Source organism: Psittacula echo (genome assembly GCF_963264785.1).
Source record: "Psittacula echo genome assembly, chromosome: 2".
NCBI classification, from domain to species: domain Eukaryota; kingdom Metazoa; phylum Chordata; class Aves; order Psittaciformes; family Psittacidae; genus Psittacula; species Psittacula echo.
This window is the reverse complement of record NC_137737.1, coordinates 143,621,027-143,693,115: the sequence shown is the minus strand read 5'-3', so window position 1 is coordinate 143,693,115 and position 72,089 is coordinate 143,621,027.

The following is a 72,089-nucleotide window of genomic DNA, read 5'->3' as shown; positions in this document are numbered from 1 at the left end:
CATAAGGGCCTAAAACTACATCAACTACAATGGTTTATCTTATACAAGAATTCTCAGTATGTTCTCTAGCTGTACTCTTTTTTTTTTCTGTGAATCATGCACCTCAGTAATTTTCCATTGCTACTGTTACAAAGCCATCAAACTTAACATTACTTAAAACTGATTCTAAAGGCTTATATATTTCATTTTGTAATTTTGTGCCCCCCTTGTCTCCGCTGATACGTAAATCCATGAAAATATAAACACAGCCTGCAGTGCAAGTCAAAAATAGCAAACACATTGTTGGGAATAATTAAGGAAAAAACTCTGGGAGAAAACAGAAAATATCGTTATGCCACTAAAATCCATGGCTTACCCTCAGCTAGTAACATTATTCTTCAGTGGCTGATTCTAAGTCAGTGCCGTGGTTTAAGCCCAGGCCGCAAATTAGAAACACGCAGTCTACTCACCTCCCCCCCACACCCCCCGAGGGATGGGGAGGAGAATCAAAAGAATGTAACTCCCTCGGGTTGAAATAAAAACAGTCCAGTAACTAAGGTATAACACAAATCACTACTGCTACCACCAATAATAATAATGATAAGAGAAATAACAAGGGAAGAGAATACGATACCATCCGCCAGAAATGAGCCCGACAGAGAAAAAGGGACGTGTCCTTCTGGGTAACTCTCAGTTACATCCTAGGCATGACGTGCTGTGGTATGGAATACCTCTTTGGCTAGTTTGGATCAGGTGTCCTGTCCCTGCTTCCTCCCGGCTTCTCCTCCTCCCTGGCAGAGCATGAGACTCACAAAGTCCTTGGTCAGGGTAAACATTCTGACCAGCAACTGAAAACATCGGCTTTATCAGTATTATTCGCAGGCCGAAAGTCAAAACCACAGCGCTGCACCAGCTACTAAGAAGGAGAAAAAGTGACTGCTGCTGCTGAACCCAGGACAGTCAGTTACTGTTTAACTGCATTGCTGACCTTTGTGGCAGATAAATGCAGACACTCAGTCCACAGACAATACCAAAGTGGGAAGAGTGGTTCATATTCTGGAGTCTGCTATTTAGAGAGACCACATCTAACTGGGGAAATGGAATGACACTTCCTGAAGTTCAAAAATGGCAAATCCAGAGTCCTGCAACAAGTACAGACTAACCCTATGCACCAGTAAAAGCTGGGGCCTGACTGGCTGGGAAGCAGCTTTACAGAAAAGGACATAAGGGTACTTCAGCAAGTTGAGTATGAGTCAGCTGTGCAACTTTTCAGTGAAATGTAGGGGAGAAAAAGATGCATTGCGGTTTCTTTGAAGGCTATAACAATTCCTATCCAATGGGAGGTGACACATTATAAAAAGAATCTGATAGTTTTCATTCTGTGGGTTGTGGTTTTTTTTTTTCTCACAAGTTAAAGGAAAACTTAAAATTTTTGAACAAACCAATCCTCAGTGGAACAAAAAAAAAAAAATCAGTGATAGTGGTTCAAGAGAAGGAGTCAGAATAATTTGTTTAGGACTCTGGGCTGTGCTAAAGGAACCATGAAAAACAGCCATGGATCATCTTTCCTCAAACATTTTTCAAAAAAATAGGAAAAGATGAGCTGATTTTTCTCCAATCTTATTATAAAAGTTGCTTAAGCTAATATCCTTATCTCTATCACAATTGCCAAAGGAATTTCTGTCTGACTTGCAATGATTTTTACAAAGTATAAAGTAGAACAACTATTCCATTTAGTGTGCAGAAGTGCATAATGAATGTTCAGCAACATCATCAGGATGTTTAAGCCTGGAACATTTACTATGAGTTTTTCAGTTGAAAAACAGTTGTCACTGTTGAAAAGTTTCTTAAGCACAAGCAGTACCTATTAGAAGAATATGACTACATGTTTTTGACTGAGGTTAAATCTTAATCTCAAGTCTTCTCTCCATAGAAATAATTCTTTAAGAGATCTGAAAAATGTGGAAGAGAAAATTTTCCTGAAACATGAGTGGATTTCACCAAGTTAATTATTTTTATTTTAGGTAGTGCATAGTTATGTGTAGTTAAAAGCACTATACATGTAAGAATCACTTGAATAAAACTAAATTTAGACCAAGAAAGACTGCCTGACTATTACACAAGTAATTGCTGACATTCTCATTTCTTGAGAACAAGGCAAGGTGAAGAGATTGTGAACAGAAACTGAAAATAACTTAGGGAAAAAATATCTGATGGAATCTGGTTAACCTGAAATTACATTGAATTGGTTTTAGTAAGAGAAAGTGCCTTATGTCATACTTTTCCTGACAAAAGGAGGACTGAACTATGGACTCAAGAAAAAATCATAAAGATGCTCAGTCTCATAAATATGTGCTAGTCAATGAACCTTAAGGATAATGCTGGACTTTCTTAACCACTTGTCAAAAAACTCTGAGCCTCTGAGCCAACTAACTTAAAGCCATGATATGGGAACAGACAGAAATACAGGAAAAAGCTTTTGAAGAAGTAAAGAGGTTAATTTCAAATTCTCCATTAATGAAATATTATAACCCAAAGGAAAGGTTAGTCTTAGAAAGCGATGCATTGGAGAACAGCCGGGGAGCCACACTGCTGCAGAGACAATGTCTAAAAGCACTTATGAGCTGTGATTTTTGAGTTAATGAATGAGGAAGGTTTAGCACTAGACCTTTACAAAACTGAGTAAAATCTTTTACAAGGTCTGTCAGGACAAAAATATAGTACAGTATCATGTCTCTCTAACTTTTTCTTATGGTTTAAATTTCTGAAAGTATTATTTTAAATGGGGAATGCACATTGAGACTGGGTCTGACAGAGTTAGTGTCTCCTGCAACATATTACTAAATTCCACCACATTGCAAGAATTATCCATCATGTTTTCAGGCCCATTCCTCTCATACAGTTAGCGTCTCTGAAAATAAAAAAATTAAGCATGAAATACCATGCTGCATTTTGTCCATCAGCATAATGCAGTCTTTCCTCTCAAGGGCCTCTTCAGTCCCCTTCTCATATCGAAGCTGTGGTGCACAGCTTTTTCCACCCAACACATTCTGGCCTTCAAAAAAAAAGAAAAATTGTCAAGCAACCCAGGTTTGAACATCTGTAGCTTTCATTGAGACTGTATTTCCAGAGCCAGGGTGAACTGGTTTTATCATGTTCAACTCTTACATTCTCAGTGTCAAGGCACAATGTGGGCCAGCTACCCCCTGGAGTTTGGGGGCAGTAGGGGCTGCCCAGGCAGCAGGTCAGGTCTTGGCTGACAAGACCCATCTTGCCTCCCCCAGCCACAAGCAAGACAGCTGGGGAACACCATGGCAGCCCCAGTCCTGGGCACCAGGTACCTCTCTGGGGATAGCTGAAGCCAGGCAGAGGTGTCAGCCCATGTGTAGGGGTCAGGATCAGGCCCAGTGATGGGGATGAGGGTCAGACACAGCCCCGGGCTTGCCAGAAGGGATTTTACGGGATAGTTAGGTTTGTTTTTTCTCACTTAGCAGCTAGACACAAGCACACATACCATTATTGTGTATAGTTGTTTCTGAACAAAGGGCTTTCTACACACTTCAAAACTTTCTCTGGGTATTCTTGAGAAATCTCTCTGACAGATCAGAGGTAACAGCTGAGCATCAAACTGCTAGTTCTATAGGGATCCGGATCTTCAGCATGATTCTGCTTAAATCCTTCAATCTAGCAGATGCTTTCAGAATCCAATTAATAAACAAAATCTCCATTTAACAAACAGAACCTTGTTAGTATCCATATTGAAGATGGTGACCACCGCTTCTCTGTAGCACAGAATCACAGAGCAGTGGGGGAGTTCGCGTTGCATGACAACATAAAGGTGGAGATACAAGTATGAGCACATTGATTAATTAATGACAATTCAAAGACACAGAGTTTTAGTATTTTTATGACATATAGAATATCCTAGTTATAGCATCTTCTGACAAGACGTGTATATAAGATACAGTTTCTGACTTTTTTTTTCAAGATCGTCTTCTAGCCCTTTTAAGGTCAACATGACTGTAATTTCTGATGCTACTTTCTTTTATTAGACTGAGAGCAGTGAAATTTCAAATAGTTAATAGCTTTAGCAAGATACGTGTCCTGAATCTAAAAAAATTCTTTTCTTAGAATACTTGTCAAGCAGAGAAACAGAAAATTGCACCATAAAAGCTGGCCAGGCATTGCTGATGAAAATGAAAGGAACTGGGCCTTGTTCCCATCTGGCAATACAGCATCAGACTTAGCAGCAGGGTTTAAAAGCAGTCTAACATGGATACTAAGGAGAAGACCACAAATATTCTCATCAGTCAAAAACTGACAGGCCTAAATTTCTGTTCAACAATCTCTGGACCAAAAATAGAGCAGATAAGCATTATCCTACAACAGATTTGCCAAGAATGAAAATGAAATCAGTGAAAAAAAGTGGAAGAAATATGACAAGGTATTACAGTATAATAACAATTATAGTAGGAGGAAAATGTTAAATTTTACAAGCGATCAAATGAGAGACAGTGAAAAAGAAGGAGAATAAAGGGACATTTAAGTAGCAACATACAGTATCCCCAAATACCAGGCACAGTCAGTAGGATGGAAGACACAGAGACAGGGAGGTCAGAGAGCAGAAGAAACAGAACGGATGTGGAGACACCATCCCTTCACCACAGCAAAGTACCTCAAGGACTTGAAGTATTTTATCTTATAGATCCCTGGTGAGCCAGAAGCAAATAAGCTACAAAGAGTAGGTCAGGTCAAATAATAATAAAGATGCAAAGTGTGGTTTGAGACACCTCATAATGCACAGTATAGTGGAGTGCAAAATTCACACTTAAAAAGTGAAATAGGCACAGGGACAGCATAAATATAAACCAGGAGAGAACAGAGGAAAGCTGATCCTCACCTCTCTGGACCTTAATTCTCATGATGGTCCAAACTCAACAGACTGTTGAGTTTGAGACCCCAGTCTCTCTTGAGAGGCTTTTTCTTGTTCAATATCTCAAAAGAATCCTGTTTCCCAGTTCAGGTCTTCAAAAGTATGGGTGGTTTTGTTTTATATTCTTTTAAAAATATGATGAATTTATGCTTTGCTATTTCTTGCAACATTTGTTCATCAGAAATCAGGAAAAAAGTTATTCAAATCGTAGTCACCTGTCATATATTTATAGTGACTGAATAATAAAGGTCTCTATGCCATGTCTTCATAGATTTGCTTGTGGTATCTCTTTAAAGATACAGCACTGACAATCCCAGCAGGTAGGGTTGGAGTGCACAGCATGAAGAAAAGTAAAAATCTTTTGGAATAATGTTGGCTATACTGACTGGCATGGCACAGGGAATGCTTAGCTGCCTATAAACTCAGCACTTAGTCTTGCATCCACACTTTACTATCCATCTCCAACAAACTGTCTCACTTGTCTGATCCCATCCTCATTCAAATTCTAAATACAGGTTTGTTTCAGTTATTTATACATTCATACAAGTTCACATGCTCTCACAAGTTTGGCTGCCATTCTTAGCAGTCATCCCAACTGTGCTACGCTTGGACTTGGGAAGCAACGTTTGCTTTCTTATTTCATAGTAAAGAAGACAATTTCCTTTCCCAAGTTTATTAAGTAATTACAACGTTATCAAGTCATCAATACTTTATTAGCATTATGTTGTTCCTCAGGCATGCTGAAGCAGTAGTAATGTATCTTCAAAGAAAAGTTCTTAATACAACTGAAAGGATTAGACAGGTGACGTAACTAAGGTTATCTCTCATTTGCTATTGAGACTACCCAGGACTATGGAGGAAGTCAGAAATGCAATGACCCATAAATCAATTTCAACAGAAACAGAACTCTAGCTTCAGAGCCCTTTGTCCTTAAATATGTAAAGAGCAGACATTGTACATGAACAAGGAGTGGGGTTTGCAGTAGGTAGAATGATTTTGGGTGGGGATTCTAGCTTGCTGGTCATTCATACCATCCAAATGTAAAGAAAGTGAACAGATTAATAGAAAGTAATTCATTCTCTCGAAAGCTTTATTTAAATAATATTGCTAAATATTCTCAGAATTGATGCCTCAGATTTCCTTTGTTCTATAATACAGAGCTTGATAATTTGGAGAGATCAGTTTAATAACTGCCATCTGCACATGTTACTTGGGTGTACTATACTATATTGCTCCTAATACTATAAACTCATAAAGCCTACAAGAACAACCCACCAATGACAAAACATTAATTTAGTCTCTCCAGAATTCCAGGTAAAATTATGCGTTTACATTATTATTGTTCAGGAAAGTCACTCAGATCTTAAGGATTTAAATCCTGTGACCAAGCCACACTTGCCCATACAAAATGGATTCAGGTTGTCTGTAATCTTATTTGACTTTGTGTCTGCAATTATCACCTTGGAAATTGCTCCAAGTGCCCTTTCATTAACAATTCTAAGTAATTTTCTTAGCCCAAAGATGGTAACCTAGTATTGTTATAAACAAGCAAACAAAAAATCAAACAAACAAAATAGATGGAGCAGCCTGGTATACAATGCCAGGAGACAGCCACATTTCACAAGAGTGGATATATGCACTTTTAAAAAATTTGAGTTTTCCTTTATCTGCATCTGAGTTTGCCTCACTGTCTGAGGTTTTCTTTCACATCCAAAGCAGTTCAGCTAGCTTGTACCAGAGCTAAACATAGGTTGCATCAGCCATAAATAAGCAATGAAGAAAGTCTGGTTTTGAGCTTAAACTTAAGTCCACTCCTGCACTGTGTTCTTAATAAGATTCACCCAAAACATCTTTTTAGCAAATAACATTCCAACCTCTGATCACTTAATGCAAGTTGACATTTAACAGGAACTTCTCTCTTTATTTCTTATTCAGTATTTAGTTAATACAAAAACAAGCAGAACATATGCAAGGTCAGAGGTCAGGATAAAATACTGAAATCATTTTTTTCTTCATGAATATTCATGTAATAACTTTGGAAAAGAGTAATTTCTTCAGTATATTCTACTTTAGCAATAAACACATTACAAAATATATACCTTCAAAATGATAAAGACAAAAAAAAATGTAGTTTCTAAGAAATATTCCCAGTTATCCAGGATTAGGCACTCTGGGAATTTTAAACAGGAAAAAAAAGTGTAAGAGCTCAGGAGAAAAGAAAAAAGGAGAAAAGAAAAGAAAAGGCTTGCCAGCTGTTTAAATTACATGCCTTCTCTCTATTCCACACTTAGAGAATTTAAGCATTGAAAATTAGTTGATTTTTAAGATCCATTAGTAACTTTCAGGACAGAAGTACACTGAAGTGGCAGAAACACATAAGCTACAATTAAACTATTTCATTTAACTACTCACAGCGCTCTAGCCAAACTCAGCAAAGGCTGCTAAATCAATTTAAGCAGCTAGTATGTACTGTGCCTTACACTGCTATGGATACAATAATGACAGCACCACCCATACACAAGTCCTTTTGACTGTAGGGTAGGCACATTATTAGTTACAATCCACATGCAAACACTCATCAGCTTATTAGTGACAAGGGTGTTCTGATTATGCTATATATCTAAACTAAAGACAAAAAACTGCAGGCATTGAATAGCTAACAGAATAATTCATTTTTCAGAAGAACATTGAATGTGACGAACAATAGGTTTCAAATGTACCTAAGACATATTTTTGCATATTCCCAAACCTAGGAAATTCCACACAACAAAATTTGTGGTTAATAATTTCTTGAGTCTAGCTGCAAGCACTTACTTTGTCATCTTTGAGCACAATAAGAACCACTGAAAATCAGCAGAGTTGCCCAAGGTCCAGTGAGGAAATTACAATGGAGAAAATAAACTGTGGTTGTGTTTTAATATCCTAGCAACTCTCGACCAAAGGCCCTAGAATGGAAACAAAAACCCCAACCCCGAATATTGAATGACTATATCCAAACGTTTTAAAATAATCTGAGATGCTATTCTTTATTCTAACACTGCTATTATTTCAAAATGTTTGTGCAGTAATCTACACTTGGCAGAAACTCTGCATAATTTTCTTATTGTACTTGTATGTAATTCAAATTTCGGCACTAAATCAAATTTTGTCAGGCCATCATTTCTTTTCCACTGAATGTGGTGGTATAATGATATTCTATCAGACAACAATGTAAAATCAAAGCAACAGTTGGAAAACTAGAGTAACACTTGTCAAAGGCTGTTAGTATAGAGAAAATTAATATAGCAAACAACTTAAGAACCTTCTGTTTAAAATTACTGTCTTTAATTCACACTTAGCATTATATATTGATGACCTCATCGAACACCTACCTGACTTCCTGAGCACAGTAAGCACCTGAAAACTTGGGCTGGAGTCATTTGGAGTGGCTTATGCTGATTGGTTCTCAAAATCCTGAACAGACTTCCTGTTGGGTACCTAGATGTGGACATAAGCATCAAATTTTAAGCCTCAGGGTCTGAAAAACTATTAAATATTTTACTGTTTGAAAATGACAATTTGTTTATCAATAATAATCCACAAAACTGAGATCTGCAAGAGTAAAAAAAAAAGATATCTGATCATGTTGGATATATGAATATCTCAAGATTTGCTTTAGGACTGGAGCCCTCACATGAACAATATTCTACAGATGATGAAGTGATGCTTTGCCAACAGACACCAGATGGTTGTTAAATGACAGATGAGGGTCTACATTTGATAGAGTCAACAAACCAGGCTGCAGCATATTTAAATATGCATATTTCAGAGACTAAGGACTCACTGATGATTATAAAAAGTTATTTCAAAACTATTCAGCATTCAAGATTTACTTTGTGTCAACATTTTCCTGGTTGAAACAGTGCTTCTACTATCTTTTAGTGGTAAATGCTAATAGCTAATAGGGATGAGAAAGAAAATTGAGTGATCTGATTAGGAAAGGCTCATTCTTTACAGTGAATATTATTCTCTTAGTAAATGAGGAAGAGAGGACCCTACTGACCCAAATAAGAATTCAGTTTGATATTACAAGAGATGTTGACTGATTGGCATTTTCAGGTAGCTGGTAACTAGAATAAGACCTGACACAGAAATAAAATCGTAGCACCCCTAAGCCTACAGTACAGTGTTACCTTGCAATGATGCTTCATGAGTTGGTAAAAGAGAAATCATATACAAAATTTTAATATAAAGAAGATATTGCTCACACGTATTTGTGAAGAGAAAAGAAAAATCAGTATCCATTTTTTTTTGTTGAGCAACATATTATATAATTATGTTTCTTTAGTAGTAGGAGATATAAGCTAGGAAGATACATCTTTATTTCTGCAAGGTATAAATTCTGGTATTTGTTACAAGATCTTTTTCAAAAATAAGGAACCAATAAAATGCTGACAGAAGTCAAGGGAGGATTTTCCCACTGTGGGAAAATATTTAGGTTTGCTTTATTTTTTACCTTTTGTCATCAATTGAGGATTTTTAGAAGCCCTTTTCTTTCTCAGGACTCCGATTATCACTTTGTGTTCTTCTACTGCTGGAATCTTTACCTGAAAATGAGATTGTGTAATTTCTTATATTCTACTTACATCCTTCAGTTTTACACTGGAATTTAAAACGCCAACTACTACCAAGCACAACTGAAAAAATTTGCTCATACAGACCAGCTCCTGATATTTCACAAGATTAATATCTGCATCCCACTTCAATGGAAGATCAAAAGGCTCTTAGAGTTGACCTTGACTAAATAGAAACATAGAATAATAAAATCATAGAATCAATTAGGTTGTAAGAACTTAAGATCAACAAATCCAACAATTACTGCAGAAGTGCAAAGACCACCACTAAACCATGTCGCTGAAGGCCTCATCTACACAGTTTTTGAACACTCCAAGGGATGGTGATTCCACCACTTCCCTGGGAAAGCCTGTTCCAATACCCAACCACTCTCTTGGTGAAGAAATCTTTCGTAATATCCAATCTAAACCTCCCCTGATGCAGATTGAGGCAATTACCTCCTGTACTACCACTTGTTACTTGGAAGAAAAGATTGATCCCCACCTTACCACAACCTTCTTTCAGGTAGCTGTAGAGAGTGATAAGATCCCCCCTGAGCCTTCTCATCTCCAAACTAAACAACTCCAGTTCTCTCAGCCATTCTTCATAAGAATTATTCTCCAGACCCTTCATCAGCTTTGCTGGTGAAAAGTTGTGGAGAGAGCCCATAGGAGTATCTTAGCACAGGAATGTGGAAAATACTCCAGCATGTGCTGAAATGCGTTCTCAGTATCACCCTGGTCAAGCAGGACACAAACCAATTTGCTTCTGGATCTCTACTTTACAACCCATAAGTTGCAGGAATCTGCCTTAGTAAATGATCTGACTCCTACAATATGTATTTAATTTAACACTTTTAAAAATATGTTCATGTAATGAAAACACAAACTTCCTAATTTATTGCTTTAAAATTCAGAGTTTGGTGGAAAGGCAAAATTTTTTTTATTTACTTTTAACTTGACATCTAAAAAGCTTTGCTGTGACTTTGAAACTCTGTGTATTTAGAAACCCATCATTGATATTGTCTGAGATTATGAAAAGTGACAAAACCACATTTAAGGAATGTGAAGGTTGCATAGTTTTGAATTCAGAATTGTGAAAAGGCCTTCACCTCAGCTCAAAACTGAGTATACATAATCATAGTCTTTATCCCTGCATACGCCACTCGAGCACTCCCCTTATCTCCTGTAGCATGGCCTGAGCAGGGCAGGGTGCTGGGAATAGAGATGCACTCTCCAGGCTCCCAGATTACATGTAATATTGCACGCCAGGCATAAGCAACAGTTCAGAGGAAAGCTGATCTGCTGATCTACTTCATCAAGTGTAGAGCACACCAAGGATAAATAAGCTACTTATAAATACCCAGATAAATGAACTACTGATTTTTGTACATGGCCATAGCCTGGTCAAATATAATTGGATTTTTCATCAGCAAACGTATTTTTCCTCTACTAAGCACTTTCCTCTGAAACAAACCCATACATGCATGCATCTATTTCAAGTGGGTACACTAAGAATCCTTCAAAAATCTTTTAATTCTTTCATTTATATTAGAACATATGTAAACTCAACCCGATTGAAAGCTGTTGCTGAAATTATTAAAAACATAGAATCATAGAATATTTAGGGTTGGAAAGGACCTTAAGATCATCTAGCTCCAACACCCTTGCCATGGGCAGGGACACCTCCCAATAAACCATGCCATCCAAGGCTCTGTCCAACCTGGCCTTGAACACCGTCAGGGATGGAGCATTCACACTTTCGCTGGACAACCCATTCCAGTGCCTCTCCACCCTAAATAAATAAATAAATATATAAATAATTAAATAAATTTATGTTCAGGAAAATACATAACCCATAGAAATTATGGGCTGAAATACAGCAGTGTTCCAGCCAGTAAGACATATTTTAGCATGCAAGGTTTCAGCAATTTCTAATTAAGCAATGTTGCAGCTCTTGAAACATTAGTGTTTGATAAGTACAAGGTAGCATGTTGCAAGTACAAACCCTGATAGTCATCTGTCAACTTATGCTGCTATCAGGTAGTCACAGCATGAAATTGTAAATGGATTATTACACTTATAAGTGAGAACCCGAAGTCTGTTAACCACGTCATAGCTAACATAGAAATAAAAACTTTTCGTATTTTGACAGCAATTTATGTAAGATAATTCCTGCAATTTTTACTTGCCTTTCAGTTTGAGCCTTAACTTGAGAACATAAGGTTCTCCTACAATAAATTTTTATTTGTTGGTCGATGAGAAAATGAACATGAGCCGGCAGTGTGCACTCGCAGCCGAGAAAGCCAGCTGTATCCTGGGTTGCATCCAAAGGAGCATGACCAGCAGGTCGAAGGAGGTGATCCTACCCCTCTACTCGCTCTTGTGAGACCTCACTTGGAGTATTGTGTGCAGCTCTGGTGTCCTCAACATAAGAAGGACATGGAACTGTTGAAACAAGTGCAGAGGAGGGCCACGAGGATGATCAGGGCGCTGGAGCACCTCCCGTATGGAGACAGGCTGAGAAAGTTGGGGCTATACAGCCTGGAGAAGAGAAGGCTGCATGGAGACCTCATAGCAGCCTTCCAGTATCTGAAGGGGGTCTACAAGGATGCTGGGGAGGGACTATTCATCAGGGACTATAGTGAGAGAACAAGGGGTAACGGGTTCAAACTTAAACAGGGGAAATTTAGATTGGATATAAGGAAGAAATTCTTTACTGAGAGGGTGGTGAGGCACTGGAATGGGTTGCCTAAAGACGTTGTGTGTGCTCCATCCCTGGCGGTGTTCAAGGCCAGGTTGGATGAGGCCTTGGGTGATATGTTTTAGTGTGAGGTGTTCGTGCCCATGGCAGGGGTGTTAGAACTAGGTGATCTTAAGGTCCTTTCCAACCCTAACTATTTTATGATTCTATGATTATATAAGTTAAGTCCTGATGATCTCAAGGAAACTTGATGAAAGCAAACTCAGGCTGAACATTACACCTTGCAAACCATGTTGTTGTTATTGGTAAAAATAAAAATATGTAGTTTCTGGAAGCTGAGATAGGCAATCAGCTGCTGGTTTGTTGTTTCTTTTTTTTCATTTTGGACATATGAGAGTGGGTTTTGTTCAGTGGTTTTCTGTGAATAGGTCATGGTGTTTTGCACGATTACAGTTCTTTCTTTTTGTCCTTCCTACCGCTTATGCTTACCTAAAACTCCACACTCTGAACAAGAAATGGTTGTTTGCTCCCTAAAATCTTCAGTAATACATAACTGAAATAATATTTGATTCTTGTAAACACCATTTCCCCTCCTCTGTATACAGTTTTTTGAGGTCTCTCACTTTAGAACAGAGTTACTATATATTGCAGGGTAAGAGTTGCATAAACTGCAACCTCTTTTTGAGTTTTAGATTTTCAGTCTACCTTTCCAATTTGTTCCAACAAATAACTCCACTGACATATGAAAAAAGTGAGGGTTTATTTTTGTTGTGCTTTTTGTTTGTTTGTTTATTTGTTTCTTTACGATCCTCAATTTCTTCAACTACTTGAAGATTTCTTCATCAGTTACCCAATTATAATGGTTAGTTAAGTTAAGCTCATAAATTTATACCTCAGATTCAACAGCTGGCACAGCTGCAGCAGCACAGATCTTCCATGAGAGGCTCTAGCATTGCACATATTGTAAAAAAAAACCCAGTAAATTACATCTGAGCTTGGCTAACTTGCATCACAAAAAGTGAACACTAGCACTGCACATAAGGGTTTGCAGGATTTACTTCACTGTCCTGGATTCAGCAGTAGCAGTAGTTTTTCTCCTTCTTAGTAGCTGGTGCAGTGCTGTCTCTTTGACCTTAGTCTGGGAACAGTACTGATAACACACTGATGTTTTAGTTGTTTCTAAGTAATGTTTACTCCTACTAAGGACTTTTCAGTCTCACGCTCTGCAAGGAAGGTGGGGCACAAGAAGCCTGGAGGAAGCAGAGACAGGATACCTGACCCAAACTAACCAAAGGGGTATTCCATACCACAGCACGTCATGCCCAGAATGTAAACTGGGGGGGTTACCCAGAAGGCCCTGATCGCTGCTCGGATTGGGCTGGGTATCAGTCGGTGGGTGGTGAGCAGCTGTATTCTCTCCCCTTGTTATTCCCCTTCTCATTATTATTGGTGGTAGCATTAGTGGTTTTGTATTGTACCTTAGTTACCAGACTTATCTCAACCTGTGGGGTTTACATTCTTTTGATTCTTCTCCCCATCCCTCTGGGAGCATGGGAGGAACAAGAGGGAGAGTGAGCAAGTTGCTGTGTGGTTCTGAGTTACCAGCTGAGCTTAAACCACAACATTCACATGCATTTTTCATGTGCACTTAATGGATATCTCATGGGCTGGTTAATACACAATATTCTAAAACTTTTTTTTTAAAATGTGAAATAATAAAAATATTGTTAAATTAACTTTGAGGAGAAGAAGCTATATTACAGAAAAGGCAAAAAAAGGAGGATATTTGTACAGCCCCATGAGAAAGATCTTTAGGAGAACACAAGCATTATAAAATAGTGTTAAAATACTCAGTAGCATTTATTCGGGGGTCTATTTGATATATGTCTCTTGCATTTTGTTAATTAGGGTATTGTTAAATAATTCCTCTTGACATGATTTAACTATCACAGAGCATTCTCCAAAATATTAGATGAAAATATGAAAAGCCTTGAGTATTTTATTGAATTCCATCGGCTTTTAATGGTTGCTTTAAAAAAAGATAGTCTTATACATCTAATAAAAGCAACATATTCATAAATTAATAGAAAAGAAAAACATACACATAGGATTCATTACTCTTCTAAACATCTGAAACACTGATGTACTATAAATATTTTTCAAAGTTAGTCACCATAGGAAGGTACTTAAAATTGCACCTACCGTAAGATAAATTATTAACTTCATCACAAGAGTTCTTAATTAAATTTCTCTCTAATTATACCAGGCAATTCTTCCAGTTGCATTTGATTTCTTCTGCTGTTAAAATCTTCCAGGTGACTTGAAGCGAACAAGAGACACACAGATGACTTTAAGAATTCTTAAAACTTTTCCAGAAAAGAAATTCTGGACTAAGATTAAATAAGCTGATTAAAAAAAAACAAAACAACAAACACAACAAACAACAAAATAACCAACCCAAACAAAACAAAACAAAACAAAAAAAAAAACAACCAAACAAAAAAAAACCCAAAAAACCAAACCCAAATCAAAACAGCAAACTATTATGATGAAACAATATCACTGTGAATTATGCTTGCAGGGAAAAAAAAAAAAAAACAAAACCCACAACAATTGTGGGTTTTTAACCATTATAATATGGAAGCAATTACATTACTTTCTTTTCAGAAAATCATAGAATTGTGGTACAATTCTGTTTTAAAGTGCTTTGTGACAAAACACTTTTGTCAGAGAATGATTCAGGGCATGGTAGAGACCTCTCATGCACTTTCTGGAAGACATTAGACTTTACAAGAGTATGTACCTTCTCTGGAATCTCACTTTTCACTGATACTTTTGCAAGCAAAGTTTGAACACAAAGATAACAATTATGATGTTTTAGCTTTTCCTAGGAAGATAATGGTTTAAATGTCATCTTTACTGCCTCTTATGGTATTTCTTGTTTTGAGCGTTCTCATTTTAAGACCACTTTGACTCTACTGTTTTCTTAGAGTCTTGCAGAGAACCCTTTCTTACTAATTCACAGAATTATTCCAAGTACTTATCTAGTAAATTCCAAACCACCTGCTAAACTTTTACCCTCTTGCTGTTCCAACGTCAGATAGATTTTACGGACAAGTCTAGGGAATTAACAGAAGTAACGTTATTTTGATGATCGATAGAGTTAAAGAAACAGATTCACAAAAGTATACTGCTTTGATGGATGTTGCAGGTGTTTAGACATCACTTCAGTATTGAGCACAAGAGATTAACTCAGTGTTCAGAAGAGTGTGAGGAAGATCTCAGTTCCTGTAATGATCTTATGCTACTTCAGTGACAATGTGAAATGCATAGGTATCCACAGGAAATAAAAAAAATATAAGTAAATGCAGGCAGTTTCTAAATAGTTGAAGAACAGAGTCAAAGTAACACATATGTAAGCTTCTAAAAAAGAGATTAACAGATATGAACTGATATGAGCTGATTTCAAACTGCAAGATTGAAAATTAGGATGTTTGCAGTAATGAGTAACACATCACCCTTTCCAGTCCAAAGTCCTGACTGATACATTTAGTCTAGCTTAAGAACTGAAAAATATAACGTCACAGCACTTTACTGGATATTTTAATATCTTAAGAACATTTATGTTGCCTTATTTATATATTGACCCAGGAAGTGCAGCAAACCTTTGTTTTCTCGCCTTCAACACCAGAGCGGGGAGGAGATCAGCATCCAGGAGCCTCTACTCAGAGCGGCCAGAGCCGCCGAAGGAGCCTCAGGTCCTCAACAGGACTTACCCAGGAGCTGGCAGCTCAGCTGACGCGAGCAGCTGACTCATAGGGGGAGGAGCCATGAGGAGCCACGGCTGAGAAAGTTGGGGCTATTCAGCCTGGAAAAGAGAAGGCTGCGTGGAGACCTCATAGCAGCCTTCCAGTATCTGAAGGGGGCCTACAAGGATGCTGGGGAGGGATCATTCGTCAGGGACTGTAGTGATAGGACAAGGGGTAACGGGTTCAAACTTAAACGGGGGAAGTTTAGATTGGATCTAAGGAAGAAATTCTTTACTGTGAGGGTGCTGAGGCACTGTAATGGGTTGCCCAAAGAGGTTGTGAATGCACCATCCTTGGCGGTGTTCAAGGCCAGGTTGGATGAGGCCTTGGGTGGCATGGTTTAGTGTGGGGTGTTCCTGCCCATGGCAGGGGTGTTGGAACTAGATGATCTTAAGGTCCTTTCCAACCCTAACTATTCTATGATTCTATGATTCTCTTTTCAGTTATTTGTGTATTTTTTTCACGGAGAAATGGAGGAGTTCTACCCAGACATTTATCTTACAATGGAGCTTCAGATTTGATTGTTTTCCATGTACTAGAAGGAACTTTCAATATGTTTCTCTCCTGAACAAACAAATACAAGCAGGATATTGTTCCTGCAACATATCATCTCTTTTGAGTCCTATTACAGGTTTGCCATTTTCTTTTGCTATGATAAAATGGTTAATGCAGTGTTGTCTGACAGGAAGCTGCCCAATCTGCTTGTGAATAGAGAAGAAAATACTTTTGTTATGTGTAGAATAATCTTGCATGTTAGCAGGAATCACCTCCATTCCAAGCTTTTGGAACCAACGTAAAGTCAATTTTGGAAAGTTTGGGAGAAAAGAAATATTATTCCTTTCCTTTCCTCACACCTTTTTTGTTACTACTAATAAAATTAATGCTGAGGAATGTTAAAAGGGAAAGTTATGGAGGGAAAAGGGATGAAAAAGCAAATAGGAATCATAACTTCCAAATCTCCTGGGTTTTAAGTGGTCAGGAGACACCAAAAAATCAAGATGAGACTAATCATTAAATTTAAAACTGGATTTCATTGCATCATTCTCTGTAAATGATAATTAATAAAAAAATATTTTGCATAGATTTCTACGTGCATACATTCATTTTTTTCTAACCTTTTATGAGTAGACGAAATATGAGATAAAATGTTATTATACTTTATTAAATCTAATTATATTCATGCTATCATGTTAATCAATTCATAATATTCCTCCAAGAAAATGTTGAAACCCCTAACATTTACTCTGGAATTCATAAATTTTTTTTATATTTCAGCTCTGTAATTTCAGACTTATTAAAAAAAAAAACAAAAACACAAAAAACCCCACCAGACTATAACATAAAGGAACAACTAACACACTAGTCTTTTCCCCCTGAGAAAAAAACTATTAAATGAGAAAAAAAAAAAGAAAAAGTGATTTATCCAAAAAGTTATATCTCAAAAATAAAATCAAAACCCCCAAGGTTTCCTTAAAAATTAATGGGGAAAAGAGTTTTATAAACCTAAAATATAAGAATTGTAACTCAGATGTTCTTATGTCTTTGTCATAAGTAGAAAGGCAACCTGAAGATACTACATAGGATGTTGATACCTGCTGGTAAATTACACCCCAAAAAACTATAAAATATCTGAGAAACAAAACCTCCAATATTTATAAGCTAAACTAAGATACATATTTTAAGTTTTTTAATTAGGGTTTTTGTGGTCTGCTGTCTTTTGAAGAACTTAATTCATATCATCTGTTGGTACAGTAATATTTGAATTCTTTAGACAAATGTCTGTACATTGTGCTGTAAGAGAAATGTTCATTTATTGCTTATGAGTCTCTGAAGATTCAAGCTTCTATCTGAAAAATGTCTAGCTATTTCATTAGAAAGAAAGTTCTAGTTATCAAAAAAATATGATTGCTAGAAATGCTTCAAGCACATGAAAGTAGCAATTTATATTGTACAAAAGGCATGGTTCTTCTCTTGAGAAAAGGTAATCCACAACAACGAAGAGAAACACAATTACAGTCATGATCTTAAAACAAATGGAAAAGGGGAAAGAGAGACTTTTACCTTTGAAAATGACTGATCAACTGAAAAACAATGAGAAGTTCCTGTCTTCGTAGCGTAGACTTACATTCTTTTGCGGCAACAATAGAGTTAGTCAAGTAATCTAATGACCAGATAAAAGGTTTGATAATATTTCATATTTTTGTTAAGTCAGGACGTTATAAGAAATTTAGGTATACTAATGAATGTATTAATTTTATTGAAGATCAAAGAGCTGCTCACAGATGGAATTGATACGCCTTTCTAATTCTAGATAGATCAGCTAGTTGGCTTGTCTGTTTTTCAGAAATGTTTTACTTTCACACTACATTATTTTTTAATAAATAATAGCACAAGGTGATTACTATGAACTCAGGTTGGATGACGCCTTGGGAGGCATGGTTTAGTGTGAGGTGTCTCTGCCCATGGCAGTGGTGTTGGAACTAGATGATCTTAAGATCCTTTCTAACCCTAACTATTCTATGATTCTATGCAGCTGATGGAATATTCAGTTGAGGATGTGCTGAAGAGTAGGAAATTATAAAGTAAGAAATAAAAAATAATGTAAAAAATAATTTGTGTCTAGCTGTATTCTAGACCCAAAAGCCTAAGAGCCATAGCAGAGCAATGTTGTTAGCACCCACATTTCAGGACATTGGATTTAATCTTTGCTGAATAGAGGTCTTGGAAGGCAAGAGTCACAAAAAAAGCTGCACATAGAGCAATAAAGCCTTCTTTATACCCCTAGTCCAACAAAAATTCAGGCTTTTGACAAATCCTTTGTAGGGTCTGTTTATTTATCCTTTGGCTTCTAAATTTCAGTCACTATCAGAGTTTCCAGCTGCACAAAATATTTGTTTGATCTGCTCATATGCTTTTTACAAATTAGAAGTGTGATCAAATTAGCAGGACAGCAATATTTTAATGTAACCTTTCAACTGCTTCATGAAAACTGTTTAAATATTGCTAATCTACACAACCAGCAGACACAATAGCCTGGCACCAATATAAGCTCATAAATGCAATTAATATTTCCAAAGTTCTTGTGGGAAATTAAAAAAAAAAAAAAAAAAAAAAGAAAAAATCACCAACCAACCAACCAAAAAAAAAAAAAAAAAGACAAAAAAAAGAAACCTAAACCAAAGCAAAAAACTAAAACCAAAACAAAACAAAAAACCAAAAATAAAACAAAAAAACCCCAAATAACCAAAACCAACTTTGAGGACTACATATTTACAAGAATCACATAGGCAAGAAAATTAAGAATCTTGAATCAGGTACAGTACAAATATTTTACATTGGAGTTAAATAAATATTTCTGATACTGTACATTTTGCAAACCCCTTTATCTCATGATAAATCAAAGTAAGATTTCACAATGCATATATTTTAAACTGTTATGGCTAATGTAGTTGTAGGGGATTTTAAAACAGTTTTAAGTCTCTAAATATAGAATCGTGAAATATTAACACTGAAAGTTGAGATATCAGACTCAGTGCTTCCGAATACTATATTACATAATGCAATTTCATGTGAAACAAGTAGCCTCATTAAAGGCAGACAGACTATTCACTCACACCCAATCCTACAAAGCCACAGATGGCAATAAGCATATTTGTCTAGAGTTTCTAATAGAATTAGCTATCTGTTGCATACTTTGTCCACCCCCTTTAACATTAGGGCCATTTTTGTCAACAATCAGCAATTTTTGTCATCAGTCTGGAGGTCAGCACTTCAGATAAGCAGTAAGTAGTTCTGTAAAGGCACCTTGGAAAGGCACCTCTGGGGTGGTGAAAAACTGAGGATTCTCCAAAAGCAGAGCTTCACTTAAAAGAGAAGATTGTACATTCCTGCTGATGAATGTGCTATATAAAAAAATGTTCCATTTAATAGTGAATATTATCTGCAAAGTTAATTACCAAAGTAATTTTCTTTTGTGTCTGTGTGTATGTGTATATGTGTACATATAAAAATTATGTCACACTTAAATATAGCACCTTTTCAGCTATGAAAGTAATTTACAAGTGTAGGTGTATATGTTCTCACACTAACATAAGCATATTTTAAGGACATGTTACATATTTCCTATGATAGGCTACTTAAATGCCTATACAGCAGTTAAATACCGGAACTCCTGTATAATTGACACAGCCATGGGACTTTTATAAATAACTAAGCACAGAAATTTATGGACTCATGACTGCACACTCTAGAGTTTCATAGGGCTCCCTAGGTTTGAATGTTTATTTGAGTGATTGTATTTTTTAACTATTTTTTGTAAAAAATCTAAGAAGAGACATCTTGCCTGAACATCTTTGAAAATTACTTCAGATGCTTCACAACATGTTATATTCCAACTCACTGTGGTAATAAGATTCTCATATATAATTCTAATAAAAATAATTTAATAAAAAATGAGAATTAAAATAAGTTATATTTGAAAAAGTTATTTCTTAAAATGAGCAACAAAAGAAACAATATACCTATATTCTTAAATTTGTGGTAATATAAAGTTATGGTTTCTAGGCCTTTCTATTTCCATGCTGTCTCAGAACCTGAGTCTTTAAGATGAGACGTGTTGTTGTATAATTCAAGAACCAGGGATAATTCTAGTTAATTACCATTGTGATTCTGAATATCTAAGAAAATATGGCTGCTTTTAAACCCAAAGAATATCCCTTTTTATTAGGAAAAATATTCTTATGTATACTATTGATTCTTAACAGCATTTATGTATATGCCAAAAGTAGAAAAATATTATTATTATAAAGTAGGTGAAGCTCGGCTATGCTAACTGCAACTGAAAACCACAAGTTCATCAAACAAGCACCTGAGAGCTGTCTTTATGGCAGCAGCACAAAGTATTGGCACTATGGAGAAATGTCACTAACTGTCATGTTCTTTGACAACTGTGATATGAATTAAAAAGGCTGTATGAACTTTAATGCCCCACCGTCCTTGATCCTGGAGCTGTGTGATTGTCTGGCCCTGGATCTTCTTTCTTCCTTTCTTGTTTTGTGCTTTATATGTTTATGGTGTGTTTCAGCCGTACATCATTTAAGTCCTCTGTACCTCATTTGCTAAAACTTAGATACTTGGGATATGAACTAGCATAGCTGTATTTAAGGCTTTTACATCTGTGTGTTTCCGAAGATCTTTCTCTATTTTATTCTCTATTTTATTTCTTTCTAGGTACCAAAAAAAAAAAAAAAAAAAAAAAAAAAAAAAAAAAAAAAAGAAGCCAAGAATAAGATATTTTTCACTAAAAATCAAATATTTAAATATTTAAATTAATTCAAAATGTGATTTCATGTGAGAAGGAGATTAAATTATATTTTGTTCTTTGTATTTTTAGTCTTTTTTCATCTCTGATTTTCTGACTTTTTCCTTTCACTGTGCCATAACAAGGAAGAGTTGACTCCAGTAACCATATGCAGACCTTATTCTGAAATGCTCCCAGGCTCAAAATGTCCTTTGAGTTCAATAGTATTCTCAAATACCACTACAATTATTTTTAAACACCCATATATTTAACTAACAAATACAGTATCCTCATTTTCACATAGAAATTTAGGAATATGATATTACAACATGAATACCTCCATGCTTTTCATCCAAGCAGAATATTTCTAAGTAGACAAGAGCAGATGTAAAAAATAAAGGGAAGGTAAAGGTGTAGTGCTGTTCTGTGCCCTGAGTGTCAATAGGTTTGGGGGATTATTTTTAAACTCTCTCTTGAAGTTTCATGATGCATCAAGGGCATTTAATCTTTTTTTTCCTCACAAGTTTTTTCACAAATCTTCTTTTTATTATTATTTTTTTTCTTTCTTCTGTAGTTTCTAATACTAGTTTAGGCTTTCAGGAAACTTGTCCGGCCTAAAAGAAGATGAGTAGAAAAAGTGCATCACTGTGTCCCAACCAGATACATTAGAACTTTCAACCATGCTTATATGCCTGAGTAATAGAGAAATGAAATAAAATTAGACAATTTTTTGGGAGAGGGAAAATGTTTTTAGTGGTAGACATCTGAGAAAATAAGTGACAAGTCTTCCCTCATTATTCCACTCCACCACCTATATAAATCTGCAGAAATCGAGGCAGCAAGCAGATTATGCATTTTCTGAGCAGAAGCAAATCATGAGAAGTGTTTGGTGAAGCACAAAAGTATGAAACAGAAACACATACAAACTGCATTTAACAGTACCTACCACTTCTCCAGATAATGCTGAGACTAGAGAATAGCTCAAGTGTGGATTTTGCTGATGTTTTTAAGACAGCTCACCTGCTGCAGCATTTGTCCATTCCTTGCAAACATAGACTGTCTATTCTAGTTTTTAAAATAAAAAATACTTTGTGAGCACCTTTATGTTTGTTTGAAGGCAAAGAAAAGTTTGTTACCAGCATTATCTTGCTGCCAGTTTAATCAGTCTTGGTTCAAATTCTTATTTTCTGACACTAATACAAGCTAAGTCTTTCCATAGAGGTAATGTAAAGACTCAATAGTTATAAGTACTTTTAAGTCATAAGCTCCCTAGATGTTCACAGAACTTTATCAGACCTTAATCTTGAAATGTGAAAATTTGAATTGCTGGCCACCCACTATGTGGAAACCAATAAAGAAGGATGGCTGGGAGGTGAGTGTGACCCTAAGGAGAGTTGCCACTAGGTGTGGCTAGTACATGGGCTGTGGCTTCAGTACACAACCCTCCATGAGGCCCAGACTTCTGCTAAGGCAACACGATAAGGAATGCCAAATTCCAGGAAAAAAGCCAACTGAAATACATCATATTGTATAATCCAGATAGCAATGGTAATAATAGTGTAATAAGAGTTTTACTTACGTTAAGTAAGGTCTTCCTGTAGGAAAACAACTAGAAAAGCCGTAGTATTATCTGTTTCTTCACCATTAGCTTCATGTTTCCCTTCCAGATATGAACTGCTTGGTGGTTGTAGGAGGGGGGGCTTTTTTGATTGTTGTTTTGTTGGTGGTGGTGGTGTGAGATGGGGGGGAGTTGTCAGTTTTGGTTCAGGTTTGGTTTTTTTGTTTTTAACCTCTGGAAATAATAAAGCAATAGGGACACCTACTGGTATTTTCATAATATTGAAAATTAATCTCGTGGGAAAACACTAAAATATTTAGCTGTATATAAGACCATTTTACTTCCTATTATAGATTTTGAGATTAAAAGAATACAGGAATCTAGAAAAAAAAAGGGATAATTCACTATTCACATGAAATTCAGAATGTTCCAGATATGATATACCTTCTAAAAAATTTCTAATTTTTAACATGATATATTCAGTTTAAGAGTTTTTAATTAAGTCTGTAGTAGTAGAGACTGGTGATAGGACAAGGTGTAAGGGTTCAAACTGAAAGGGGAAGTTTAGATTGGATATAAGGAAGAAGTTCTTTACTGTGACGGTGGTGAGGCACTGGAATGGCTTACCCAGGGACGTTGTGAATGCTCCATCCCTGACAGTGTTCAAGGCCAGACTGGACAGTTTTGGATGACATGGTCTAGTGTGAGGCATCCCTGCCCATGGCAGAAGGGTTGGAACTAGATGATGTTAAGGTCCTTTCCAACCCTAACTATTCTATGATTCTGTGATTCTGAGTCAGACTTTACATTTAAAATATATAATCCTTTTATTTTTTCATGCATAATTAAAATGCAGGGGACCAAATATATATTGACTTAAGGATTAAACTCATTATACTGTCTGAGGACTGTTTTGGACATGTAATACAATTCTCCATTATCTCCACCTATTGCTTTAACTTTTCACAATTATAGTACAGTCAAGTATGGTATTTTCCTTTCATACCTTGAAAAAAAATCATTCTTAAATGCTTACCATCTGCTATATATTTTGATGAAGTTACTACAGTTCTTGAGAGAAAGGGCTTTTTTTTTTAAATTGCAATTTTCCAGGAGATGTGGATTGAATGAGCCTGAAAAAAAAAAAAGTTCTACATTTTCAAAAGCAACTGTTGACTTTTATTTAAAAGACGCAAGGCCAATTTGATCATTGCTCTCCATTTTTTGTTTTATAAAGTTCAAATGCAAAAGTATATTTCTTTCTGATACTTGGCTACCTGGATGTTATTTAATTGAAAACACAAACTGATTATGTACTAATTATGATTCAAAATATTTCCCAGAGGGAGTAGAGGCAAGAATCTGATGTAATACAGTGTGACAACTGGCTGTTATTCCTTCCTTATTATTAACGTCAGTTCTCAAGATGGTCTGTGCCATAGCTTGTTTTACCTAGGAGGGGAAAAAATTAGAGAAAAAATAATATCTTTGAATTGAACAGTATTCCAGTTCTACAACAAGGATAACTGGTTTCAACACAAATTACTGAGCTACATTCTAAGAATAAGGAGTAAAGGGAGCTTGTTAAATCCTCATATTGAGCTCTGGTTGTAAAAAGATTCAATTCCATAAAAATATACATATATATATATATGTAAAATGAATGTAATTTATATTTTAATTATTTTATTCAATATATTTGCATTTGTTTGCTTTGATTAAATCTACATTGAAAATAAATGTTCTATATTACAATAAGTATATTTCAGTGCGATTGATTAATTCAGACAGTTTGAAGATGTTCAGTGGGCTGAAGCACCTCTCCTATGAAGACAGGATGAGAGAGTTGTGTTTGTTCAGTCTGAGAAGAGAAGGCTCCAGGGAGGCCTTATTGTGGCCTTTCAGAAAATCTGGAGAGGGACTTTTTACAAGAGCATGTAGTGACAGGATAAAAGGGAATGGCTTTAAACTGACAGAGGGGACATTCAGACTAGATATAAGGGTGAAATTCTTTACTGTGAGGGTTGTGAGACTCTGGAACAGGTTGCCCAGAGAATTTGTGGATACCCTATCCCTGGCAGGGCCAGATTGTATGGGGCTTTAAGCAACCTGGTCTAGTGGAAGGTGTCCCTGCCAGTGGTAGGGGGGTTGGAACTAGATGATATTTTAAGGTCCCTTCTAACCCAAACCATTCTATGATTCTATCAAGTTGCATGGAGCATCAATAAACAGTGAATTTGAATTATGCCAGCTTAATTAAAAAAAAGGCATTAACACTATTACTTAAGGCAAGAAAAATATACACTAACCTAAAAATTCCTATAACAAATTGAATAGTGCTTCAGAATGAAATTGATTTCTTCCAGAACTACCTTTTTTTCACCATTTGTCATAAAATTATGTCATGGTTACACCATAGCCAACAACCAGGTACAGCTACTTGCTCATGGACAGCCCTGCTGTCCTGGTGGAATGGGGAGGAGAATCATAAAAAAAAGGTAAAACCCATGAGTTGAGATAAGAACAGATTAATTATTGCAATAAAATAATTATTGTTGTAATGAAAAGGGAGAAAACAAAAGAAGAGATAAAGAAATAAAGCTCAGAAAAGACAAGTGATGCACAACTGCTCACCACCCACTGACCAATGCCCCACCTGTCCCTGAGCAGTAATTAGCCCCTCTTGGCCAACACCCCCTAGTTTATATACTGACCATGACCTTCTATGAGATGGAATTTCCATTTGGCTAATTCAGGGCAGCTGCCCTGATTGTGTTCCCTCCTGTCTTCTTATGAGCCTCCTCACTAGCAGAGCATGGGAAAATGAAAAATCCTTGAATTGGGTAAGTGCTACTTAGCAACAACTGAAAAACATCAGCATGTTATCAATATTGTTATCATTCTAAAGCAAAACCACAGCACTATACAAACTACTAGGAAGAAAATTAACTCTATATCAGCCAAAGCCAGGACAAATAAGCAAAAGACTCTCTAGCTCTTTCTATCTTCTCTAGCTCAGCTGAACAGATAATTCATACCATCAAACACCCTTTTTTCTAACCAGTTTTTGATTTGAAATTTCACAAACTTTCATGCACACACATAAAAAGAAAAACAACACAAAAAAACCCAAACAAAACAAACCATCAACACCAACAACAAAACCCTTCAAAAAAAGCCCTAAAAAAACTTTAAAAAACTTGCATCACTACCAATGGAAGTATGTAAATTTTTAATATAAAGAGAGAGATTGAATCTCACCTTGAGAAGATTTCTATTTTGATTGTCATAAAAAAAAATCACATGATTAGATTATGTTTCTTTGCCATTATTACTTCCATCACTACCATTCCCCAGGTAAAGAACGCATAACTTTCACTTCAAAGGATAGTTAGACTTTGACTCTCCCTTTTACTTCACCACTTCATATTTTTTGACTCCTCAATTTCATCATGAAGTGCAGTTGTAATCTATCTCTGAGTTCTAAAAGTATTAGAGGCAAATAAAGAAAAGCCAAGTGATTCCCTAATCCTGTTCCAATTAAAATAAGATCCAGAAAAGTAAGATTTTCACATAGTCCATACTGATAGAAAAACTGTCTACCTAGCAATTTGTGATTAGGGAATATGCTAATTTAAGAGAATCTTAATGTTCACTTGCTCATTCTGTGCATTTTCAGGAGTCTAAGAGGCAATGGCCTCAAATGAAAGTTTTTCTACCAAGTTTTTATTAAAATTCTACCTGATTATTTATTTTAAGAAAACATGTAGAAATTGAATTATCTCCAAGACCTTACTGAATGTTGTTTAAGACCTCTATGAAAATTTATTGCAGGATAATCACAGAATCAGTTAGGTCGGAAAAGATCTTCAAGATCATCAAGTCCAACCTTTATCCCAGGACTGACAAGACCACCACTACACCATGTCACTAAGGGCCTCGTCTACATATTTTTTGAACACTTCCAGGGATGATGATTCCGCCACTTCCCTGAGAAACCTGTTCCAATGCCTGACTACCCTTTCGGTGAAGAAATTTTTCCTAATATTCTGTCTAAAACTCCCCTGGCACAGCCTGAGGTCATTTCCTCTTCTGGTATCACTTCTTACCTGGGAGAAGAGATCAGCCACCTGCTCTCTCCGTCCTTCTTTCAGGTAGTTGTAGTTCCACAGACTAAACAACCTCAGTTCCCTCAGTTGTTTCTCATCAGACTTGTGCTCTAGACCGTTCTCTGGATCTGCCCCGGCAACAAATTGTCTGTCTTGTAATGAGGGGCCCAGAAGTGAATGCAGTATACTAGCTGCAACCTCACCAGTACAGGGGTATTATTACTTCCCTACAACATGTCATATGAGTTATACACATAACTTTCTACAGAAAATATTTCCAATGTAAAAAAGTAACAATGTCTGAACTCACCAGAGAGAGTCTTTTCTATGGCAGGTGTAGTCACAATACACAGCATTTGATGATAGCTTTCTTCTGAGTCTGATATGGTCCACCTGTGGTCCTAAGAAAAAATCTCTGTAGAGGCGTGTAAGTGTACGGTATCTGAAATAAAGGAAGGCTGTGTTACACTTCACCAGAGTGACTCATGACATATGGTGATATTCTGCCTGCCTATGACATTAAATAAAAGAGAGAGAGAATGGTACTTCAGTTGTTAAATTAGAACTAGAGAACTGTGGAGGAGAAAGACCTTATACAGTCTTTTGGATACTGTTTATCAGAAGAACCCTTGGGTCTGAACAGTCTCCAGAAGGATCCTGAAGACTTGTTTTGAAGGAAACTGCTTGGCTTGTACCAAAAGAGGATGAGACATAGCAATATACAAGCTAGGTATGGGTGAACTAGGTGAATTAGGGTGCCAAATATTCACACAGTGAAGATAAGGTGTTAGTGAATTTAGTATCTATATGATGCAAAATACTGTGAACATATCAGGATAAGACACTAGAAACTTTCCAGGTTCCACAGCATTCTCCTTCAGTTCAGAAGTTCTATTCAGTTCAGGATCAGTACTTAGGAACATTACTTCAAGTGACTTTTCTGAGCAGCAAGAAAGTCAAAGAAAAGAATATGGAAACCACAATAAGAAATTCCGTGTTCCCAAAAAGTCTCACTAATTTTGTGCTACCGATGTTTCACAGCATCTCTTCAAAACAAGAAAGAGTGATCATTTTTTTGGCCTCAAAAAGTATTTTTGACTGTACATGATATATATGATAACAACCATATATATCGTTCAGTTTTCTAAACAACTGCCTATGAACTATGTAAGAGATTATTAGTATCTAGCAAAGATAGCCTTTTAATATCAACTGTCCTATTCCAGAAGCTAATACATATATCTTAGATTAAGCATTTTACAATATCAACAATAAATAAAATTAAAAAAAAACCCTGTGTCTTTAATTAAAGATGCTTCCCTAATTTATGATATATTTTTCTTTAGGTGACAGCTTTTTGAATTGCTTTGGTCTGTTTCATAAATAACACTAAATCATTTATGAATCACCAGCAGATCTAACGTTCACATACTTAACCTATCTCTTCTTCTGTGAGTTCTCATTTTTTCTGTTCATTTTGGTTTCTGCTGCTGTGCTCTGCATTATCAGTGGTAGACTGCTCTATTTTACATTTACAAACTAGGAATTTAGGAAGAAAGGACTCCAACGAAGTTTTCTGACTAATGAAATCCAGTCTATTTCTTTACAATAACTAAGAAACAAGAATTTTATTCAGAAAATTCTCCACAAAATCCAGGATAGAACCTGCTATTTTTCACGATGCGCAAAACTTCCTTGTACCCTGAATATTTCTTAGAGATCTACAGTAAACCAGCAAAAGCCAAACCTACACTATGCTACAAGAAGACAGCAGAAACTTCATGCGCATAAGTACCCTAAACTCTCAGAATGGAATCTATTAACAAAAAATTCAAGGTGGTATTAGGACACGTACACATTGTGTGCCACAGAAGAAGCCGAAGACCCAACTGACAATTTGATCTAAGGATTAACAATTTCCTCTTTTACCTCAAAAAAGCAATCTGATGAAGACAGAAACAGCAATCAGACCACATCCATGCATGTTATTTCTAAAAATGACCAATCACCAGTGCTTGAGAAAAAGGAAAGTAAAAACACACATACACACAAAAATCCAAACCAAACCCAAACAGAAATCAAATAATCAGTCTTAGGATGGGAGAAATTCTTTTCTCTTAGTTTATATTGACCATCACCCTGCTAGATACTCCGAGATTTAGGATTAATGTGCCATTGAAAATATATAGTCTCTTTTTCAAACCTGAGAGATGCAAGAAAGATCAGATACCTGAAAATTCAAATGAGAAACTGTTTCTTTTTTTGTTCTCCCATTTATTGAAACATATCTTCAGGAATCCCTCCTATAATTTTATCATGAGTGCTTGTATCATAATTTTTGTGACCGTATCTTCCTGTTTGGTTCATACTGTTTTGATAGTTAAAAATTCCCTTTTAATTTCTGCAACTTCCTCCTCCAAAAAAATAGAGGAAACGGTAGTAACTACAGCTGCTGAAGCTTTCAAGAACACTGTAACTCTTATCAAGGTCAAAGTATAAAGACCCTTGATTTCTTACCTTATTTTTTTTGCTTTTATATGTCACAGAGATATAGGAACCCACAGGGAATTTGGAAAAAAGTTGCTGCCAGCCAGGAAAGTGAATACAGTATTTTAAATGCTATGTTTGGAATCTCTTCCAGAACTACTGAGCATAGTGAATATAGCTGATTTAAAGGACGGATGTTTTATTGCATTACATTATATTTTTTGTTTCAATAAAAAGGGGTGTTCCAGGAAGGCATATCTTTGCTGCTGAAAGTTAAATATAATGTTCTTACAGATTTCCTTTAAGCATAAGGTCAGGGGTTGAGCAATTACTGTCAACAAACACTTCTAAATAAACAATATCTCTCTGAGAAACTCTATTGTCCTTTAGGCACCAATGTTTAAAGCGCACGTAATAAATATTAAAAAAAAAAAAAAAAGTGTGTGTAACAATGATCATTATTCCAAAGCTGCTAACATAAATCACAATAAATTAACATTTTTTTAACTTCCCTAATCCAAATGAAAAACCTATTTGTCCCTCAGCTTCCTTTACACTTGTCTGTATGTGTACAAATGAAGTCAAAGAACAGGACAGAACCAAGCAGAAGCACCTGAAGCCTGGAACATTTGATGCAGGTAATGATGACTGTTAAGAATAAAGACACAGCTGTCACTTGAAGAATGGCCTGAATTTTTGAGACTTTTACTATGTAGTTCATATAGCCTCACAAACTTACCATATGGTTACTTCTTGGGGCACGTCTACACAAATTGGTTTATCTAAAACTGAGATGTACTGAAGCAAAAACTGCAGCGTAACTGCTCTGATGCAATTGCATCTGAGAGAACTGCCAAAGCATGCTACTTCTCAAATTATTATTTCTACATGAGGGAAACTTATCTCAAAGCATGTGCTCTAGCATGGTAGGTACTTTTGCTATGTTTTTGAACTGCTGCATTGTCATATTGACTGTGGGATTGTCTCTACTGCAGCAAAGTAAGAATACTCTGACTACACTAACGTTTTAGATCAAAATAATGTTCTTATTCTTGGCTTATGCCATAGGCCTCACAACTCACGAATTAGAAAACTTTATAGAGTTCCAGGACTCAGTCCTACCAAAACAGAAAAATTGAAATTTTCAAGAAGTGTATTCTTTATAACAGCATGGGGGAAGGGGGGTGAAAGGTGTAAGCATTTCTTTTCTTTTTATTTGGGATTCTACTACTGTGTGTGCTGCAGCCTTACACTTAGTATCTGGTTAACAGATAGACCTGCCTAATGAATAAACAAGCAGCTGTGGGATGTTGTGCAGTGTACCTTTGGGAGACAGAAATGATTGTTTAGTGGGCAGCTAGGCAGGACCCAGAGTTAGTGCTCAATACAATAATTGTGAAAACGAAAGCTGAGCACTTTGCTGAAATCTGGGATACAGGGACAGAACAATGTGACTATCCATTGTGAATAGCTTGCCTGTATGCAACAGCTCCTGGGGGCATCAGTAGACCATCAGAATTTGTTTGCTGGGCTTTCCTCGACATGACACAATGGTATCCTCAGTGATTAGTGCATACTATCTTGAGATCTTTTTAGACTCACCGGCCATCTGAGTCACAGCTATGTATGTCTGCTGTGAAAACACATGCTCCAAAATTCATGTACTTTCAGCTTTTAAAGCTTACCATGAGGAAGCCGAAATCCATATTTCTGAAGTTAAAAAGTTCATAAGCCTTCATGAACATATGGTTATGCAGGCTTAGATAGACCTTGTCTATTTGAAGGGTCTGTTATGTATTTCATATGCAACGTCCTTGGAGAACCTTTTTGCCTTTCAATGGCAAAACATAATAAGAAGCAAATGTAAAAAATAAATAAACAAATCTCTAATTTTTCATAGTTGTCCAAATAAGACATTAACACAAAGGGACAATGCTCTAAAGATTCTGAGAGAGAATTAACTCTTTTTCTATGTGGCAGGTAGACTATTTCCATATAAGAGGAGGATCCAGAGCACTTCCATGTTTGTGCTAAGAAGAAAACACATTTTTGTCGTATCCATTTTGAGTTAGACTTCTGTAAGTAAAAACTGAAATGAATAAACCAGAAGCCAGAGTTGAAGGAATCACTTCCCCAAATACACCAAGGATTGAAGAAGTAGGGAAATGTAGAGACAGTCTATGTAGGCTGACACGAGTTAGAGGGGCTTAAAGGCATTTAGTTCTCCTTGTTAACTATTTTCACTGTCAGGCAGGACTCAGGAGACCAATACGACTCCATTCTGTTGGGCTCACATGAGTGATATAGGATGAATTGAAATGAGAAGGGACAGATGGTGAATAAAAACTTCGAAACATACACTTTAGGTATACTTTCTTTTCATAATCCTCTTCACTCTCTCTGTTTTTAATCTTCATCTATCTTGCATCTGCCAGTTAGGATCTGCCCAATTGAAATGAGGTCCTGTTCTGTTAGGTGCAGTGTAAGATTGAATCCCAATCTTAATATTGCAATGTATGTCCTTGCTCTGTGAGATGAAACAGCAAAGGTGTCTCCAGAGGGTTATTTTGACTAGTGGAACACAGCCATCATTTGGAAGTTAGTGAAAGACAGATTCACCCTGTAGTCTAGGAACTTCAGGTTAGATTTTTTAAGTTTTAAATTCCATTTTACATTCCCCATCTTTTGTTTTATAGATTTGTCCATGTCATGAGAGTCACTTTGTAATGAGATAAGAGACATATATGAAGGGTAGTAATAAGCTTAATATGTAGTCTGCACTTTTCGATTTCCTGCCTGTTTATGCTCACATTCAATTACACTCACATTCAATTCATTGCAAGACTGTGAATAACATTGATAAAGGATTTGCAAATAACAACCCTGAAGATTTATTGTTTTGTTAAATTTGTAGCTTTGTTGATTTTGAAAAACACAATATATTAGTGGGAAATAATACCAATTTTCACTGACTTTTTGCATTAATACCTATTGCTATTAAAAATTACTGTCTCCTTTGTTGCTTAAATATACTAAATTCTTCTTTACCCTGTTTCACATCTGTAGAAATTCTATACCAAACCTGTGTTTTTTTTCCCTGTGTATGTTAGTCTTGCTTCTATCCTCAGACTGCTAAGACTGAAATAATAATACTGAATTTTGAGTTTGACAAATGAAATAAGGAAGCTCCCCACAGAGATTAGATAAGGACAGCAATATATTCAGATATGTTCTGGATGTATCATGAAGCTTGGTGGGACTGGTAACTTTACTCAGGTGGAAAACATCCTTGCAAGTATGTTAGAATCCCAGAGTGACAGAAGAATTAAATTTTGGACTGGAAAGCATTTTTTGAGAACAGTTTAATTTCATATGCAATTTATTCTAACTGTGATCTGCAACTGAAAGGGTCAATTTACTGTCTTCCACCTAACACCAATGTGCATTTCACAACTGTGAAATATTTGTTACTTTTACTAAGTATTTTCTATGATCTATCTGTATATATAGTCCTATGAAAAACAGCGAGGTGTATGATACATAAATGAAAACAGACATCCTGCTCAGAGGTCATAGAAGCCTGATTGATGTGATGCAAAGACTAAGATGTAATCACCTAAATCAAAGACAATGATTTGGAACACTGGAACAAAGCATTTGGGTCTCCTGTCCAGACATCACAGAACGAAAAATGTACTCTTAGTGTTGTGTGTGTCATGTGTGCAGATCCTCCCAAAAAACCTTGTTTACAAAGAGTGGAAGGTCTTTCTTGGTATAGACCATATGCCTAACTGAATTGATTGCAAAATCCTGCCATAGCACAACAATGGCCAGATCACTTTTTATCCTGCCTGTATCTGCCTAGGAAGTTGCTTGTTCTTTTCTTTCCTCGGTAGTGTATAGCCATAAAGCTCTAGCACTTGAAATTTTGCAGAGAGAAAAGCTGTGGCAATGCATGAGGTTCTTATGCAGCAGATGGCTTGCTAGGAACATACAACGCAGCAGGGTGAAAACTGTCACTATGCACATTTCTTCTGACCTAGGATGGCTATTTTTGTTTGTGTGTATTATTAACTTCAAGTGAATTAAAAAAATGTTATATTTAACCTCTGATGTTAGCATTCATTGGACAATGTAACATCAATTAACACCACTTTAGTAGTGTATTCTCACCATGTATTACCACTATGGTAATATGTTCCAAAATTCATGCTCACTAGAAAAATAAAAGAGAGATAATTGTGTTTACATAAACACAAACTAAGTATTTGCAGCCAGGAGGATGTGCTGTATCTCTGCATGAACAGGGCTAGACAAACTATGTTTGAAATAATCTCCACTGAAAAAATTATTGCTATGGTACCTAAATTATTGCTTTTAAAAGAAAATTCTCTGACATAAATACCAAGTAGTAACATAGCTGCCACTAAGACAAAGTAAACAAGAAAAATCATAGTCTAATTTGCTTTACTGTATATCTCTCACCTTAAGATTGTTTTGCTGTTTTCATTAGTGCATATTTAGTGCATTAAATAGAAAAATAAGAGTTCATATCTCTTTAAGTTTATGCTATGGGATTTTGCGCCACTACATGAAGTCTACCCAGAGCATTAACATTTAACCTTTAAAATAAATTATCATTAAATTGCATTAATATCAATAATGCCTTTTTCCCACAGGAAAGGTATTTAGAATTCAGATTTTAAAAAGCCCTGGAAGCACAAAAGAAAATTAGAAACTGATCTATGACCATCCTTACATTGCAAATTAAATAAAAAGACAAAAAGCCGGGGAGTATTGAGCATATGTCATTTTTCTGCATTAAAAAAAGTGCTGATATACCATACCAAATAAAATTACAACACATATGAGACAAGTTTTAATGTAGATTGTTTAAAATATAGAATTCTTTAGAAACATTTTTGTTGATCAAATGTATCCTTAGATTAGGGTTCACGTTCTTATTTTTCCCTTGAATGGCCTGTTCTTTGAGAAAACTGTTCTGATCCCACTGACAGCAGTATGAGCTTTTGGAAAGCAGCAGAAACTTCTACCCTACATCTCTGTAATGAGCTCAGTGCATCTAAAACTCTGCATTTCCCTGAGTCTCAGTGAGGTCAGTGGCACTCCAGGTCAATGCAATGGACCACTAGTACAAAGGGTATTTCAAGATAATTCCCAAGGCGTCACCCCTGCAGAGAAATTTAGATATGCTTAACTTCAATGCTCACTTCAACAGGACAAAGAATATTTATAAGCTTGCATGACTTGGCATCAAGTTCAAGAGAGTAAATGGAGTATCTGTTAGAACCTCTCCTTTTTCAATATAGAATCTAAATCATAAGCATTTTCTTAAAGAAAGAAAATGTATATTCAACGATTCTCCAATATTTTATTTCAGATTTAGGCAGACAATACAGGCTATAAGAACACATACTTAGTAATAACATTTATACAGTTTATTAAGATTAAAATTGTTTACAGGAGTATAGTCTTTGAAATCTTTATTCTGATGTCTTACTTAATTCACATGCCACAAAAAGAACCCAACAAAAACCCTAGCAAAATATCTGGTACTTCAAAATGCTTAGACTTAGAATTAAAATGATAGTATAAAGGGTATATTTCCTATTGCTTTATATTTGAAACTAGTTTAAAAGGACCAATTATGTCCCATTTATATTCAGTCATTTCTGTAACAATGTAGCATATAAAAATTAATGTGTTCAGGAACTGTGCAACAAAATATGACCATATATGTAATACTGTGTTTCATGTCTCTCATGAGCATAGCAAGTACACTGGCGTAGTCATAATTAGATTTGCATGGAATGTAATCATATATGCTCTAGTATGGTGATTGCACCATGCCTAAACATGACGAGGTAGTATGACAGCTAATGATGCCAAGCAACGAATTCATCACAGTTATTTTGGGCTCCTAAATGTAATGTATAATTTTTAAATTTCATCTCTTTCAGCTCCCTTCATAGTCAACAAAGAGATGTTGGCAAATTGTCACCTCTAGCTGGTGATACAGTATGTCTGTACTTGTTCCCTGGTTGCATTTCTGTCTTCTGAAATTAGTTGGTGTGAGGCTTTTACTTCATTTCTGAGTGGCAGCTTCTTCTGAAAAAAAGAGTGGCTACAACGTCTGCCTTATATTTGACATACCAAACAATAAGTAAAATAACTTCTTTTAGAGAAGATAGGTAATTTTATGATCCTTTTTCATTTACCAAATTTGACTTCAATTTTTTTTTTTCCCCTGCACCAGCTGTTTTTATTGCACAGGTAAATGCAACAATAAAGTGTATTGTGGCATTTGGCTCATGTCTACTAGAAATGTTCAAGTGTGTGTTTATTTTAAAACTGTTTTTTTCTGTATTTCTCTTTCACCATTGCCATCCAACTGCACATTTCTACACTTAAAAAAAAAAAAAAAGTGTTTGTGCTGTGCATTTACCCTTGTTTTTGAGGATGAGATTCACATGAGAAATTTCACCGTAAGCCAAAATCAAAACCTGCCCAATGAGTTGTGGGGATGTCAGATCTATTGAGTAGGGCTGCAGCCACTGCAGATCATAGAAGTTAAGTCAATGAGGGCAAAGTTTTGTGAAAATTTAAGGGATTTTTTAGTAATTGACAAAGAAGATGATCATTTCAATAACAGTTGGCATCTGTGTGTCTATCAAGATAGTATTATTTTCAGCCCTGAAGACATCTGTTGAGAACAGCTTAGGCCTGGAACACTGTTTTTGGATGCTTGAACTTGGCACCTAAGATAATATATTTTTGATTTAAAGAAATCCATGATATGTGGCTCAGTAAAGTGTATTTTTTTGTCACTTTCTGAGGACATAGCCCTCATAATTTTGCTGTACATGCCTGATCAAGGAAAAGGAAAAATAACAGTCACACACAAAAGGCAGTGGGAAAGGAACACAGTTTTAAAAGGCAAAATGAATTTTCTTCACTGTTTATATTCAGCAAGTGAATGTAGACTGGGTACATTGTTATAATCACACTATATTAAAAAATGCAGATCTAGAATGTATCAAAACCATGAAAAAATATATGTTAATCTTTATATTTTAGATCTAAAAATTCCTTGTATTAATGAGTTAAATTTCGGACAAATTTGCCTTAAAACAAATAAACTATGTAATAAGTGAAGCTCATGCTTACAGAAATTGATTTATTTTAGGATCTAGACAAACAAAAAGAGTATTGAGAATTTAAACTAGTGTATACATAAGCATGTATACGCTTATATGTCAATTGGATTGTGACACTGGAGCTCTGCAAACAGAAAAGAGTTGACAATTTTGTCCTCTAGGCTTATCATACACTGACACTTGTGCCAATAAAACTTCATTCATAAACTTGGAGTTACTCCCAATTTATATTTGTGCTAGTGAAAAGAGAATCAGACCCATTGATTTTGTGACAAACTGCTAATGGCTCTTTAAAGGCGTCCTGCTTTTAAATGAATGTAAAGGTTGATTGCTTCCATACTGCATACTCACTGCTTCCTTCTGTCCTTGACCTTTATCTGAGAGACACAATTTCAGGATGACTTGGTAAAAGACTTTTCAGGAGTGTCTGCACCTGGTATTCTGCAATTTTCCTTTGATTTACATTTCACGAAAAGAAAAAAAAGGCACAACAAAGAAAAGTAGGTTATTGGCATTATCATTTGTGTGTATATGTATGTTTAGAAGGTTTCAATACATGCACATATAAAAATAACAAAAAAAATGAATGAATGGAAAGGTTTTAATCAGTTAAAACTTTTTTTATGTGTTATTTTTCCCTGAGGATTATAAATTTCTGCCATTGTACTGGCTTCTGAAAAAGAAGGTAATAAAAAAATTTAATTTCTTGTCTGATTTGCACAAGATACAGAGTACATAGACAATGTAGGAAAGGGAATAATTCTTAAAGATGGCTAGTGGTTTTATAACCGGTCATTTTGAGAGTTGCAACCTTATTCCCAATATTGGGGCTTATATCATGCTGAGTGCTATGGTGACCTGGAGCTTGTCAGCAGGTTCATAAGAAATATGAGCAAGTGAATATTGCCCATGCAATGCAAAATTAAGGATTTTAGCTTCTGGCTGGTCTGCCTGTGACAATATGCAAGTAATTCATCACCCATCTGCAGCTTTGTCCACCTCTTAAAGATTTCTGATCACCTACTTCCATTGTACCTAGGCTGAGCTATTTGCTCCTCTACTGAGTCAGCTTCAGTCTCTGGGAATGAACTACTATTAATTTTGCAAGCTGGCTTTTGAAATTTTCCCCTAAAGGTCAGGAGAAGATACTCCTTAGCACCACTGCATGTTTTCCATTCCTTCCTTTCATTATATTTCAGAGTTGTATCCTATTTTTTCCATCCTTATGCTGAATATTTTTTACCTTTCCCCAAACCACTATGTCCCTTTTTACACTTAATATACATTATCACTACTTTTTAAAAAATTGCTAATATTACAGTCTTTTGCAAGAACATAGTTTTGCATTGTAAATATGCTATGAATTTTTATCAGGAATAAGTGTATAAAATAATTAAAGGTTAGACCCATTACCCAAGAAATGTTTCAAGCCTTTTAAGTCTAATTGTTCCATAGTAAATTACCAAGGAATGTTTGAAATACCTCACTTGCAGTGGAAAATGGTATAATTATCTTTAAACATAATAACTTGAATGTATTATATATAGTAAATATTGACTTGGCCAGTGGAATGCAAGAAATGCTTTACAAGCTTACCTATATTGATCACTGTTGCTGAATTGTTAACAGAATGAGTGCAAGATTTAAAGAAATTAATAACAGCAAATATAATAAGCAACGTGAACAGAACAAAAATCAAAGGTTATCCTAAGAGGAAAAGCATATATTGCAATAGAAACACAACAATCATTAGAGCTAAAACAGTAACAATGATTCTCTCAAATTAAGATGCATGTGGTAAAAAGCACTTTTTCTTTCAGGAGCCTGAAGAAATAGAATAGTGGAATAATTTAAAAGTAATAATGATCCTGAAGTGAACATTTCAGACTAAGAAAGCAATACTCTGGATAACATAAACTTTGCCCTAATGAAAAAGGATGAAGACAAGTGGCAGGTAATGGAGGGCTGCAGAAGCACAGGTATATCTGGCATGTCTGGCTTTTATGTTGTTTCAGAGCGTTTAGAAGTCAGTGCAATGCAGTGTAGTAAACTTCATTTATTAATGGCATAATCTTCACAATTGTTTTGGGATGAAGGAGCTGTTCTGCTATTCTACATTATTTTTCTGTGTTGCACTATAGAAATTGACACTAAACTTTCTCAGACACTTTAGATTAATTAGTTGAATTGTTTTTAGTTTAATAGCTTCTTATTTTTTCCCATTTTTTCCTTCTTACTTTCATTCACTTCTTTCCCTGCATGTTGTTTTTCAAACCCTTTTTTGAGTTCCAGTCTCAGCTTTTAAGTTCTTTCAGACCTGCTCTTTCTTTTTAATCCAACCTCAGGTTCTTTGCCCATTCAGCACAAAAATGTTTTCCTCTCACTTCAGATAATTAATCTCCTCTGCTCTACAGGTTGTCTAATCTATCTTCATCCAGTCAACTTTACATACATTGCTGACCAGAACTGATTCATGATGTCAATGGCAAAAAGCAATATGGAAAAAAATTGCAAAATAAAGTATGACTGAAGGATAGAAACCAAAAGTTTCTAGTGCTAGCAAACATTATGAAAAGTCATTGATAAAAACATAAATTCTAAATTTAAATAGATTTTTCAAAGTAGAAGCCTGATTTCTTGTTCTGCATCAAAAATCAGAACTGTAAAGTAAGCCACTACAATTACAACACTAATCGTGGGTAGTCCACAAGGTTCACTTATAACATTCTTCTTGTCATTAATCAACGTCCAAAAATTTTTGGATATAAAATCTTTATGCTATCTGTAATTACACATTATATATTTCAATTTAATTTCTCTTTGCTTTAGATTTACTTGAAATTTTATTCCATAAATTTACTCTACTTTGAACAAAAGTCTAAATTTAATTTTCTCTTCATTCTTGGTTTTCTTTTCTGAACAACCTTATCAAAAGAACCAGGTCACTGTTAAGACTTTTTTTTTTGCTTTCTTTTGTAACAAAAGAACACTAGGAAAGAAAGACTGTTTCAATATAAGCAATTTTTCATTCTGTTGCTTAGTTGGAGGACAGGAAACAATTCTAACATTTTTCCTGTTTAATTTGAAATTAAGCATTGTAAAAAAAGGCTGTGTATCTGCAGCTGGAGAGAGGAGTGAGAATATATGAAAGAAACAGCTCTGCAGACACCAAAGTGCAGAAGGCGGGAAGGAAATTCTCCAGGTGCCAGAAAAATTATTCCCATGCAGCCTGTGGTGCAGCCTATGGTGAGACAGGTGGTGGGCCTGCAGCACATGATGGTCCATGGTGGAGCAGATATCCACCTGCAGCCTGGGGAGGACCCCATGCTGGAGCAGGAGGATGCACCCAAAGAAGGCAGTGACCCCTTGGGCAGCCCACGCTGGAGCAGCCTCCTGACAGGACCTTTGACCATGTGGAGAGAGGAGCCTGCACTGGAGCAGGTTTGCTGACAGGAGGTGTGATCCCACAGGAGACCCACATTGGAGAAATCTGTTCCTGAAAGGCTGCACTCTGTGGAAGGGACCCACGCTGGAGCAGTCTGTGAAGAACTGAAGCCTCTGTGAAGGACTCACATTGTAGAAGTTCTGTGGAGGACCTCATTCTGCATCAGGGAAAGAGTGTAAGGAGGAAGCAGCAGAAAAGAAAAAGTGTGATGAACTGAATGAAACCCACACTCCTCATTCCCCTGCACTGCCTGTGGGGGAGGAGGTAGAGAAAATTGAAGTGAAATTAAGCCCAGGAAGAAGAGCAAGGAAGGGGGAAGGTGGTTTTAAGATTTTGTTTTATTTCTCATTATTCCACTCTGATTTAATTTGTAATAAATTAAATTATAGAATCATGGAATCACAGAATGGCTGGCCTTGGCAGGGATGCCTGGAGATCATCTAGTTTATATACCCTGCTAAAGAAGGTTCACCTAAAGCAGGGTACACATGATCAAGTGCAAGTGGGTTTTGAATATCTCCAGTGCTCTGCACCCTTAAAGCAAAGAATTTCTTAATCATATTCACATGGAACTCCCTTTGTTTCAGTTTGTGCCTGTTGCTCCTTATCCTGTCACTGGTCACCACTGAAGAGTCTGGCCCCATCCTCTTGACACCTGCCCTTAAGTTGTTTGTATGCATTAATAGAGTCATAGAATCAACTAAGTTGGAAATTATCTTCAAGATCAGCAGGTCCAACCTTTACCTCACAGCTGACAAGTCCACCACTAAGGGCCTCATGTACATATTTTCTGAACACTTACAGGAACAGCGATTCCACCAATTCCACCACTTCCTTGGGAAGCCGGTTCCGACACCTGATCCCTTTCAGTCATCTCTTCTCCAGGTTAAACAGGCACAGCTCTCTCAGCATTTCCTCATAAGAGAGGTGCTCCTGTCCCCTAATCAACTCTGTAGCCCTCCTCTGGATCCTCTCCAATATTTCCTTGTCTTTCTTCAACTGTGGAGGCCAGAAATGAACACAGCATTCCAGATGCAGTGCAGAATAAAGGGAGAGGATTACCTCCCTTGAGCTACTGACCACACTCTTCCTAATGCACCCCAGGATACTTGTTGGCCACCTTAGCCACAAGGGCATACTGCTGGCTCATGGTTAACTTGTTCACCAGGACCCCCAGGTCTTTCTCCACAGAGTTGTTTTCTAGCAGGTCAACAGCTAACCTGTACTGGTGCATGGGATTGTTCCTCCTGACATGCAGGACCCTACACTTGCCTTCGTTGAACTTCATTATGTTCACTCTCTCTAGCTTACCCAGGTCTTACTGAATGGCAGAGAGAAAGAGAGAGACAAGCAGTTAAATAACTTATGTATACACTGATCTCACATCATGTTGGGGCACTGTAGGGTGTAAACATCTTTTAACACCTTAAATAATTGTTTCCTAAAGCAAAGAATACCAAAGTGAACATTCTTTTTAGTATTCTCTAAATAACTCAGAGGAAATGAGATTAAGAAGTGATGAAGGACTTGGGGGTGTTGGTTGATGAGAAAATGAACATGAGCTGGCAGTGTGTACCCGCAGCCCAGAAAGCCAACTGTACCCTGGGCTGCATCAAAAGGAGTGTGACCAGCAGGTCGAAGGAGGTGATCCTGCCTCTCTACTCTGCTCTCGTGAGACCTCACTTGGAGTATTGTGTGCAGTTCTGGTGTCCTCAAGATAAAAAGGACATGGAACTGTTGGAACAAGTCCAGAGGAGGGTCACGAGGATGATCAGGGGACTGGAGCACCTCCCCTATGAAGAGAGGCTGAGAAAGTTGGGGCTGTTCAGCGTGGAGAAGAGAAGGCTGTGTGGAGACCTCATAGCAGTCTTCCAGTATCTGAAGGGGGCTATAGGGATGCTGGGGATGGACTATTCATCAGGGACTGTAGTGACAAGACAAGGGGTAACGGGTTCAAACTTTAACAGGGGAAGTTTAGATTGGATATAAGGAAAAAATTCTTTACTGAGAGGGTGATGAGGCACTGGAATGGGTTGCCCAGGGAGGTTGTGAATGCTCCATCCTTGGCGGTGTTCAAGGCCAGGTTGGATGAGGCCTTGGGTGATATGTTTTAGTGTGAGGTGTCCCTGCCCATGGCAGGGGTGTTGGAACTAGATGATCTTAAGGTCCTTTCCAACCCTAACTATTCTATGATTCTATATCTATGTCACTAATTATAATGGAAATAGTTAAGTTCAACATACTTAGAAAAGTTAGCTTTAGTCCTACTTAAAAGCAAACAAACAGCTTATCCTTGTCTCAGAAAACAGAGAACTCAGTTTTTATAAAGTAATCAAGAAATTACAGCAGCAGCCTATTTAGGTGAAAATGTTTCAGCAGTCACGGATCATCAGCCTGAACACAGTGAACCTAGGAATACCTATAATACTTGCCACTTTTTCTTGTTTCCTAATAGCTATTTTTCTAGACAAACGAATAAATGAGAGAGCAGATGGACTTAAATGACTTCCAATTTAGAACTGGATAAAAATTACTTGACCTTTTCATCAATCAAACCTGAAAATTTGCATCAGCTCTATTTAACCTGAATTAATTTTTCACCTGTCTCTAAAGAGATTGTGCTTCATGTTCTTCCAAAATATAGCTTGTCCATTCATAAGCAGTTGTTTCCAGTTCTGAATGTTATCATTCCATTCTATTAAAAACAACTCAGACATAAAAAATATTTTCTTGGAGAATATTGATACACAGTCAAGGTTAGGTTTCCATTAACAAAAAATAAACCACAAACAGTGCAAGTAAACAACTTAGTAGTGAATATTTTTACTTCTTATGTCTTTACCCTCCTGTGTGTTTTGTCCTATACAGGCCAAAAAAGCTGGCTATGTTCTGTGTTAGTTCTAATTGTCTACTGTTGATCAGTGGCATGTGATGTGTTGACTTCGCGAACGAAGATTTGGGAAGAGCTTTACCCACACTTGCTACAAGCACGCTGATGACCCAATGTGGGGTAGGCAAATCCAGTTGCAAAAAGCACAGTGAAAGGTCTCCTTGGATGTTATAGATGAGGCACGATTCTTTCTACGTTGTCTTTTCTCCTCAAGACTAATTCTGTGTGTGTTCTCAAAGGAGACAACAGCGTTATGTGTGGTGTGTCTCCAAGTCTCCCAGATAGAGGCCAAGGTGGACCACTGATGGTAGTCAGTATGGCCAAGGCTGAGGTATTGCTTCAGGGAGTCCTTATATCTCCTCTTTGGGGCACTTCTCTTGAGGCAGCCGGTGACAAGTTCACCGTAAAACACAATCTTAGGGAGGCAGTGACCCTCCATCCTGGAGATGTGCGCTGCCCAGTGCAGCTATGATTTGAGCACTATGGCCTCAATACTGGTGGCCCCTGCCTGTTCAAGGACAGTAACATTTGACACATAATCAGTCCAATGGATGTTTAGAATTATACGGAGGCAGCACTGATGGAAGTGTACAAGGAGTCGCAGGTGATGGCAGTAGATAACCCATGATTCAGATCCATATAAAAGAATAGACAGTATACTGGCTCTGTAGACATTAATCTTTATATTTTTCTTCAGGTGTTTATTGCACCAGACTCTTTTATGGAGTTTTTTGAAGGCTTTATATGCCTTTGCTATTCTGTTATCCATCTCTTTGTTGATCTTGGCATCCGAGGGAATAATGCTTCCCAGATAGCTGAACTGCTGAACTGACTTAAGGTCTGTGGTAATGTGGGGATAAAGGTAATGTTCTTGTGGTGCAGGTTGGTGGAGAGCTACTGTCTTCTTCAAGCTGACTTCCAGCCCAAAAATCTCAGCCACTTCCACAAAGCAAGACGTTAAGCGCTGCAGAGCTGCTTCTGTGTGGGCAACAAGAGCGGCACCGTCAGCAAAAAGCAGATGATTTAAGGTCTTAGTGTGAGCCTTCAGTCACCTTAGATTGAATAGGCTCCCATCAGTACAATATCAAATATAAATGCTGTTGGTCAAAGTCTAACGTAGCCTTTTGGAGGATCATGCTGAAAAAGATTGTGAATAAAGTTGGTGCGAGAATGCAACCTTGTTTCACACCATTGGTTATTGGGAAGGGCTCAGAGAGTGCATCGCCATATCTGACTTGGCCACACTGATCTTCATGTAACAGAATAATCATTTTGAGGAACTTGGAGGGTAACCTAATCATTCCAAGATCAGCCACAGGCTGATCTTTTCTGCTCACAGTGTCAAAAGCTTTGGTGAGGTCAACGAAAGTTACATAGAGCTCCTTATTCTGTTCTCTACACTTCTCTTGCAGTTGTCTGAGAACAAATACCATGTCTGTGGTACCTGTATTAGCTCTGAAACCACACTGACTTTCAGGTAGAAGTTCTTCTGTGATAGCGGGTACAAATCTGTTCAATAGTATTCTTGCAAGGATTTTTCCACCAGTGGAGAGCAGAGTTATACCTTGGTGGTTTGAACAGTCTGACTTTACACCTTTTTTCTTATACAGAGTGATGATGATTGCATCACGAACATCTGATGGTAATTTACCTTGTTCCCAACAGCAGACAACTGGCTCATGAAATTTAGCATGAAGTGCTTGGCCTCCATGCTTCCAGATTTCAGGTAGGATTCCGTTGACCCCAGCTGCCTTGCCAGGTTTCACCTGCTGTATAGCCTTATGTGCCTCATGTGCCTCATGTGCCTTATGTGCCTCAGTGGCACATAATTATGTCTGAACCTGACAGTGCTGACCTACGTAGTTACATCCGTGAAGATCTCTAATTTTAGTGTTCAAAGTGTGATATTTTTAATAGGATAATCTAGAATTTTAAATGCATACAAATCTTTTTAAAGAAACTGGCATTTGTTTAATAACAGATTCTATGAAATCAGCAAGATATGTGTTGTTTTGTCATCCTGACAAATATAGGGTTTGGTATTTATAACACTGTTTAATGGCAAGTTACAAAAATGTCTTACAGGTACCAGGCAAAGTAAAATTACAAGGACAAGCCAAATTTCACTTACTTTTTAAAGAACTCCACACATGGTGGTCTCTGAAATCAAAGCCTATGCTGTCTTTCATGAAAATTAATGCTAGCAAGATTTGAAAAACAGAAGGGGACTATAATATTTTTGAGAAGTATCAGCGATTTCTCTATTGTCTAAAGATATTCCAGACCTGTATTAATAATCTGCTTCCATATTTTTAAAACAAAATCACAGTAAAACAAAGCTCTGCATTGGTACCCCAGTTGAATATCATAAGCCACTCTTATCACAGGGAACCTGGTCTCTGGTGCCATATCAAAACAAAGTATCAACAAACACCACAGCCTGTTCTAACTGACACTATGGATAGCAACCTGGACATGCCTGGAGGAGAAGAGCAGTATACCACAGTAGCACATTTGTTCCATAGTGTAGACACAACAAACACATCCCCTTGATTGCAATAGAAGATAGGAGAGGATCTAGTCCAATGTGCTTCTGTTCACTGAATTTCAGCTACTGCTCTGCCTCTTAGGTGGCAGTTTTAAAATGGGTTTGAAGTTCTTGTTCATTTGTTTTGCCAACAGATATCAAATCTCCATGATGATAACACATTTTTATACCATTTGAAAAACTGACTCTTTACTTTCTAGTATCTGTATGTTCTATAAAGAGGAACGATTCCTGTGGAGTCTGTGATTCCTGTTGGAGAATGAGATATTTTATTACAAAACTTTTTTAAAAATTGAACACATTGAGAGCTAACAATATGGTAGTTTATTGTAAAACACTGTGTAAGACAATGAAACACAGAATTAAGGAAGACATTTCAGTAAACTTCAGAAAGTCTAAAAATATATAAGCTTACAATATTTTTATATAGCATTACAGCAATTAAAAAAATGTGGTCCATTTCAAAACAAACAGAGGAAAAATATCCCCATCAATTTTGAAGAAGTTTTATTATATTCTACTGTATTTAGGCTTTCTGTAAAAATACAGTCTGCCCATGGTGTAGTCATATATGTAGATATAGAATTTGAATAACTGTTGTTATGACTGCTAAGTTATGACATCCAATGTCAGTGTTTATAACAACTTGCACAACAGGAATACCAGAATGAAATACCTTCCAATTTCTATCTTTTTATTAGAAATCATATCTTAATTACATAGTGTCTGTTACAGGGGGAATTCTGATCTACTGCGTTACAAATTCAGATAAGAGGGCTTGCTTGATGTTCTCTTCTCCCAGATGGGTTTCTGCATCCTTGCTCTCAGGTCACCAAGACAAAGTGGTTTTTTTCCTAGGTGGCAACTTACACATTAGTCATCTCTGGATCCCGTTAAAAGAATGCTTCCTGTCTCTTCCCATGTTATAGTATTGCTGCTTGCTGACACCCCTCACTCTGAGGGCCATCATAATTGCCACAAAGAGAAGGCAACCCCTTTTCCTTCTGGAGAAAGTTTTGCCAGAGTGCTGCAGCCAAGAGAAGTCCAAGAGGCAGCCTTTGCCTTTGCTGCTCCACCCTTCCTTTTTCACCACTGTGTAACACTTGCAAAACAACAGTGTAAGTAAAAATATACAAAAGATATTCTGTAGAGATCTCAAAGATCCAGTAAACTGGATTTAGCACCATGGTCTTAAAATACCACCTTTCTATACTTACAATGATGATCATAATGGAGTGGAGATGCGCTGACTTGGAGAGACAGTTATCAAGAGGATTATTTCAGGAAGTATTATATATTTTTCTGATGCATTTGTTGGAGTTGTTTGCTTTTTTTACTTGTTCTGTGTTGTTAATAAGTTTTCTTTCAAACCTCAGAAGTTAGGGGCATCCTAGCACCTTTCATTTGGAATCTGAGAAAGAAAATAGTGAGCTATTTGAAAGACTTAAATTGTTTTGTATTACTCCATCTCTGAAATGATCTGAAGAACTACAAATAACACTGAAATTGTAAACTAAGTTTTCTGCTTTGTGCATATTTATTCTTTTAACTTTTTTTGTATGCATAAAATTTTAACTATTCTCTCTTCATACTTCATAATAAAAAGACTATTTTATGGAAGAAACTCAGAATTAGAATATGTAAGTAGAAATAACTATTTTTTGTTGTCCCTTTTGTGCAATTTCTATATTTCTTGGACATCCTAGTGGGTCATTTTCTCCATGAGACATTATTATTAGTAGTAGTTTCTTAATTTGGGAGATAGTAGAAAAAATTACTTTATTTTAGATACCAAGTACAGGAGATACAGAGTTTTCCGTAAGATATTTTGCATCTTTGTACTTGGATGTAAAGGCCAAGTCAGAATTAAACTTGGCTGAGGATGTGAAAGGTAACAGGAAGGGATTCTATAATTACATTGCAAATAAAGGACAGATTAGGGACAATGTGAGCCCTCTCCAGAAGCTGTCGGGAGAACTGGCTACCCTGGATATGGAGAAAGCTGAGGTTCTTAATGACTTCTTTTCCTCAGTCTTCACTGGCAGAGGCTCCGACCACACCATCCATGTCTTGGAAGGCAGGCGCAGGGACTGTGAGAATGAAGACCCTAGGCCCACTGTAGGAGAGGATCTGGTTCGAGACCATCTTAAGAACCTGAATGTGCGCAAGTCCATGGGACCTAATGAAATCCATCCGCGGGTCCAGAAGGAGCTGGCGAATGAAGTTGCTAAGCCACTGGCCATCATATTTAAAAAATCATGGCAGTCAAGTGAAGTTCCTGACGACTGGAAAAAGGGAAATATAACCCCCGTTTTCAAGAAGGGGAAAATGGATGACCCGGCGAATTACAGACCAGTCAGTCTCACCTCTGTGCCCGGCAAAATCTTGGAGCAGATTCTTCTGGAAAACATGCTAATGCACACGAAAAACAAGGAGGTGGTTGGTGACAGCCGGCAGGGCTTCACTAAGGGGAAATCCTGCATAACCAATTTGGTGAACTTCTATGATGGGGCTGCAGAACTGATGGACAGGGGTAGAGCAGTTGACATCATCTATCTGGACTTGTGCAAAGAGTTTGAAACTGTCCAGCATGACGTCCTTTTCTCTAAAATGGAGAGACATCAATTTGATGGGTGGACCACTCAGTGGGTAAAGAACTGGCTGGATGGCCGCATGCAAAGAATTGTGGTCAATGGCACAATGTCCAGCTGGAGACTGGTAATGAGTGGTGTCTCTCAGGGGTTGGTGTTGGGACCAGTCTTGTTCAACATCTTGTGACATGGACAGTGGGATTGAGTGCGCCCTCAGCAAGTTTGCTGATGACACCAAGCGGTGTGATTCAGTTGATATGCTGGAGGGAAGGGATGCCACCCAAAGGGACCTTGACACGCTTGTGAGGTGGGCTGGTGGGCTGATGCCAACCTTATGAAGTTTAACCATGCCAAGTGCAAGGTCCTACACCTGGGTGGGAGCAATGCCAGGCACAGCTACAGGTTGGGCAGCGAAGAGATTCAGAGCAGACTTGAGGAGAAGGACTTGGGGGTGTTGGTCGGTGTCCTGGGTTCGGATGTAGCAGTCATTTTACTCCTTCTTAATAGCTGGTGCAGAGCTGTGGTTTTGACTGTCAGCCTGGGAACAGCATTGATAACACCAATGCTTTTAGTTGCTGCTCAGTAATGTTTACCTGACCAAGGACTTTCTGAGTCTCATGCTCTGCCAGGGAGGAGGGGAAGCTGGGAGGAAGCAGAGACAGGACACCTGACCGAAGCTAACCAAAGAGGTATTCCATTCCACAACACGTCATGCCCAGTATATAAACTGGGGGGGACTTGCCAGGAAGGCCCAGAACGCTGCTCAAGTCTGGCTGGGTATTGGTCAGTGGGTGGTGAGCAGTTGTATTCTCTTCCCTTGTTATCTTCCTTATCATTATTATTATTGGTGGTAGCAGCAGTGGCTTGTGTTATACCTTAGTTACTGGACTGTTTTTATCTCAACCCATGGGAATAACATTCTTTCATTCTTTCAATTCTCCTCCCCATCCCTCTGGGAGCGGAGGGAGGAAGGAGGGGGAGTGAGTGAATGGCTGCATGGTTTCTGGGTTGCCGGCTTGGCTTAAGCCATGACAGTCGATGAGAAACTTAGCATGAGCCAGTAGTGCGCGCTTGCAGCCCAGAAAATGAACTGCATCCTGGGCTGCGTCAAAAGGAGCATGGCCAGCAGGTCGAAGGAGGTGATCCTGCCCCTCTACTCTGCTCTTGTGGAGCACTGTGGACAGTTCTGGTGTCCTCAACATAAAAAGGACATGAAACTGTTGGAACAAGTCCAGAGGAGGGCCACGAGAATGATCAGGGGACTGGAGCACCTCCCATGTGAATATAGTTTGAGAAAGTTGGGGCTGTTCAACCTGGAGAAGAGAATGCCGCATAGAGACCTTATAGCAGCCTTCCAATATCTGAAGGGGTCTATAAGGATGCTGGGGAGGGACTCTTCATTAGGGACTATAATGATAGGACAAGGGGTAATGGGTTACAACTTAAACAGGGGAAGGTTAGATTGGATGTAAGGAAGATGTTCTTTACTGTAAGGGTGATGAGGCACTGGAATGGGTTGCCCAAGGAAGTTGTGAATGCTCCATCCTTGGCGGTGTTCAAGACCAGGTTGGACAGAGACTTGGGTGGCATGGTTTAGTGAGAGGTGTCCCTGCCCATGGCAGGGGTGTTGGAACTAGATTATCTTAAGGTCCTTTCCAACCCTATTCTATGATTCTGTGATTCTATGTGTTCTATACTGGGATTACACAGTGTTATGTACAAAAAGTTGCAGATGTATACATAGGGATAGAATTACTTTTCATTCAAGAAAATGCAGGAAATTTACCGATATCGTAGTCTTTCTAATTTAAAACCAGTGGCAAGTGGAAGGTAAGATGTATTTATAGAAGACTTCAGCTATGTTCTTCTGAACAAGAAGCTGTTTTGTTTTTCTGACAGCATTTAAAGGGCAAGGTGAGAATATACTGAAGAAAAATAATACGTATCCATTCCCTTAAATAAACAGAATGACTTATTCCTGAAATTTGGAGTAATCTGTTTTTTCTTAAATATTTATGGCAATGTTTTCATCATGTGACTGACTTAGCAGTGGAAATAGAAGTGTTACTACTGGACAGTTATTTATGATAGCTCAGCTTAAAATCTAAAGCCAAAATGTTAAAATAACCTGATAAAAGATTAGTTTCACAGGAAGCAAGTCACATGAGATCATGTACTAGGATCATATAAGCCTAGTTCTGCAAAATTAATTCTATAAGCTTGCATGTTTTGGGAATTGGAAAATAAACACCTATGTTTCATATATTCATGGTTAGATCAGGCAGTATACAGTGGTTTAAAAAAATAAATAGTTTTCATGTGTGAGGGAAAAAATTACATGGTCTGTAAGGTCAAGACTAATGCAGAAGAAGAAATAAACAAAGTGCAGCTGGCAACTAAGCAGGAAAATATGTTTTAGCCACAGGACAAATCAAATTGCCAAAATAAACATAGATTTCAGTAAAAATAAAGAAAATCTTGCATTATATACACTACAAAATACTTATGTCCTATTAAATACCTAACAGTGAAAATAAAATCTCACCATAAAATATCACAGCTGCACACTAACAAACAAATTCCAAAGTGATGGCAAATGCATTCCAGGAAATCCTAGCATCTCAAGCTACTTTAAAAATAAATAAATAATGAAAAGACAAGTAACTGGGGATCTCTCTTCATAGAGAATAAGGGAATATGTAACGAGAACTCAAGACAGGCTAGTGCTAAAAGTAGCATAATACTGTTTACACATTTTACTTTTGTTGATTAAAATACAGATGAAAAAGATAGAGCTCCTACTGTCTTTTTTTCATCCAAACATCCCCCAGTACACCCCAAAAAAAACCCCAACAAACAAACAAAAAAAAAAAAAAAAAAAAACAGAAAAAAACCCACAAGAAGAAGAAAACAAATCTCTAGGAAAATTCAGTCTAAGATAGTCTGACTTCATTTCTTATCCCTCGAGGAGTCTCTAGCAGCAAGACATAGCATTTACCATATCATGGTTTAACTTTCAACTCATGAGAAGAGAAACATCGATATACTTGCATTTATAGCTAGGAAAAAAAATCAGATACATTCTCCTTAAATATAGGAAATGCATAAGTGATAAGCATATGTCCTGGGTTCAGCAGTAGCAGTCAGTTTTTTCTCCTTCTTAGTAGCTGGTGCAGCGCTGTGTTTTTGACTTTCGGACTGGGGACAGTACTTATAAAACCGATGTTTTCAGTTGCTGGTCAGAATGTTTAGTCTGACCAAGGACTTTGTGAGTCTCATGCTCTGCCAGGGAGGAGGGGAAGCCGAGAGGAAGTAGAGACAGGACACCTAACCCAAACTAGCCAAAGAGGTATTCCATACCACAGCACGTCATGCCCAGGGTGCAACTGAGAGTTTCCGGAAGGGCTAGATCACTGCTGGGCGGGGGCGAGCTATCAGTCGGCGGGTGGTGAGGTGTTGTATTTTCTTCCCTTGTTATTTCCATTATCATTATTATTATTGGTGGTAGCAGTAGTGATTTGTGTTATACTTTAGTTACTAAACTGTTTTTATCTCAACCCATGGGAGTTACATTCTTTTGATTCTCCTCCCCATCCCTCTGGGAGTGGGGGAAGGAAGGGGGGGAGTGGGTCAACGAGCTGCTTGGCTGGGCTTAAACCATGACAGCATATTTTGCAACATTTCCTGTATTTAATTCAGAAAAAGCATTTGTCTCCAATAAAGTCTGTGCAAGAAAATATACAATGTCATCTGTAAATTACTGATAAAACAGTAGCAAACAAATTACTGACCAGTGAAGAACACAAGGCTGCAGCCTTGGTTGCAGTGACCACGAGATGGTCGAATTGAGCCGGCAGTGTGCGCTCGCAGGCCAGAAAACCAACCATATCCTGGGCTGCATCAAAAGGAGCGTGACCAGCAGGTCGAAGGAGGTGATCCTGCCCCTCTACTCTGCTCTCGTGAGACCTCACTTGGAGTATTGTGTGCAGTTCTGGTGTCCTCAACATCAAAAGGACATGGAACTGTTGGAACAAATCCAGAGGAGGGCCACGAGGATGATCAGGGGACTGGAGCACCTCCCCTATGAAGAGAGGCTGAGAAAGTTGGGGCTGTTCAGCCTGGAGAAGAGAAGGCTGCGTGGAGACCTCATAGCAGCCTTCCAGTATCTGAAGGGGGCCTACAATTATGCTGGGGTGGGACTATTCATCAGGGACTGTAGTGACAGGACAAGGGGTAACGGGTTCAAACTTAAACAAGGGAAGTTTAGATTGGATATAAGGAAGAAATTCTTTACTGTGAGGGTGGTGAGGCACTGGAATGGGTTGCCCAGGGAGGTTGTGAATGCTCCATCCTTGGCAGTGTTCAAGGCCAGGTTGGATGAGGCCTTGGGTGACATGTTTTAGTGTGGGGTGTCCGTGCCCATGGCAGGGGTGTTGGAACTAGATGACCTTAAGGTACTTTCAAACCCTAACTATTCTATGATTCTATGATTCTATGAATTTGAGATCCTCGGGACAGTGAGAAGAGAGTGCAGCAAGCTCACTGCCCTGGACTTCAAGAGAGCAGACTTTGGCCTCTTCAGGAGCCTGCTTAGTAAGGTTCCATGGGATACAACCCTAGAGGGCATCGGGGCCCAAGACTGTTGGTTGGTATTCAAGGATCACCTGCTCCAAGCTCATGAGTGTTGCATCCCAACTAGAAGGAAGTGTGGCAGGAGGGCCAGGAGACCTCCTTGGATGGATAAGGAGCTGCTCAGGAAAATTCAAAGGAAAAAGGAGGTTTATAGAAGGTGGAAGCAGGGACAGGCAGCCTCAGAAGAATACAGGGATGTTGTCCGGGAAGCCAGGGACCAGGTGAGGAAGGCCCACTAAGAATTCAACTTGGCTAGGGATGTTAAGGATAATCGGAAAGGATTCTATAGGTACATAGCGAATAAAAGACAGACTAAGGACAATGTAAGCCCCCTCCGGAAGCTATTGGGAGAACTGGCTACCCGGGATTTGGAGAAGGCTGAGGTTCTTAATGACTTCTTTGCCTCGGTCTTCACTGGCAAAGGCTCTGACCGCACCACCAAGTCTTGGAAGACGGACGCAGGGATTGTGAGAATGAAGTTCCTAGGACCACTGTAGGAGAGGATCTGGTTCGAGACCATCTTAAAAACCTAAATATACAAAAGTCCATGGGACCTGACGAAATCCATCTGAGGGTCCTGAAGGAGCTGGCAAATGAAGTTGCTAAGCCACTGGCCATCATATTTGAAAAATCATGGCAGTCAGGTGAAGTTCCCGATGAATGGAAGAAGGGAAATATAACCCCCATTTTCAAGAAGGGGAAAATGGATGACCCGGGGAATTACAGACCAGTCAGTCTCACCTCTGTGCCTGGCAAACTCTTGGAGCAGATTCTCCTGGAAGGCATGCTAAGGCACATGAAAAACAAGGAGGTGGTTGGTGACAGCCAGCATGGCTTCACTAAGGGGAAATCCTGCCTGACCAATTTGGTGGCCTTCTATGATGGGGCTAGGAAACTGATGGACAGGGGCAGAGCAGTTTCCGTCATCTGCCTGGATTTGTCCAAAGGGTTCGACACTGTCCCACACGATATCCTTTTCTCTAAATTGGAGAGACATGAATTTGATGGGTGGACCACTCGCTGGGTAAAGAACTGGCTGGCTGGCCACACGCAAAGAGTTGTGCTCAATGGCTTGATTTTTAGCTGGAGACCGGTAACGAGTGGTGTCCCTCAGGGATCGGTGTTGGGACCGGTCTTGTTCAACATCTTTGTCGGTGACATGGACAGTGGGATTGAGTGCGCCCTCAGCAAGTTTGCTGATGACACCAAGCTGTGTGGTTCGGTTGATATGCCAGAGGGAAGGGATGCCATCCAGAGGGACCTTGACATGCTTGTGAGGTGGGCTGGTGGGCTGATGCCAACCTTATGAAGTTTAGCCATGTGTCCTGGGTTCAGCAGCAGCAGTCAGTTTTTCTCCTTCTTAGTAGCTGGAGCAGTGCTGTGGTTTTGCCTTTTGGCCTGGGAGTAATACTGATAAAGCCGATGTTCTCAGTTGCTGGTCAGAATGTTTACCCTGACCAAGGACTTTGTGAGTCTCATGCTCTGCCAGGGAGGAGGAGGAGCCAGGAGGAAGCAGGGACAGGACACCTGACCCAAACTAGCCAAAGAGGTATTCCATACCACAGCACATCATGCCGGGGGATGTAACTGAGAGTCACCTGGAAGGGCTAGATCACTGCCGGGTGGGGGTGAGGTACCGGTTGGTGAGCGGTTGTATTCTCTTCCCTTGTTGTTTCCTTTATCATTATTATTATTGGTCGTAGCAGTAGTGATTTGTGTTATACCTTAGTTACTAAACTGTTATTATCTTAACCTGTGGGAGTTGCATTCTTTCAATTCTCCTTCCCATACCTCCAGGAGTGGGGTGAAGAAGGGTGGGGGGTAAGTAGACTGCGTGGTTCTAATTTATGGCCTGGGTTTAAACCATGACACCATGCCAAGTTCAGGGTCCTACACCTGGGTCGGAGCAATCCCAGGCACAGCTACAGGTTGGGCAGAGAAGAGATTCAGAGCAGCCCTGCAGAGAAGGACTTGGGGGTGTTGGTTGATGGGAAGATGAACATGAGCCGGCAGTGTGCGCTCGCAGCCCAGAAAGCCAACCATATCCTGGGCTGCATCAAAAGGGGTGTGACCAGCAGGTCGAAGGAGGTGATCCTGACTCTGTACTCTGCTCTCGTGAGATCTCACTTGGAGTATTGTGTGCAGTTCTGGTGTCCTCAACATCAAAAGGACATGGAACTGTTGGAACAAGTCCAGAGGAGGGCCACGAGGATGATCAGGGGACTGGAGCACCTCCCGTATGGAGACAGGCTGAGAAAGTTGGGGCTGTTCAGCCTGGAGAAGAGAAGGCTGCGTGGAGACCTCAGAGCAGCCTTCCAGTATCTGAAGGGGGGCTATAGGTATGCTGGGGATGGACTATTCATTAGGGACTGTAGTGACAGCACAAGGGGTAATGGGTTTAAAGTTAAACAGGGGAAGTTTAGATTGGATATAAGGAAGAAATTCTTTACTGTGAGGGTGGTGAGGCACTGGAATGGGTTGCCCAGGGAGGTTGTGAATGCTCCATCCTTGGCGGTGTTCAAGGCCAGGTTGGATGAGGCCTTGGGTGACATGGTTTATTGTGGGGTGTCCCTGCCCATGGCAGGGGTGTTGGAACTAGATGATCTCAAGGTCCTTTCCAACCCTAACTATTCTATGATTATATGATTCTAATACTCTTCTGTTGAATTACTTTCTGTAGTGTTTTCAACAGCTGTGTTTCTGAAGAAATCACATCGAATTGTCACCACATACAGTCAGTAAGACCATTAATATATGTCTTACTAGAGAAGCAGGTTTTTGCAAAGACAATAAGAGAAATGACAAAATCCCTTCCAATACAGAAGATGTCATTCTATCAAGAAATTACAAAAATGAATATTTATGTACTATTAAGTTGATTGAATGCATGTTTAAATTGGTGGTTATCTGGATGTAGGTGCAGCACTTTTTTTGTCCCTAATCTGCCTTTTTTTTTTGTGCATGTTGTAGAAAAGCTGTGAAGTTTCACATTTAATTTTGTAATGAAGAATTAGATTGTTAACCTTGGTTTTTGAAAAGAAACCTGAGAAAAGTTAGCTTAGAGTAAAAACATAAAAAAAAAGGTTGGTTATTTATCTTCATTTATAAGGGGTTTGATTTGTTAATTTTTGAACAGTTTTTTCATGAAAAAAAAGTTATTCTGCTCTCAGAGGAGAGTGGAAATATAATTGAAAGTAGAGAAAACCTTTCTCAATTCAAGAAAAAGTGCTTTAGGTATCTGAGGGTCAATATTGAACTGTGTTGAGTAAGTCCAGTTTCCTTTATTTTTTTCAAAAAAGCTTTTCCTAGTCAGACCATATAAAGATAAAAGTTAAAATATTTCCTGTATGTGCTAGATTATTTTGTCTAGGTGTGGTTGAAATACCAGGATAGCAGTGAAACGGTATCTTAAGGAAGGTAGAAAATCATCTAAACAAACCAACATACAGGGAGGGAGATATTTGTGCCTAGTGTGTAATTCACAGTATCAGGCAAAAAATGCTAAAATCTGTTAAACCCATGATACTGCTTTTTTTTTGTTGTTTTTGTTTTTTGTTTTGTTTGTTTGTTTGTTTTTGTTTTTGTTTTTCTTCTCTTTGTTTGGTTTGTTTTTTTCTTTTTTTCCTGTAAGAAGCTTTTCTGCTTTTGAAGCCAACTGCTGCACCAATTGAGGGACAGCTTTCAATCTTGAGAAACATTATTTAAGTGGCTTCAACAAAATTACATTGACACTCTTTCCCTGTTTCAGTGTGAGGTCACTCCCATTGGAGACAGTCCTCCATGAACTTCTGCAATGTGTGTCCTTCACATGTGCTACACTTCTTCACAAACTGCTCCAGCGTGGGTCCCTTCCATGGAGTGCAGCCCTTCAGGATTAGACTGCTCCAATGTGGGTCTCCTGTAGGGTCACAGCTCCTGCCAGCAAACCTGCTCCAGCATGGGCTCCTCTCTCCACGTGGTCACAGGTCCTGCCAGGAGCCTGCTCCAAGCTGGGCTGTCCAAAGGGTCACTGCCTTCTTTGGGTGCACATACCTTCTCCAGTATGGGGTCCTTCCCAGGCTTCAGGCGGATATCTGCTCCACAGTGGGTCTCCATATGCTGCAGGGGCATAGCCTGGCTCACCATGATCTGCATGGAAATCATTGCTCTGGCACCTTGAGTATCTCCTCCCCTCCTTGCACCAGCCTTAGTGTCTGCAGATTTGTTTCTGTCACATATTCTCACTCCTCTCTCCACTGCAGATGTGTAGAGGTGCTATCACTGTCACTGGTTGTCTTGGCTTTGGCCAGTGGTGGATCCATCTTGAAGCTGGCTGGCATTGATTCTATCGGACAAAGGGGAAGTTTTTAGGAGCTTCTTACAGAAGCCACCCTTGTAGCCCTCCCTGCTACTATATAATCTTGCCATGCAAACCCAAATGCAAATTTTCAAGCATTTTTCCATTTTCTCACTTTTATCATTTTTAAGTGCCTCATTAGATTTTTTTAAATATTAGGAATACACTCATATGATCATAAATATGTCAGCTAGAAATATCCTATAGTTCACTGGCATAGAATTTTCCTATTTTTTCGTGTAACAGAATACTGATGGGAAGGTGGAGATGGGTAAGAGGTGATTTTCATAGATAACAAGACTCTTTGCCTCTCTTATTGGTAATGAGGCATGTTAGGAAGACCTGAAGAGTTGGAATTTAAAAATCAATGAAAAAAGGGGAAACATGTTAGTAGCAGTATCAATTCAAACACAAGGAATGCTAAACTGTATAGAAGTTTCTTTCAGTTTCTATTAGTGTTTCTACTGATGTTTTGAAAGTACATGATTAGCCAAAGGGGAAAATTCAAGCTGTATCAGAATGTGCACTATTCTTTGACTGGTCAGACACAGAAATAAATAAAAAGGAGGAGAGGAGAAAAAAATGTTCTTTTTTGTACTTGTTTGCTTGCTGGCAGCTGTTATACGAGGCATCATAAAGGCTTTGTACTAGATAAACTTTACTGGAGTTCACTAATATTAACACAAATTTAATTTAATATTGCAAGTGTCATTTTACTCTGTTTCATTAATATGTGACAAGTTATTTCAAATATCAGATCACTAAAGTCATGGGAACTTAAAAGTGGTTTTATAACTACATTCTAAGACAATCCTTTATGTTATATTTGCCCAGTGGCACTTACTTGAAATGCATCAATAAATCAAAGCAACTGTTTGGCTTAAAGTAAGATATTTTAGGTAAACAAGAAGAAAAAAACCCCAATAACCAAACCTGGAGCCAACATCCAGTGTTGTGCTAGAAATAAGAAAACCCTCTTCTTGGCAAAGCTAGATTCATGTTTTTCATTGCTTAGAATCTAAACGATTTGTCTATATTTTCTAATATTTATGGTGGCAGGGGGGTTGGAACTAGATGATCTTAAGGTCCTTTCTCACCCGAACTATTTTATGATACCATGATTCTATGACTGCATCACTTGGATTTAGTTGTGCTGACCACATGTATAGGGGTGAAAGCTTTGCCTACATAAAACAACTTCAACTTTGGCTATGGCTAGATTTGTCTTACCACATTTCTGCAGAAACCAAAAAAGCTTTTGGCTGATTTTATCAGACCAGATCCCAGTTATTGGGACACAAGTATCTCCAAAGTATACATAGCAACAAGCAATGAGACAAGAGGAACAAATGTATTCTGTGGGATGGATGTTCTGTGTAATAGATTCTGCAGTGCTTTTCTTCCTATGACACAGATCAGGGAAATGGACCACATTTTTTTTTTTTTTATTTTTCCTTTTTAACTGAGTTTCATACCACAAGAAGCTAGAACTGGCAGGGGATAGTGCACCCAATACCAAAACTTCACCCATTTCAAGTGACAAAGATGTCTCTGGGTATCTGAGACTGGTGTAAACATTTGCATAGACACAGCCAATTAGACCTTGTAATTTCCCTCAGAGCTTTTCATTATAGCCTCTTCCTTACTTGTGAGTGACAATCACTCAAGATTACCTTGTGCAGCCTAGTTAACTGCGGTCTTTCCAAATACAGAACATAGGGAAAGTAAGCTAAACCTGTTAGCCTGCCAAATTACATCAATTTACTGAAAAAGGAGAAATGCCTAATGATAGTAGCTATTATGGCACATTGAGTAGTTAGACATTCTGATAAGACGTCCAGAAGTTATACTGCATGAATGCAAAGAATGTATTTTCTGTTCTCTGTATGTAAAAATAGAGAGTCTTTACCATGCAAGACTGATAGAAAAGTCTTGCATGGGGACTTCTTTCAGTACGAGAGGAAATGGTTTCAAGTTGTACCAGGGAAGTTTTATATCAGCTATTAGAGAAAAAATTCTCTGCAAAAGGGTTGTCAAGCACTGGAACACGCTTCTCAGGGAAGTGGTGTAGTCACCATCCCTGGAGGTACTTAAAAGTCATGCAAATGTGGCACTTAGGGTCACGGTCTAGTGGTGGACTTGGCAGTGTTAGGTTAACAGTTGGACTCAATTCTCTTGACAGTCTCTTCCAATCTAGTTGATTCTATGATCTTGTCTGGAAGTAAGATTTATTTGCATAATAACACTGATAATATTAATTTTCTAGAGCTCTCTTACAAAGCCTGACAGCACTTGCTATGGTGTAGATCTTCTAAAGACATACCTTGTCAATCCTGTCATGGTGCTACAATAAAGGCCTTCTGACAGAAACAGATAACAATGGTCCATTGAAGCCAAAAAAGAGATGTCTTCAGACAATGAGAGTTACACCATCAGGCTATGTTCAGCACATATCATGAAAAGGATGAAACAAAACTGTTTAATAGGTCACATGGGGTTACTGTTATCAATGATCATTAGAATACATTTGAATTAGATGTGCAACTCTTTTAAACAAATTTGCCTGATGAAATAATCATCTCTTGGACTGAACAATGCAGAAAAGATAGGGAAATAAAACCAACTGTTTACATTATCATTGGTAAAATTATTATCTGAATTTTTAATGGCAGATGATCTTGTAAGAACAATATAAACTCTTATCAATTCTTGCTTTATTCAGTTTAATTCCACACACATCATACGAGAGACACTCCAGTCTCTCAATTGACTTAACAGTCATTTGCTGAACACTATCCTGTACATCCATGCCTCTCTTTTATGGAGTAGCCCAGAACTGGTGTTGTGATTTAATCCTGAAGCTTTAAGGATGTAAACAGCAAAGACTTTTTTTAAGTTTGCTCTATTTCCAACAGAGTTTCTGAAAAATGGTCAGATCAGATCAACATTCTTTGAATCAAAGCAGCTGAGATTGAGTATATTTTATTTTCCTTAATAATTAAATTTATTTTGAGAAATTCAGAACTTAATTGTAAATTTTTAAAAGAGCTAAATAGCACTAAAACCAGAGACAGAGTGAGAATATAAGGACTGTTTAAATAATTACATCTGATTACATTAAAGAGTAGGAAGTGTTCAGTAACTAACTGCACAATTTTTAAAATTTCAAAAACTTTTACCACTTATGTTGAAAGCAAAATGCTATAAGTAAATCAAAGTGTCATGTACGCAGGCTTGGAGAGATCAAATTAAAGTTTCTACTCTAAAGAATATTTCATTATTGACAGACATCGTAAGAATTCGGAGGAAATGAGTGACCCTGTTGACAGAATAGCTGGTATGGTAAAGGTGATGAGATAAGGTATGAAACAGTAGCTTGAGTGTCAAAATTGATTCTTGACCCTGTGTCACAAATACTGCAGGTGATCCCTGAGCACTGGGTTGCTGGCCAAATTAGTTACTGAACAGGAAATTGTATCGTAAAGGCAAAGCCCCTCTGATGGAGAAGCTCTCATTAAATTAACATTTTGATAATGCAGTGTATTCTATTAAATAACATTTTATTTGAAAAGTTTCCAAATTTTTGCTTAAAATTAACCCAGGAGCTTTACTTTTTTGTTTGTTCCAGAAAAACAGAACAAAACCCAAAACAACACAACAAAACATGAGGACTGTTTGAATTCCGGTACTCTTCTCTTACATGGTTACACTTGAAAGAAAGCTTAGCCAAAAGTTTAGGAAGGTCTGAATAAATAAAAATGACCTAAAAAGAAGACAAGATTCTTTGTCAGCTTCATGAGTGATACGTTTGAAGAAACTTATGAAGTATTCAGAACTACAGGTTATTTGTTTCTTTTTTTTCACTGGTCTGGGATTTTCTTTTTTTTTTTTTTTTTTATTATCATCTGATTGAACGTAACAAGTAGTCTTATATGTGTAAACTGATATAATGCCCACAATAGTTAATACAGCAGGTAAGTAGATTATGCTAGTGCACTGGAGGTCCTGTAAATGAAGATGTAAACCATGAAATCACAGTACTGTTTCTCAGCTGGAGCTCTGTAATGCAGCTGTTTCAGCCTGAAGATAGAAAATTGTTTGAATTATATAAAAGCTTACTAAAAAAAAGGGAAAATATATGATTTTTTTTTTTCCAGAAGTCATTCCAAAGTTGCTACTGAGGACATACAACATGATTGTCTTGTCTTGTATCCGTGTCTTATACATACAGCTAAGTCTACAAATTTAAAAAGGAGAATGCCTGAAATGAATAGGTAAAAAATATGGCATTGACTATGCTGATCATTGCCTCTTTTCCATCTTGGAAATTTCCATTCTACGAGTCAAAGCCTTATGTGGGAAAAATTTTATTCAACAGGATGAATCATACAATGCATAACCAAAGAGGGCATATTAAAAAAGGCTACTTGTGTAGCACTTTGTTTCTATTTGCACTTCATTTTTAGGAACTGCAAGATTCTTTCCCAGACATAAAGTATTTCATGCTTCATTACTGCAAAAAATCAGTCAGAACACTGGGATTACTTCAGCAAAAGTAACAGCAAATTTTTGAAAAAGTGTAGAAATAAAGCAAGTCTTTGCTAAATGAACAAACATTTACAGCCTGGAAAGTCAATGAGTTAGTTCTAAAGAGACCTGTATGTAGCATCCTGAAATTCTTTGAAAGAGAGCTTCAAGTGTTGAAAAGACATTGAAGACAGCTTTTTGCTATTAATTTCCTTAAATCTCAAAGTATCATGTGAAAAATATTACCTGAAGTATTTTAAATTACTTTATTTCTGTTTCTTCATTCATATGTATTTATCATTTATTTATTCATATATGCATAGGCTTCCTAAAGAGATATGTATAGAAGATAGAATGTACAGAAGTACACTACAGCCTTTATGTTTCTTCAAAGAAAAGTAACTCATCTCTTCTGAAATAAATGGAACAATTGCAACATTTTTCATAAAAATCAACAGCAGCCTTTAACCATCAGTTGTTGAGCTACATGCTTTAGTAGAACAAGTTAGAAGTAGTCACCTCCCAGCAGGTCATCGGGCCTTTTCTTTTCAGTTGCCAATATACTATAGAGATTTTTTTTGTGATGCAATATCTTCAGAGTCGTCAAAACAATACTAATGCCTAAGCATAGCTTAGGTCAGGTAATCTTTAACCGTCATCTTTGTAAAAAAATCCATATAGTCTGGCACAGATAAAAAATGTCGAAAAGCTAAGTTATGGAAAATGCAGACAGGTGAACTCTGTTGTCATCATTTCTCCCCCAGCTTTTGGCAACTTTAAAGTTTTCAGAGCAGGATTGCATAAAAACAACTGGGTTCAGTTTTCACTGAAGATTTCGTCTAATCACAATTAAGAGGTGATTTATATCATAGTATTGTATTCATAACATACCGTAGGAAGGAGCTCTGTATAGCTGAATCCATTACTTTCACAAGAAAAGTATTCTTCCTATGTGATAAGACATCAAAATATCGCTGAAATCTAGAGTTGTTTAACAATTATTCCATTGCACATTATTGTATATCTGAAGCACCTCTCCTATAAAGACAGGCTGAACGACTTGGTCTTATTCAACCTGGAGAAGCTCTGGGGAGACCTTAGAGCAACATGAAGAAGCCTGCACAAAAGCTAGAGAGGGAGTTTTTGTAAGAGCAAGTAGTGATAGGACAAAGGGTTTATATTGATTATATGGGTTCTGCTAAAAGGCAAGAAAAGTCTGCTTAATTTTGTTTGATATTAAATAACTGCAGTGAAGGAAAACAACATTTCCATCTCCAGTGTTTTTCACTAAATTCCACAGTGTGTGGACTAATCTTATTCCTTCAAGCCTGTTTTTCTAGATTTCTCACCAATTAATAAACCTTATTAAACTACTTGAAACGAAAAAGAGAGTTGGTTTTTTGGTTTTTATTTTTTTGCAAAATGTTGCTTCAAAATTTATATCCAGGAATTAATCTGTGGTCAACAAGAGAAAGACTTAATAGAGTGCTGAAGATCCTAAGGGTCAAGGCAGCGTAAGATGTAAGAAGATCAAACTTTTAGTCATTTTTCATTCTGTTGAACTCCATCCTTCAATAAGTACTTAAAGTACTTCACTACTTGTTACTTGTTTTATTCAGTAGTTTTTTACTGATGCAAGTCATATCACAGATGTAAAAATGGTAATTTTGGGAATTTTGACAATTCTGTTTTCATTCCAAAATCTGTTGATAAATAGCAAAATGTTTTGTAGGATGTATATGCATTGTATTGTGTGTATTTCACTACACATTCCTTCAGGTTCTCATTTTACTGGAAAACCAAGTGTGTGAATTCTTCATGTCAGGATTTCTAAAATATTTTATAAGAGAAATTCAGAATTAATGTCATACATATATATTCATGTGTGAAATTAAATTAAGTCACAGTTTGCATCAATCAAAACAAATAGAAATTATGAAGCTAGATGTATTTTATTTTTTCCATATATATATGCATGTGTATATATAAATACATACATGTAACAATATGTTGTGTATGTGTATGACTATAAATTCTTAAAAACTTATTATCATAATAGGGCTAAATCTGTTGAAAAGCAGCTCCTTTGGAATATTTTTTCAATTAAGCTTGCATTCATTAACCTATTACTAACTTTCTTGAAAGGAGCAATAAGATCAGTTCCTAAAGCACGATTTAAACATAAAAAAGAATAATAAATTTTAAGTCGATACGTATTTCAGGATGTTTATGTCCTTTTTCAAAATTAATGAATGAGAATCAATCCAGGTTCCATTTCTGAGCAGCCATTTTCCACCCCCAAGAGAGCTGCAAATACTGTAGTCAATAATAATACAAAAACCAATAGCATTTGAAAGTGTTAAATCAGACAAGTACATTTTCAATTTAGCCTCAAACCTGGAGATTAATATTTTACATTTGAAATAAAAAACTTTAATTTCCAGGCCCATAAATCTCTAGAGTAAAGGGTTCAGATTAACAGGTCAAAAGATGGATGCTGACAGTCTAAGAGCTGGGTTGGATTTCTTAGTTGGTTATTAAAGCTCCAATCAAATGGCATTTGGGTTTTAGCTTTGTTTTTCTTGTAGGGCTAAAATGACTATTCAAAGGAAAAGTATAAAATAAAAATTAATAATAATAATAATAACAACAGTAATAATAGATATGAACGCCTCTCTTTTCCAGTTATGTGGAACTAGTAAAAGTGTTTAACTTCTTTTAATAAGCTGTGAGACTATAGCTGGTTAAAAAAGTTGTCAGAAAATGCTGAACCAGAAGGATCCAATATTTCAGGGAAATGCTAAGCTGTGTCAACACTTCATATGGAAACCAAGAAACCAAATCATTCAGCTTCCTGTCTTTCAAATAAATCTAAGTGATATTCCCAGGCTCCCACAACTCATTTTACAAATTCCTGCTGATCTCCATCTGCTGAGATGTCTGTTGCTCTAATCCTGTGCACACCACAGCTGTTCTTCCTGTGAACTAGCCAAAAAGACTGCAAAGTTGGTGAGCAAAGCAGTCCCATTTTGTGAAAAACAGGCAGAGATGCCAGAAAGGCAGACAGCGGCATACCCAGGCTATCAGGACACCAGCTTGACCAGGTTTGCAGGGCAATCAGGTGCTTAGCTAAGTGCATTTCACACAGTGCCTGAGGAACTTTAAAGTTTCCTTAGGAACTGGCTCTGTTGGCTCCTGGTCTAGAGATTTGACTAAGCATCTCCCAAGTTTTCCAGATGGCTGGAGCTGGACTGCCTGATTGCCAGGTTCATTGGTTCATTGGAATATTGACATCCCCAAAAAGGTAGAAATAGAAGTTTTCCTGGAAACAGCTATATTCTAGTAGCAACTATAGGAACTACTGTCTGGTGATTGAGTGCTCCCCTTGCTGACTCACAGAGCTTGCTCAGCTATGTTGCTGTTTAGCAGAAACCTAGTAAGAAAGTAATTAATTAAAGGGCAGCTGGGGAAATTTCAAAATTCAGTGCAATCTTGTGGGGTTTCAGTTGCACTAAATAAAACCCATTACTTTTTAACTTCACATTTTTTGGATAGGGTTGCAGTCATTTGTAAATGGTAAAAATATTTTGCAGGTCAGATGTTCTGTTCCTTAGGCAGCTCATGCCATCTCAAAGTCATGAATGGCTTTGTATAGACGTTTCTTTGGAAAAAAGTAGGGGAATTCAAAATTACAGCTTGCTTGTTTGTTTTAATATAAATTATATTTAAATTTTATCAGTGCCTCTTGTACTGATGTGAATTACTTTTTTTTTTTTTTCAGTTGATTCACTTGCTAATAATTCTCCTTTTTTTACCAGTCATTCTAGGTGTATGGATTAAGATGAGCATTCTAATCCTCCCATTTATGTTTTCCTTCACCCTCTTTTAGACAAAATCAGATTCTTTACCAGCCTTAAGTGGGATTTAATGGCACTACTACTGGTTACTACCATGTAGCTACCAATCCTTATCCTCTCCCCCATGAGATAGCAAAGTACTGGATATTCACATTATATGGACAGGGCTCTTAGAAACATTAACTATACCATTCAGTTTGTTGTCCTGGGTTCAGCAGTAGCAGACATTTTTCTCCTTCTTAGTAGTTGGTGCAGTGCTGTGATTTTGATTTTCAGCCTGGGAACAGCGCTGATAACACCGATGGTTTTAGTTATTGCTCAGTAATGTTTGCTGTGACCAAGGACTTTGTGAGTCTGATGCTCTGCCAGGGAGAAGGGGAAGCCAGGAGGAAGCAGAGACAGGACACCTGACCCAAACTAGCCAAAGAGGTATTCCATACCACAGCACGTCATGCCCAGGATGTAGAACTAGGGGCAGTTACACGGAAGGGCTAGGCCACTGCTGGGTCTGGGCGAGTTATCGGTTGGCAGATGGTGAACGGTTTTATTCTCTTCCCTTGTTATTTCCCTCATCATTATTATTATTGGTGGTAGCAGTTATTGTTGGTTTGTGTTGTACCTTAGTTACTGGACTGTTCTTATCTCAACCCATTGGAGTTACATTACTTCGATTCTCCTCCCGATCCCTCCGGTGGGGGGAGAAAGGGGGTGGGGGGGTGAGAGAGTGTGCTGTGTAGTTTTTTTTCTGGATTGCCAACTGGGCTTAAACCATGACATTTGTGAAACCTGAAGTCTGGTGCACTCCAAGTCTTAACTCCAAGTGCCTCTATCGCTATATTTTTTTCAGCTGTCTGTTGTCAGGTTGCCTACAATCCTAACTTGATTTTTAATCTGCTATACTTGGTACTGTAACTGCTTCCTAGGAGAGACACCAAGCTGCTTTATCTACCACTAATCACAAGGTGGTTCTCTAAGGCCAGATGGTTACATCTGGGAAACATAAGTGTCTGCTTAAGAGCTCTGATGAGCCCAGGGGTTCTTTCCCTTTATTGATTATAAAAAGATTCTGGATGACTACAGATAACATTTCCTGAGATGTGTACCGCACTGAATGATTTGTCCCAGAGCTTATAGAAGATATAAGTGCAAGGTGCATCTTATTGCTTGTAAATTACACTCCAAATTATTAATGTACAGTCCTAAATATGAAACCATCTTTCCACTTTGTATGTTTCCCATCTCTTTGCTCTGTTACTACTCCTTCTTACTTTCTGCTTCTTAAAAAAGTGTACTCAATTTAAAAAGGCAATAAATTCCTTAGTCTTTAGGGAAAATCTAGAGTCATTAGGTAAACACTTTCAATGATTATTGGAACATGGTAAGGCTATAAAGTTTTTGTTGTTCAAAATGCTCACTTGTTTAATTCGTTCACTGCTTCATCTATATGTAATAAGGGCTACAGACAGAAACTCCAACAATCCTCATGACTGTGCTATGTGAATATATTTGGCATACAATTTTCTCTGAAGAGCAGTGACCTAGCAAAATGTGTAGAGCTTTATTGCGAAAACCTAGGAGACCAAATCTATTTTCAGACAAACCATTCAGACCAGGACACTGTATCAAAAATCCTAAATTTTATTTTTCTCTACCGATCAAGCATATGACAAAATATTTGAGTTAATTATTCTTTAAACATTAAAAAACAGTCTGTGTAGCTTCCTGAAATATAAATTGTGTGGACATATAAATTGTGAGGTGGAAGAAATAAGATTTGTTACCAAAACAAGTAGTATCGCTGCTACAAAATGTTTCCCATTAGAAAGCACTTCTTTAAAACTCATAACAAAAAACAACAGAGAAACTTCGTGAACGTGCATTAAAATGTATATAAATATTTATATAGATTTTCACTTGAAACAAGTACATAAGTACTACAACTCCTTCCCAGGATACCTCTTCTTAAAAAAAAAAAAAAAATCATAAAATTCATCGTACTTTGTTCATAAATATTTTAGGGTGAAAAGTGCTTCAAATTTACAAAAGATAACAAAGCTGTTCAATCAAACTAAAGAATTATATTACCGTCTGTATTCCTGACTGGGTAATTAACTAGGTTTTTCTACAAAATTACTTACAACAGGATAGCCAATGTATTTTTCCTCAGTTAGGTTTTCTGTAACAGGAAAAAAGACTCAGAATGTTCATTATAAATAGAGTTCCTTCTTGCTAGTAAAGGGAAAGGTTATCAATTAAGTAACTGTTTATTCACATAGTAATTCATAGTCTCAAAATCAACATATTAAACCTGGTGCTGGATGAAGATTGAAAGAGTTTACTCCTTCAAGATTCTATTTTAAACAATAGCTGTAAGTTATTCCTGTTCCTTTACCATATGTTAACACTTAAAAGTATTTCAGAAAACTACTGATAAGATTATGGACAAGCTTGGAAAAGACTGATTTAAAAGAAAAAAAAGAAGAAGGAAAAAAGATAAGGGTGACGTTTTAGGAAAATCTCATGGGTTTATACACAAATGTGAAAACTTCAGGGATCACAATTTAAGGCTGATGGCACAGACATGGTCATCTAGTGTTGAACAAATTGTGAGACAATAACAGTTCAAATAAAAATTAAAATATCAGGAAGATTTAAGCTACACTATTTTCATTTCAGGATGATAAAAAGTTAGTAAAAATCAATAATGATACATCCAGTGAATTAGTGGGCACTCAGCAAGTATTTATAACCAAGTATTAAAAGTCAAAGATAATTTCTATTTGTACTAGCTGAAATCTCTGCAGTCTTTTTCCTGAATGTCCCAATTTAATCTGGGACAGAATTATTTTTCTTCTTAGTAGGTGGTGCTAAGTAGCACTTACCCTCATCAAGGACTTTCCAGTCTCTCATGCTCTGCAGTGAGGAGGGGCACAAGAAGCTGGGAAGGAGCAGAGACAGGATACCTGACCCAAACTAGCCATAAGGTTATTCCATACCACAGTACATCATGCCCAGTATATAAACTGGAGGGAGTTACCTGGGAAGGGCCAATTGCTGCTTAGGGTTGGGCTGGATATTGGTCAGCAGCTGGTGAGCAATTGTACCATGCATCAATGCTATGCACTGGGGGCTTTATTCCCTATTAATCAAACTGGCATACTCTCAGTTCAGAGATAAACTACAAGTAATCTTATGATCATAGGTCACAAATTAAGCTGATAAAGTAGAAATCATATGGGATACCTACCAGAACTAGAACACTTTCAGATCACTAAAAGCAGAGTGCTAATCACACAAGATAAAATGTACATTAAAAGTATAGGCTCTTTTTTTGCCTTATTCTGCAAAATATAGGTAAGGATTTAGAGAGCAAAATAACAGGAGGTTCTATACTGTTAGCAGCTTACTGGACAGTCTTGGCAAAATGGGAGAGTAATTTTTTTATATATATCCTATCATAATAAAACACACTGTCTATCAGCTTGTTAAAATTAATAAATATCTGCAATGTCGTGGTGGAGGAACAATATGATTTAAATGTATTTCTTTTGGTCTTAGATGACTTTTTCACCTTTTTTTTTTTTCTTCTTGTGTAGATGCAAATTATTTTTAAAAAGTAATATGACAAATTTCCAGATCTGGTCAGGAGTATCTTACACTTCTGCTAAATGGGTACCAGGGCTCCAATAAGAATAAAATAACACAGAGTCAGATCCCTCTTGGACACAATGAACTGCAGGGCTAATAAAGTTTGATGCTACACATTATGCATGGGAGATCATTCTTTAACAATCTGATTGACTATGTTTATAGTTAACCAGCTGAAAAATATGAAGAATTCTCTTGAGTGAAAAATCTCAATTTTCATAAAATTATCAATCATCCAACAGAAATTAAATAAGCATAACAGGTCACAAAGAACAGCATGCTTCAGAGGTACCTGTAGGAATGCAATAACAGAGGGACCTTCTGAGAAGAAAACCTGGCATAAAGTTAGCTTCTCAAGCAGTTTCTTGGGGAATGATGGAATCTGCTATTTTGCATGTATGTCTTGTGCCTTGCTGGTTCCCAACAACAATGCACAATGCTACCAAGACACAGCAAACTCCTAGCCCTACAGAGGCTGTGCACAAGTAGAGGTATTCATACCAAACCTTTATTTTCCAAAGGACAGGTTAATCTCTTCTGATACATGAAAAACATCATAAATGTAACTTTCTGTGTCAATCTTCACAGTTTTTACATTGTTCTGAGTATTGGTCTTTTAAATGGGAACTTCTTAATTTCAGAGCATTAAGATCTTCTGGGTCTGATTACAAAATTTTTCAAATATAAGAAAGCATGAAATGCAGTGGGAGATACAGATGCTCATCACCTCTAGATAGCAGTTCATCATGGCAATTTGGTTTACTATCGAGGTTAGACTTCATTTATGCTAGAGACAGATGAATAAGTCTAAGCTGCATTGACTGTCTAACTAAACATCTGTTGACTGTAATGGGAGCTTAAATAGGAAGTTCACCTGAAAGTGTGGAAACATGGATTTTATTGTTGAAATAATTATTCCATTGTGTGGAGACATGGTTAGCAAGCAAAGGTCATGTTCCCATGTCTGAGCTTAATTAAGCACAGATTCTGTGAAAGTGAGAAAAAACACCAGTTGTGTACAGTTACCAGCAGTGGAAAAACCCTGGAAGTTAACCAATAGAGATAGAAGACCAGCTGGCCTACCTTGTAGCTGAAAATTGTCTGTGAACTAGGAGCAGAGACCTTGAGAGGAGGATGTGTATATGAGCAGGGGAAATCACCGAAATGCACCTGGAATGTACCCAATGCTGTGTATATCAACCAATCACGACGGGAAGCTGTGTGTACGTGGCAGTTTGACACTATATATACCCATTATTTGAGCACAATAAATGGATCACTTTTATCAATCATATTGATTGTGCATGTGTTCCCTCCGTGCTCGACGACACCATTGTAAGTGTCCTGATGTGGAATTCTGGAAAGCCAAGAGAAACGCACGCATTTTTTTTAATCTGGAATCATGATTAAGTGTATTAAGTGATGATTAAGTGTAAAGTTTAGAAACATTAGTGTAACTTATTTGTTCAATACAACTAGAATAACCCTTTATAATTTTACTATAATAGTACTGCATAGCACTTTAAATATTTGTCTTCAGCATGCATTTAATTTTTTTATAACATGAGCTAAAGCATAGCAAGTCCCATTTTAGAAGCTGATGACCTGAAACCGCACAAGTAGCTCGCAACAGATTTTGACGTGAGGTTCTATATCTAAACCCCTCTAATTTTCTCACTTTTTGAAACAGCAGCTAAACTAGTATGGGATGTCAAAGGAGAAGAATGGAAATGAGTGAAAATATATCCTCAGAAGGCCTCTGAACTATTTTTAGTTCTTCCTGCCAGGGGCTGCAATCAAACAATACACAATGAATATTCATTATGAAGCTGAGTAATCGATTCTATTATTTGCTTTTATACACTTCACAAAACTGAGTTCAGAAGAGAAAGACACATCTGGTTGGACAATAAAGCAATGTCGCTCTGACTCTTTCACTTCCAGAGTGTTGATCGTGACAGTATTCAGGAAATGAGACATTCCACACAACTACAAAAATGAAATATATAAGACCAGCACATTCTGTATAAAATATAAATTCTATTTAAACTCTACATAAAATTTACATCATATTTAGGTTATTTTTATTTCCCATTTACAATCACTTATGTGTTACTCTTACATATCAGCTAGCACTTTAACAAAAATTGTCAGGGACTTAGTCTTCTGAAGTTCACGTGAAAAAAAAAAAAAGGAAGAAGAAAATAGTACTATGAAAGTTGTGTTTCTGTCTGGCAATATGCTGAAAGGCAGAAAGAGACAAATGCTGGGGTTTTTTCCTGCTGGTTACATCAGCTGCTACTGTGTGAATGGCTTCTTTTTCATGTTCTTACAGCTGTGAGCAAAACTGTCATGGGAAACTGTCTTAAACATTTTACTTATCCAAAAGTACAAAAGCTTCCTGAACCTTCTTTAAATCACAGTATCACAGTATCACAGTATGTTAGAGATTGGAAGGGACCTCAAAAGATCATCTAGTCCAATCCCCCTGCCAGAGCAGGAACACCTAGATAAGATTACACAGGAATGTGTCCAGGCGGGTTTTGAATGTCTCCAGAGAAGGAGACTCCACAACCTCCCTGGGCAGCCTGTTCCAGTGTTCTGTCACCCTCACTGAGAAGAAGTTTCTTCTCAAGTTTAAGTGGAACCTCTTGTGTTCCAGTTTATACCCATTACCCCTTGTCTTATCATAGTTTGCCATTGAGAAGAGCCTGGCTCCATCCTCATGACACTCCCCCTTTATATATTTATATACACTAATAAGGTCCCCCCGCAGTCTCCTCTTCTCCAAACTATAGAGACCCAGCTCCCTCAGCCTTTCCTCATAAGGGAGATGCTCCACTCCCTTAATCATCTTTGTCGCCCTGCGCTGGACTCTCTCCAGCAGGTCCCTGTCCTTCTTGAACTGAGGGGCCCAGAACTGGACACAATATTCCAGATGCGGTCTCACCAGGGCCGAGTAGAGGG